Below are 72089 nucleotides of genomic sequence, written 5' to 3' on the forward strand. Positions count from 1 at the left end.
CCTTTTAAAAATCACTTGCCTTCAGTTATATGCCTCCAAGCAACTGTGGCTTAAATGTATTGTGAAATGCAGAGTCCAGAACTAGACGCATCAAATAATCATGTATGACTTAAAAGTCTAGAAGGTAAGTATTTACCTGGCTATGAATTATAATCATCTGAGGACTTAAAAAAAGTTGATTCTAGAATTTTTTCACTAGAGATTTTTATTTAATTATTTTTGAGTGAAACTCTGGCATCATTAGTTTGTTTTTCTTTTGTTTTGTTTTGAACTTCCCAGGTGATTCTCATGTCCAGATCGCATTTGAAACACTCAATTAGATGCTTTGATAGAAATCAAATCTCATGTTATCAGTCAATAGCTATTTAAAAGAATCTCTTCAGGGTCAAGTTATATGATTTACGTTTGTGTATCAGGGAGTCCCGAGATTCTTGTATAAAGTATTCTTGCCAACCAGGTAAGTCAGTAAATCCACCTGGGCTTGTTTTTTTATGTGTCAATACATCCAAATAAAATTATTTAATGAGAGATATCACACACAAAGGAATTTAGAGGATCCAAATCAAAACCTTATGAAAAATTAGGTAATAGTTTTTGAACAGTAGAAATATGATTATTGGACCCCTATCCCTGAGTTCTATAAGTTTTGTTACTCCTATTTTATCTTTCATTATTTTTATATTATCACATTTGCATATTTATGCCTAGAGATTGAGATGCTAACCTGGGAAGCATTTGCTGCAGGATCTCTTTAGACCCCAGTGTCCACAAAAATACACTATATTCATCATAATACCATTTTATTTTACCCAAACCTAGCTACAAGGGCCTTGACCTTAATAGCTATACAAATATTTTGTTTCCGGTCCAATTGGCCTTCTTGTTTCAAGTAACTGTACTTTCAGTACACAGTAAGAAAGAAAAAGAGAAAAGGAAAGAGTACTTGCATCTATTGCTTCACTTCCTAAATGCTCATAAAAATTGGTGTTGGACTGACAAAGCCGGAGACCAGGAATTTAATCCATGTCTCCCATATGGTCAGCAGGGACCCAATTACTTGAGATGCCATTACTGTCTCTGAAGGAAGTTAGAGTCAAGAACATGACAAGGTATCACACGTAGGGACCCTGATATGAGGTGTAGGCATCTTAACTGACATTTAACCATTAGGCTAAATGCCACCTCCTCACCCCTCTTTTTTGTCTCATATTCAGTGAGGCCATTTGATCAGTACACATGATTTCATCATATCCCTGAAAAAATCTGATTCTGTGTTGAGACAAGAAGTCAACTTGTCAAAACAACTTCTCAAAGTGAAATAAAGTAATTATAATAATGAGTACTTATTATCTGCCCAGCATAGGGCCATTAACTTTACACACATTACATAATTTAATCTTTAAAACAATCCTATGCTATAAAAGCTATTATAGTCTTTTTCTGATATGTATCTTATACTGAGTAAGTAAGCCAAGACACATTAGAAAGTGGTATAGCTACAATGTAAACAGATCTTAATCTGTTCATGTCACCATACTTCTATCCATCCGTCCATAAAAAGAGTCTGTACCCCGGAAACAATGGTATTCATTCCACTAAAATATACTGGTCATTCTCTATTTGCCCTTCCAGAACCATTATTTATCCTTCGCTGTTCTACCCTATGTCATAGGAAATCAAAATATGCCTATTATCCTCCCAGTGTTCCTTTCCTGGACAGTCTTCTTAAATTAAGTCAATGAAAAGTGCCAGCATGGCACAATAGAGGAGATTTCTTCTCAACTTTTTCCTACCTTGATACTTACTCCTTGGTTGTAATTGTATTCTTACATGACTACTGTTTTTGCTTAGTTATCACTTCCTACACAGTTCCTGGACCAGTTGAGGTCTTTTTGGTTCATGGACCTGTGTGCCTGTGTAGTTTATTCTGAACTATGCTATTAAAAATTTCTAATATTTTCAGATTGAGTGATTCGACAGAAAATTACAGAAATTCTAACTTTTATTCAACAATGGAAGTTTTTACAATACAGAAGAGAAAAACAACTGGGGCTATTGATTTGAAGTCAAGATCTCTCTCTCTCTCTCTCTCTCTCTCTCTCTCTCTGTCTCTTCCACCTACTTGGTCACCTGCCCGATACCTATAGGCATTTGAAATTGAAACACTTACTCTTTGTGTGTTAGTTTTGAAATCGGAGAAGACTACTTGAATTATAGAATCTGAATGGCTGTTGTTCCAGCCTGACATTAAGGAGTACAATGACAGAAACTTGAAGTTGGCAATGGAAAAGTATTTTCTAGAGACATAAAGTTCCCCAGAGATGAAGGAAATAGGCTTTCTTCTGGGTTTCTAGTTCCTAGTTCCAATTTATTCAAGTATAAAACTCAAACCCTTGAGTAGGCCAAAGGAAAATATAAAGTCTTCAGAATCATAAATTTGCAGAACTCTTTAGAGGGGAATTTGCTTCTAATTATTAGAATGAGTCAGGTTTCAAGACTCAAATTTAGGACAAAGCCTAAATGCAGTTACATTTAAGAAATTTTTTTCCCGATTTCCTAAGTTATATAATCAGAAACCTAAAATATAAAAGTTCAAAACATTATTTTATAGATAAATAAAGTTATTTTCAGGGTATTGAAACTTACTAGCTTGAGTATTCACAACAACACTTCACAATCTAACACTTAATATATTCTGAATAGCAAGGTTTTTTTTTTCTTTTTAAAATTTTTAAATTTATTTTCACTTTATTTGAGAAACAGAGAGAAGCAGATGGACAGACAAGGGTGGGGAGGTATAGTCCATCTGCTTGTTTGCTCTCCAGATGCTGCACCCGCTGGAATGAGTCAGGCTTAACCCAGGAGCTAGGAGCTCTTACCAGGTCCAGGAGTTGCAGGGATGCAAGTATTATAATATCAAGTAGTTCCTAGGTTTTGTAAATTCAGGTTAATTTACTCATCTATTTACCCCCTACATTTTTCTTGATAAGTGAATGGCAGGTACCTTATCTTTGTTGTGTAAAGAATTTTAATTGTGTAAAGAAATGTGCTAAATAAAATATAGAAAATGCTAATTTGCAAACAGACTTAACAAACCAGTTAATAAAAATAAATTTGTATATTTAGCATTAAATATTTATATAAAATAATTTAGAAAGAGATTATTACCAATGTTTACTTTAAATAATTTTTTTTGAAAAAATATAAAAGTTGTTTCTATTAACTTTACCTTCATTTGAATTCTTTCTAGACTGAAGATTTGAAGGTATTATAAATTCCCATAACTCCTTAAAATACTAATTTATGCTTTACTCTTTGGAGATCTTTCCTGATTTAGCAGTTTTTAATGAAATAAGCATCAAACAGCAGACTTGGATGCTAATTTGTTTTGATAAGTATATTCTCCGCACTACAACTTCTCCCAGCTTTTCACTTCATGGCAAACATTTGCTAATGATACAAATGGCTCCTGCCTAACATTTCAAATCTCAGAAGTGATAGGCATAGGAAGGAAAGTGAATGACATGCTGAGTAAACCAGAGCTGGCTAAATAATTTGCTATAGATATGATAAAGGAAAAAACCTTGCTTTATCCTAAGCTTCTTCTCAATTCTTTAGAGCAGAGACAATATTGTGTGAATGGCATCAATAAATGGATTGAGGTGTGATGACTGAAGTTTCAGTAGAAGAATTCTGTGAAATAAACTATAAGACCAGAGACTAAAAATCAGAGTGCGTCTGACAAAGCTGCCTAGTAGCTGATCACTAGTGCATGTGTCTCTTCATTACATTTGTCTTTCATTGCTGTTATTATGATTATTATCACAATCATAATTTATCTACTATTTATATTTTCTCAACTAAAAAAATTAATGTCAGAAACAGAATGCCTTACTTAATTTGCACCCAGTCCAGTGCCAGTCAGTACTCACAGAATTCCCAGTGCCCTGTCAATGCACTTCAACCCTTCCTTGTTGAGTCTTTCTTAATTGACTCCACTGAAGCAAATCCAATTTCTGCTCTCAGTCCTTGTACACACATGTGAAGAATGCTAAATTTAAACTATTTCTACTCAATTTTGTGCTGTCAATTCTTGACACACCAGACAGAATGAGATCACCTGAATTTGCTTTATATCTTATTTTAAGACCATTTAATTGGAATGATTTTGTGCCACTGTTTCAAGATAGTATTAAAGTAATATCCTAGAGGTGAAAAACAAATACATTATTCGACTCCATCATCCAATCTCTCTGAAACTACCTTCTTTGCTTTGGCTGCCTGATTTGATTTATATATGAGATATAAGTGTCAATAACTTGTTTTTGATGGGTGCAATACTGCCAGGAAAATGGATATAGTTGAACATTAGGCTATAAAGAGGTGTATGAAGTATAATTCAGATGGGTTTCATGACACTTGTCCCTCATATGACACACATTCTTTTCATTTCCAATTTCACTGGAACAAGCAGAAAGAATGATTTCCAATCTGTCCCATCTCATAAAAATAGACCTGTGTTTAATTCTTTAGGACCTAAAATTATCCTCTGGATATTGTCAACCAATCATCCAAGGAAAACATTCTTAGCCAAAGTAATAGAACTATTCCAGATATTGAGATGGCTGAAATATTACTATTATCTTGATTCTAGTGATTTTACAAAATATTACAGAAGATCAAATGTGATGATAATGGTGAGATTGCCTGATACTTCAAACTCCTTTTTTTTTTATTAAAATGTGCTATTTTCTCGGAGACTATTGTAGTTTGTAAATATTAGCATTTTTGTTAAAAAGGGACTTAATCACATATCCTTATTTTTGAAAATATACTAAGGAAACTGTGTTTGTGAAAGCCAAAACCTCATTTAGTCATAACCAAAGATCTTACATGAAAGAAGTTACTTTCATTTCTGATTATAGTTGATGATGGAACATAGGGGATCTAATTAAGCTTCTGTTCTGCTGTCCCTGATCAGAAGTTGAACTACAAATGCTACATGTCCAAAGCACAGAGCCTTATAGAAAGTTACCTTCATAAATCTCGACACTTTGATATTTTCTGGAAAAATGTATCTTTAACATCACAATCAAGCTGGTTATGTATAACCTAAATGTCCTTCCAGACATTAGCGTATGCTCTTTTAAAAACTAGGGCATTGAGTTAGAACTGTCTTTGTTAAAGTATACTGGAAAAAAATGAACATATTATCCATTTCCTCAAACTACCTGTTGAAGAGATAGTAGAATTTCTAATTTCTCTGTCCTGAATCTGGGAAAATTAAGCCTGCATCATCTCATGTATGTTCTACACATACTATTTAATAAATGCATAAATCTGAATGGACCAAAAAAACCCTAATATGAAGCACATGTCTTTGGATAAACTTAAAATTATATTTGTATTAAAATTTCTACATTTTCTTTTTTCAGTTAATAAATGACTCCTGGGGAGCTTATACTCTGCCTAAGGGAGAGTGGCTCATGTGGCTCATGTTTGTGACTCTGGGTGAACCAAAATTCACGGTTGATGGTGAAATTATTGTTCTGAAAAGCAATCACTATTACTTTTAGGAAGATTATAAATTCATAACTAATATTAATTAACTTATTTTGTTTATTGATGTTTTAATATTGTGTGTTGATTAAAATAAATTATTTGAATTATAATTATTTCTCTCTTTTTTAACTTTCAATTAACAATATAAATTTGCAAAGTAAAACTTTTGGATTACAGTGGCTTTCCCCCCATAACCTCCCTCCCACCTGCAACCATCCCATCTCTCACTCCCTGTCCCATCCCATTCACATCAAGATTCATTTTCAATTATCTTTATATGCAGAAGATCAATTTAGTATATACTAAGTAAAGATTTCAATAGTTTGCACCCACACGGAAACACAAAGTATAAAGTACTGCTTGAGTACTAGTTATACCATTAATTCACATAGTACAACACATTAAGGACAGAGATCCTGCATGGGGAGTAAGTGCACAGTGACTCCTGTTGTCGATTTAACAATTGACACACATATTTATGGTGTCACTAATTACCTGAGGCTCTTGTCATGAGCTGCCAAGGCTATGGAAGCCTTTTGAGTTTGCCAGTTCTGATCTTATTTAGACAAGATCATAGTCAAAGTGGAAGTTCTCTCCTCCCTTCAGAGAAAGGTACCTCCTTCTTTGACGGCCCATTCTTTCTGCTGAGATCTCACTCACAGAGATTTTCATTTAGGTCTTTTTTGTTTTTTATTTTTTTAGTTTTTTCCCCAGTGTCTTGGCTTACCATGCCTGAAATACTCTCATGGGCTTTTTAGCTGGAATCCGAATGCCTTAAGGGCTGATTCTGAGGCCAGAGTGCTGTTTAGGACATCTGCCATTCTATGAGTCTGCTGTGTATCCCGTTTCCCATGTTGGATCAAGTTCTCTCCTTTTTAATTTTATCAGTTAGTATTAGCAGACACTAGTCTTGTTTATGTGATCCCTTTGACTCTTAATCCTATCATTATGATCAATTGTGAATTGAAACTTATCAGTTTGACTAGTGAGATGGCATTGGTACATGCCACCTTGACGGAATTGAATTGGAATCCCCTGGCACGTTTCTAACTCTACCATTTGGGGCAAGTCTGAATGAGCATGTGCCGAACTGTGCATCTCCTCCCTCTCTTATTCCTACTCGTATATTTAACAGGGATTGCTTTTCAGTTAAATTTAAACACCAAAGAAGGAAACCTGTTGAAGTGAAATGGACACTATGAGATACAATGACGATCAGCCCTTGTAGTGACTGTCAAGGAACAACTTAATACTTTATCCCTTTCATTATTTTTTTTTGTTCTACTTAATACTATTGATTGAACTATTTAATTAACACACTTCTTTGTCTTTTAAAATGTCCTGTCATCAACAGAGGAAACATGAGGCAGAGATTCGTATTTACATAAAATTTATTTTTGCATAAATATAGTAGCCACTGAAAGGAGAAATATGCTAGCATAGGATATTTTCTTACAGATGTTTGGCTTGATTCCCTCTATCAAATGTTTAAAAATTAATTTAGGCTATTAAACATAACAAATTGCAGCAGCAAATGGATGAATTTTCCCAAAGGGGAAGACAAGATAAAAGTAGGGGCCTAAGTATAGTGGGAAACTATGAACTCTGACAATAATAGCATAATTTGTAAAATTCCCTTCTGCTTCAATGCAGCCTTGGGCTTATTAACTCTTCTTCATCATCCCGACCTGCACCCAAGCCATCACTCCTTATCTATTGGCAGCTTGACTGATAGAAGAGTCTGAACATAGTTAAATAGTTTTTAAAAAGTCTGTATTCTTAGAGACTCCTTAAGTAAGTGGATAATACATGGTGTGAAATATACAGTTTCTTCATTTGTCTTGGAGTTAAGAATTCTTGTCACTCAAACATATTGTTTGGATGCTAATATTCAGTACCATTTTTCTTATTTTCCTTTTGTGCCCCTTTGTTTATGAACATTTTATTCTTTTTACCAATCTTTATAGGACAGAAAAAATCAAGAACATATAATACTCTTATTTAATGCGAGAAATAGAGCTTAAGGAATGAAAAAAACCTTACTGATATTTGATTTTATCTGCAAATACCCATCTCCCTTATAGTACTGAAATTTAGATGTGGATTCCTCCGAGGTCCATCACCAAATATGTCATCTGTGTATTGCACAATTTAACCTTTTGAGGGCTGGAGTTGTGGTCCAGTAGGTTAAGTTGCCACTTGTGACATTGCTATCCTATATCAGAGTGCCAATTTGAGTGCCAGTAGTTCTGCTTATGAAGCTCCCTATTAATATACTTGGATAAGCAGTGAAAGATGGTCCAAGTACTTGGGTCTCTACCACACACATGAGAGACCCGGATGTAGTTCCTGACCCCGGGCTTTCACCTGGCCCAAACTTAGCTGCTTCAGGCATTTGGGGATTGAACCAGCAAAGGAGAGGTTTCTCCCTTCTCTGGCACTCTGACTTTCAAACAAAATATATTTTTTAATTAACCTGTGCATTTAGGTTTATAAGCTTGGCAGGGTTTTATTTATTTATTTTTTTGCAAGTCTAACAGTAGATTGTCTCCATCCCTAATGTTCATTTAAAATTGAAAATGGAACTTTTCCCAAAATATTTTTGCACATTGTAAATCAAACATGGTTGCATAAGGTTTCCTCAAAGTCCAGAATGAGTTTGCTCCCTCTGTATCTACTTCCTTAGATAACTAGTTTCTGACCTACTTACACTTATGAGCAGTCAGAAGAGTCATCATTGTATTTTTAAAAGTGAGAGTGCTTCACTGCCTGGTTTCTTTTGTTGGAATGGCACTAGAAAAACTACTCTTTATGGTTTAAGGATTTGAACAGTCATTATTAGATTGCAAAAAAAAGTGCTATACATTACACAAAAGCAAATGCAGATGTGGTAAACAATTAGCTACAAGTTTCTAATGTCAGTAATTATGTCACAATCAAGGAGTTTATTGTCAATATCACTTATATTCTAGATATATTAGCAGATCTGCTGATACCTTAGCATGAGTTTCATGTGAGTGCTGAGACTATCAAAAGGCAAATTAAGTTCAGCAAAATTGCAAATATCTCTTCTGTTGCTGCCTCACTAACTTCATGGAAGAAAAAGAGGATGAGAGAAATTTCTACTTTTTACTCTCCTTCCTTTCTCTTACTTTGCCCTAACAATCACTTGTCAAAAAGAAAAAGGAATTTGGGGCCGGTGCCGTGGCTCATTTGGTTAATCCTCTGCCTGGGGCACCGGCATCCCATGTGGGCACTGGGTTCTAGTCCCAGTTGCTCCTCTTCCTGTCCAGCTCTCTGCTGTGGCCCGGGTGGGCAGTGGAGGATGGCCCAGATGCTTGGGCCCCTGCACCCCCCTGGGAGACAGGAAGAAGCACCTGGCTCCTGGCTTCAAATTGCCATAGCGACCATTTGGGCAATGGAAGGAAGACTTTTCTCCCTGTCCCTCTCTCACTGTCTATAACTCTACCTGTCAAATAAATAAACAAACAAACAAAAAGGAAGTGAGGAGCAGGAAGAAGAAGTTAATTTACTCTCTGTAAGGGCATAAAAATTATTTTAGAATTGCATTGCTTCCTAGGATCAGAAATCAATCATTTTGAAAGTCTGTTACAGAAATTTTTACTCAGTGCTCAGTACTCAGTCTTCAGGTCTGGTGTTTAAAAGTATTTTCTTTTTTTTTTTTTTTAATATTTATTTATTTATTTATTTATTTCTAAGTCAGAGTCAGACAGAGAGAGTCTTGGGCCCTGTGTTGTGGTGCAGCAAGTTAAACCACAGCCTGCAATGCTAGCATCACATATGGGCAACAGTGCAAGACTCTGTTGCTCCACTTTCTATCCAGCTCTCTGCTAATGTTTTTGGGAAAGCAGCAGAAGATGGCCCAAGTCCTTGGACTTCTGCACCCATGTGGGAGACATGGATGGCATTCCTGGCTCTTGGCTTAATTCTGTGACCGTTTAGGGAGTGGACCAGCAGATAGAAGATCTTTCTTTCTCTCTCTGTCTCTCCTCTTTGGAATTCTACCTGTAAAATAAAGAAGTCTTAAAAAGAAAAAGAAATCCTTTCTTTTAGAGAGTATTTCAGAATTCAAGAAAAATAAATGAATATATGTTTTCATGAGCTTTCTAAATCACATGCTAGATGTGAAATGGTCTATTTGCATTTATTATGAGGTACAGACCTTAATTCATACTTGGGACAAGAAAAGGGAAGTAATGCACAATGGACAGGGGCCCATTATTTATCAAAATGCTTTTACCTATCTGTTGTGCTTACAGGCTATTAAAGCCTGTAAAAAATTCAATTCAAGTTAGCATCTGTGGGGCCAGTAAAGCCTCCACCAGCAATGCCAGCATCCAATATTGGCACTGGTTCCAGCCTCAGCTGCTACATTTCTGATCCAACTCCCTGGCATGGGAAAAGCAGCAGAGGATGACACAAGTTCTTGGTCCCTTGCCACCCAAGTGGGACACCTGGAGGAAACTCCTGGTTCCTGGCTTAGGTCTGGTCCAACCCCAGCTGTTAGCGTCATTTGAGGAGTGCACAGTGGAGGGAGGTCTGTCTTTCTCTGTCTCTGTCTCTGTCTCTGTCTCTCTCTCCATGTAACATTGACTTTAAAGTAAACAAATAAATCTTAAAAAAAAAAAAAATGGGGCCCAGCATTGCGGCATGGTGGGTGGAGCCACGCCTGCTGTGCCAGCATCCTGTGTGGACACTGGTTCGAGTCCTGGATGTTCCACTTCAGATCCAGCTCTTTGCTATGGCCTGGGAAAGCAGTGGAGGATGGCCCAAGTCCTTGGACCCCTGCACTCAGATGGGAGACCTGGAAGAAGTTTCTGGCTCCTGGCTTCAGATCGGCGCAGCTCCAACCGTTGTGGCCAGTTGGGAAGTGAACCAACGGATGAAAGACTTTTCTTTCTCTCTCTCTCTCTTTCTCTCTTTCTGCCTCCCTGTAACCTGTAACTCTGACTTTCAAATAAATAAATAAATGTTTAAACAAAAATTAAGCAAAGAAAACAAATGAGTTAAAGTCTGTAATATTAAATTTAAATTAAAGCTTAAGTAAAAGAAATGGAGATCAGGGATACAAAGTATGGTATTTTTTAATAATAAGTGTAGTGCTTTGATATGGCACAGAAAACAGAGACAAACTATGACTTTTCTGACATAAAATAAATATGCAAAATGTTCAATTTCATTATCTAGATATAATAATAATTCAAAAATAGGAAAAAAATTCAATAATTTTTTCTGTTTGTTTTTGTACAAAGTCAATAGTGATCGATCCTTCAGGGTAATGATTTTTGGGTGAAATCCTTTTACTACAGGTATATCTCAATCAAACTGGACAACCTGTCAGATTTAGATGGTTTTGATTGTTACACAGCTCTTTTCTATGGCGAACTAAACTTTTGCCTTTCTAATCATTTGACATTCCTCTTAAGTTGTGCCTGAGGACCAAGGATGCAAGTGCCACTGGCGATAATTTGTAAGATGTCAATCTGCTGAAAAACTAGAAATTTCTTCTTAAGGTGTTTTTGAGATTGATTATATTAAGTGTCCTGGCCATTTCCTTATTGCTCTAAAACCAAGAACATAATTTAAGTTATGTGTGGTAATTGTAAACACATATAGTTGAGAAAAAGTTGAAGATATTTTATATTTAGTGATATGGAATAACCTTTGTCTAGAGATTTATGTGTCATGTTCATACTAATGTATGCAAATAAAATCAGAGTTTTAATAGCCACTGTGCCTCTAAAGGTTATATTTCTCTAATTAGAATCAAGCAATTAATTCTAAAAGTTTCCCTATATTTTTCTAGAAGCATTGCCCTTTTTACCAAAAGCTTTATATTTCTTTCCATTTTATGTTTCAGCATATGAAATAATTAAAATTTATACTTTGCTTCAAGTTGGAGTTAATTGCCCCTCTTTTAACATGGATCAATTCAATGTGGCTCTCTGGGACTAAAGGACTTCCTAACAGACTTACACTTATAGTTGTTGGTACGTAACATTAGAACAAATAGAGTGCTATCATTTTGACACTTAGAGCACAGGCTGCTGAGTTTTGTGACATGAAAAAGAGCTCTAGCTGCCTCTTCTAGATAAACTTGAATGTTTAAGGTAGTTAGCTATAAAGAAGTTAAATATAAAGTCAAACATAAATATAAATACGTTATATTTAACAATTTTAAACTTTAAATATAAAGTAGAAAGTAATTAAATAAAGGTAGTTATATATAGTTAAATATGAAAATAAATAAAAATATAATATAAAGATGGTCAAACCTGAAATAGTTTCACAAAATCTCAGTTTTCCTACACTAATTAGAATTAAACTAAAATTGAATTCAAATCAATTTAGCACCAAATGCTTTCTCTTTGTATGTTTTCACCTAATTGAGTTGACAGTACTCAAAGTATTTTTTAATGATTGATTTCAGATGCTGGATTATCTCCCTTTTGTTATTGCTTTACTCTCATCTTCCTATCTTGATTTATGCTCAATCAACTATAGACTATTACTCATTAGCGTTTGTATTCATTCCTTTAGTCATTCAGTCAGCAAACATTTTTGAGTGCCTACTATATGCTAAGCAGTAGAGCCATGAACATTTCACCCCTAAAAAGCTAACAACTCACTCTCCATTGCAACTTTTAAATTGAAACTAAATCTGAGCTTTTGTATGAGCCAATGTTTTCATTGAACCAAGACTTGCTTTAGAGCAGTGTTTCTCAAATTTTAGGGCATGCAGGAATTATCAATAGATCTAACTAACACGAGATTCTGACTCAGTAGATCTGGGGTGGAGCTGGAGATTTTGCATTTTTCATAAACTCCTAGGTGGTACAGATGCTCTTTTCTTGGGAGCACACTTTGCCAAGCCAGGTTGTAGACGAGAGAATAAATCTGCTTCCTTGAAGAATCTGTCCATTTGCAGAATTGAGACATTTGCTTTTGTGAATAAAAATAATTTGGTAGGATCTACACACAATAGTTTTGTGATTAAGGAGTTATCTTCTTTGCTTTTATTGCACCTATCATTGTATCCCGATGTGTCAGTGTATCTCACTATAATTTCATTAATTGCATGTGTCTCCTTCACTGTGTTTTCTTGAAAACTGGCACAAAATTTTATTTAGCTTTGTATTTATATCATTTATCATAATGTTTACTGCTCAATAAATATTTGATGAAAAATGTAAAGATAGTTAATGTCTTCAGAGCAAACTTTATTCTTATTTTGGATCTTTTCCCTACGCCCTGAGAGTCAGAAAGAGTCTTGATGACACACAATTATTAGGTTCATGCTCTATGCCAGTCTAAATTCACTTCTCAAGAAGTGAAATTTTGCTAAAAGTTGAGCAAAATCAGTATTACTTTTTATGTGAGGTGAAGAGAGTAGCAATATTTTTTATATAAAAGGAAAGTTTTATGTCCCAGATAAAATAATACTTGAATTGAAAAAATTGCTAGAACTTCCAGATCTATATGGTTGAATAGTGGAAAACAGGGATCAAAGCAAGTTTGTCAAGTAAAAGATCTATTAGCGTGCAGCAACTAGACTTCGTCTCCTAAGGAAATAGCCTAATAGAAAGACCATTTACCATGCTGGAGGGACTGAACTCTGCCTTACCTCTCACTTCTGAGTTAAGATATTCTCAGTGATATGGAGATCAACAGAGTGGGAGCTTTGAATGCATAGGTGGAGATACAGGTTGCTATCTGATCCATGAATATTCAGATTCCCAGAAAGATGCTCACTTCATCAATGGCCTGCAGACTTTTCTGATGAGAGTTTGTAAATGTGTTTTCTAAGTCATTTCAGTTTCAAAATAAGATCAGCCCTTGTCCTGACTGTAGAGGTACAACTTACTACTTTATTCCTTTTAGTATTTTTTTGTTCTACTTAATACTATTGGTTGAACTCTTTAATTAACACACAATTATTCTTAGGTGTTTAAATTTAACTGAAAATTGATCACTGTTAAATATAAGAGTGGGAATAAGAGAGGGAGGAGATGCACAGTTCGGCACATGCTCATTCAGACTTGCCCCAAATGGTAGAGTTAGAAACGTGCCAGGGGATTCCAATTCAATTCCGTCAAGGTGGCATGTACCAATGCCATCTCACTAGTCAAACTGATAAGTTTCAATTCACAATTGATCATAATGATAGGATTAAGAGTCAAAGGGATCACATAAACAAGACTAGTGTCTGCTAATACTAACTGATAAAATTAAAAAGGAGAGAACTTGATCCAACATGGGAAACGGGATACACAGCAGACTCATAGAATGGCAGATGTCCTAAACAGCACTCTGGCCTCAGAATCAGCCCTTAAGGCATTCGGATTCCAGCTAAAAAGCCCATGAGAGTATTTCAGGCATGGTAAGCCAAGACACTGGGGAAAAAACTAAAAAAATAAAAAACAAAAAAGACCTAAATGAAAATCTCTGTGAGTGAGATCTCAGCAGAAAGAATGGGCCGTCAAAGAAGGAGGTACCTTTCTCTGAAGGGAGGAGAGAACTTCCACTTTGACTATGATCTTGTCTAAATAAGATCGGAGTTGGCGAACTCAAAAGGCTTCCATAGCCTTGGCAGCTCATGACAAGAGCCTCAGGTAATTAGTGACACCATAAATATGTGTGTCAATTGTTAAATCAACAACAGGAGTCACTGTGCACTTACTCCCCATGCAGGATCTCTGTCCTTAATGTGTTGTACTATGTGAATTAACGGTATAACTAGTACTCAAACAGTACTTTATACTTTGTGTTTCCGTGTGTTGCAAACTGTTGAAATCTTTACTTAGTATATACTAAATTGATCTTCTGCATATAAAGATAATTGAAAATGAATCTTGATGTGAATGGGATGGGACAGGGAGTGAGAGATGGGATGGTTGCAGGTGGGAGGGAGGTTATGGCGGGAAAAACCTGCAATATTCCAAAAGTTTTACTTTGGAAATTTATATTTATTAAATAAAAGTTAAAAAAAAAAACAAAATAAGGACTTGTATGTTACCTCAATGAGCAGATAGAAGTTTTGAAATATAGTCATATATATATGTTTTAAGGGACAGCAATGATTTTGTTATGGCAAAGGCCAAGAAGGAAATAATTAATAAAACTACAAATGTAACAGAACTATTGCCTTACAGTTAATATAATTTAGTACTTTATCCTTGAAAAATCACAATAATAGCAGTTATTACACTTATTTAGTGCTCACTCTGTGCTGGTATTTTTTTCCTCAGTGTTTCACAGGTATCAGTTCACTTACTCCCTTTGAAGAGAAAATCCATTTTATAGATGAAGTAACAAAGGCACAGCCAATTTGAATAATTTGCTCAAGGTTGTGTACTACTAAGTGATAGAGCTGGGTTTTGAATCCTGGCATCTTTGATACTACGGTCTGTGCTTTTGAGTACTACATATCATTGCACATAGCTTTCATAATTTCTTCTGAAAGGCTTCAAATTTTATTTATAACTAAAATTGATGTATTTAATGGAATTGAGAATGTGAAATTCTCACTGTGGTTGTTTCACCAAATATGGAATTAGAAATTCAGTTTCACAGAATCAGGTAGTTATATCTCTAGAAGACAACTCAATGGTACCATCCTTTTGTGCTTAACAGTACATCAAATATGTTAATATATCTGTATATATTTATAATATACATTCCACACAGATTGTCTTAATATTCTTAAAGTCAGTACATGAGAGTATGAGTGGTATGCTTGTCCATGACTAATGGAAACTATACCCAGATTATTTAGTAATGGATTAATCCAAACTCCACAAAGACCTCTGTAATTAGGACTTTCCACTTGGTTTTCTTTAGTTCAGCCATGTAATCAGTGGTTACAATGATGAAAGAAAAAATGCTTAATATTTTGCAGGTAATGCAAAGCTAGAAATGAGACCTATTAGTTTTGATGATTGTTGCATACCTGAATAAAGCATTTCACCAGGTTGGAAATAAGGGTTAAACCTAGTAAAATGAAAACTCACCGAGCTATTGTAAGCTTGTTTATTGCACATTTGAAGGATAGGGAAATTTATGGCAAAATCCCTGTGGTTTTATTTGACTACCTGCTCAATATGTGCCAATATGGTGTTAACAGATGCTTACAAAAGTTAATGCATTCTAAACCTCATTAACAGAGGCAAAGAGTCAAGTTCAAGGGTTGTAATAGTTTCACTATAATCAGTACTGCTCAGACCATGTCTTCAATATTATATTCAGTTCTGTAGTTTGCATTTTAAGGGTTGTTAAAAGGTGGATTACACCTAGAGGGTGATTGGAATGTTTAAGAAACTGGGCACATCTAACCTGGAGAAAAATAATAGAAAGAACTATTTTCAAATGCCTTATTTTTGTTGGAGAGGGATGGTTGTTTGGTGTAATACTAGAGAAAAGAAGATCCAATAGGTTAGAAGTTAAACTATTAGGTGTATTCTAACAGTTACATCTGATAAAATATAGAATATACCAACTTGAAAAATAATGTGGAGTACAGCACAGTGAACGATTATTTCTACTTTCCATTATAATAAAGATCACTTACACTAAATAGAATTTTCATTGTGAATATTGACACTTACAAATGTCAGACAAAGAGGCTGGCATTGTGGTGTTGGCATACCATATGGGTGCCAGTTCTTGTCCCAGCTGCTCTTCTTCGTATCCAGCTCTCTGCCAATAGCCTGGGAAGGCAGTGGAAGATGGCCCAAGTGCATGGGCCCTTAATCCCGTGTGGGAGACCCAGAGGTAGCTCCTGGCTCCTGGCTTTGGATGGGCCCAGCTCCTGTGGTTGCAGCCATTTAGGGAGTGAACCAGTGGGTGGAAAACCTTTATCCCTTTCTCTCTGTCTCTCCCTCTCTCTGTGTGACTTCACCTGTCAAATCAATAAATAAAATCTTAAAAAATGTCAGACAATTTGGAGAGTGTCAACTAAACATTAGAAGTTCTCTTCTCCTTCAAAATCCCATCAATCACCACGTAGACATGGATACTTTCCTGGATAATGTCTATGCATATACAAGATCAGAGACATACATAAAAATGTGTGTGCGTGTGTGTGTGTGTGTGATCTTTAACAGGTTATCAGACCTTTGACATGTTAGAAAACTAATCTTACAAAGAATTATAAATTTGTACTTCTATCAACAGCTTATAAATAATTTAATAGATGTCCACCAACAGCAAGTGCTAGTATTACTTTTACATTTTTTCCAATGTGATGGATTAGGTGTAGGAATCTTTTTCAATTTTCATTAATACTGAACTTAACCCCAGTGTACTTATCATGCATTTGTATTTGATTTTTTAGTGAATTCCTATTTGTGTCCTTTGTCCATTTTTTTTTTTTTTTGGATAGATGGTTCTATTTTTCAGAACATTGACTAGAAGGGATTGTGGTGTTGCACAGGAGGTTAAGCTGCTGCTTGGGAAGCTAACATCCCGTATCAGCATGCCCATTTGAGTCCTAGTTATTCCACTTTTGGTCTGTGTTCCTGCTAATACACTTGCGAAGGCAGCAGAAAATGGCCCAAGCATTTGTACCCTTGCCACTCACTTGGGAGGGTGGGCATTCGAGGAGTGAATCAATGGATGGAATTTGTCTCTGTTTCCTTGTTTCTGATATTCTGCCTTTTAAATAAATGAATGAACTCTTCAAAAAATTGAATAGATTTTTAAAAATATTCAGTATTATAACTCTCTCATAAATGATGTACAAAACTTTTCTCTCCTGATATTCAACTTATAATTTGTATGTAATTGCTATATTATGATCTCCCTCTCAATTTTATACTGTTTTGAATCCAAAAAAGGAAGAAAATATAGAAGTAATAATAAATTAAGTGTGGAAGACAACTGGTTAAGGATGCCACAGCTTTCTTTCATTTCTCAGTAGTAACTTGGCTTCTTCATTTTCAAAACAAATAAAGAAATGAACTGTAACCTCTATGATTCTAATTTTAAATATGTTTAATTAAAGGAAATTCAGTATAATTCCTTGAAAATTGTTCTAGATATTAAGGATGCCTCTATAAAAAAAGGCTTTTAAGTTATTCCTAAAAGTCAAAAATAATTGTCAGTACTTCATCCACTAAAAATCATCTTGAGATTTATTTTGAAACCATACCTCTGACAATATATCAAATCAAAATAAAAATGTGAGTTGATTTTTAAAAATTTGTGTTAGTGATTTTCGACTGATGGTGGGTATCTATGCATGTGTGTTAGCTTAGGCATTTGAATTTTAATTTATTTATACTATTCACGTACCTCTGGGTTGATACCTGTTGGGTGTTAGAACATCAAGGCGCACCATAAATGTCAGCCTTTGTGTGCGATCTGATGGCTAATTTATGCACCTGAAGTTTCTGGTGGATTGTGGCCAAGGAATACTGGGTAAACTGAAAGAATTCAATTAAACTGCTAAGGAATAGGATGGTGCCGATGGGAGCAATCTGCTCTCCGTTCTCCATACTAATGCTGTAATACAGAGAGAAATCAAGGCTCCCAATAAATAATGTTACTGTGAATTTTTATAAACGAGTGCTCATTGAAGTTGAATTTCCACCATTTGGATATCTCATTTTTAGCTTATATTTTGGTTTTTGAATTACTAGTATGATAATAATTTGACTATCATTAAAGGTGAATCTATGGAGGACGGGCAGCTTAATTTCTCCTTTCAAGTATTTTAGAAAAAGACAGAAATGTTTCTAAATCTATTGGTCTGCAAATATTGCAGAGAATAGTTTGGCAAAAACTGAAACTAGATTCTGGGTTTAGGATTTGGAATAGGGACAAAGAATATTAAAACTCCTCCATAGAAAAGCATAAAGAGTAAAACCAGGGCCAGCGCTGTGGTGCAGTGTGTTAAACAGCTGCCCATGAGGCTTGCATCCCACATTGGAGTGCTAGTTTAAGTCCTGGCTCAAGCAGCAGATGATGGCCCAAGTATTTGGCTCCTACCACCCATCTCTTATGGTTCCAGTCTCAAAGCCACCCTGCCTAATTTTACAGACAATGCACTACTGCTTTCTGCCTTCATCCACAATAATTAAGTGAAAATTTAAAAGCAAAAAGTTATTAGATTGGCAATTATTAATAACACTACAGTGCTGGCAAACTTATAGGGAAGCTAAACAACTTTTTACCATTTCATAGAACTGTCAGTTGATGCAGTCACTTTGGAAAGGCCTCTGACAAAATTATCAAAATTTGAAATATGTATAGTTTCGCAGCAGCAATAATAATAATAATTTATTTGACAGAAGCATTTTTATAAGTATGCAAGGTGTATGTTTGAGAGTATTCTTCATATTTTTGCTAGTAACAGGAGTTAGCTAACTCAAATAATGCTTTTTAATTGTGTTAATAAGAGTGAAGATCATCTAGGTGACTTTCAGTTTCTTCTTTATATTTGTCATGTTTGAGGGTTTTATAATAGGAGTGTGGAATTTTAACATAGATGCCTAGCCATGACATTTGATTTAAAGATTTAAAAACAGGGGCCAGCATTGTGGCATAGGAGGTAAAGCTGCTGCCTGCAATGCCCACATCCCATATGGGCACAGGTTAGTGTCCCAGCTGCTCTATTTCCCATCGATGCAGCTCTCTGCCTAGGAAAGAAGTGGATGATGGCCCAGATACCTGGGCCTCTGCCACCTATGTGGGAAATCTGGAAGAATCTCCTGGCTTCAGCATGGCTCTGGGCTGGTCATTGCAGCCATCTGGGGAGTGAACCAGTGGATGGAAGATCTCTGTCTCTCGGTCTGTCTTTGTAACTCTGACTTTCAAAATAACTAAATAAATATTTTAAAATTGGTTTACATAATTTTAAAATATTTATTTATTTAAAATATTTATTTGTTATCCGGCAGAGTTACAGAGAAAGAAGGAGAGACAGAGAAAGAGATCTTCCATCTGCTGGTTAGCTCCCAAAATGGTCCAATGGTTGGAGCTGGAACAGAGAGAAACCAGGAGCCATGAACTTTATCTAGTCTTCCAGCTGGGTGGCAGGAGCCCAAGCACTCATCCCACGCTGGTTTCCCATGCAGTTGGATAGGAAGTGGAGCAGCCAGGACTCAAAGTAAAGGTTATGTGGGATGCAGCTGTTGCAGGCAGCAGTTCAACCTGCTGTGACACAATGCTGGCCCCTAACTTAAAAATGTAAAATGAAAACAGTAATATAGACAACCATAGATTAGAAATTAAAGTAGTTTTTCTGTCCAGAAATTGAATCTGTTCAGGCTAAAGATCTGCATCAATTGCTCCTGATTAGCTAATATTACTTTGTAGGTGTGGATTCTTGGGCCACTACCTCCTAGAATGAGCTGACTAGTCCATTTAAATAGGAAATGGGATTTAAACAATCTCTTCCTATGTTATCCCATAATTTACACAACCAACAGGTCCTCCAGGTTAATTTTGAACTCAATAATTAACTGAAGCATACTTAGATATATCATAAAAGGAGGAGAAGAAACCTCTAAATGTCATTGAAGCTACTAAAACTGAATGAAATATAGATCCAAAAGATAAGGGAATGCTAATACATTAATAGTTTATGTGAGAAAATATCTAAATACAAATATCTCAATAGAACAACTATTTATATACTCCTTCAAAGTTTGCCACTGTAATGAATTTTTATAGTGTGCTTTTTTTTACACAGTGACTTTCATTGCAAAATTTAAAATGGTGATAAAATGTAATTCAGTATAATATTTTCTATATCTCTTCATGACACATGAACTTTTTATCATATAGAGAAGGCATATTCATTTAAAGTAAGATTAAGAAAAGTATCAACTATTTTATTTGAATACACTTTAACATTATAATGGTAGCAAAGGGAAGATTTTCTTTCATAGTTTTTTTAAATGTGTGAAAAATATATTTAAAAGATATAGGGCTGGCAGAAATTGTTTCTACTTGATCTTTATGAATTACTACCAGAATTACCATGTATTCCTGAAGAAATAATATATTTCACAATCCGCAAACCCTGATTTACCAAGTTTTTACAAATCATATGGAGCACAAAGGAGAATGTTGCCCCAGTCTACTTGTTTCCTTATTAATACACCCTGACAACACTGAAGTTCCTGCCCTTTCTGGGTTAATGGATAGGTGGATCTGTACAAAGACACAAAGGAAATAACCATAGTTTCTGCAAGAGCCCTGTCCCATCTCCCACTTCTATGTAGATATCTTTGTATATGAAATATGTGCACTCACTTTTACAGAGTATGTTAAGACAATATATATTTTTCTTGTGAGTAAAAATGCAAGTTACCAATTCTATAGCATATCCTGCCAGGAAAGAGGAGTATATTAAATTTGTAACTTTTCTACAGTTGCACAAATGGTTAAGTGAATGTAGCTGAGAACTGGAATAGTTTGGGGAAAATGTATGGGATGTTAATATTGCTCTGATCATAATTAAAGCAGAAGCTTAGGATACAGGTTTTATTGGACCAACTGGAAATAGCTTGAGATTCATAGTAATATTTTATTTCCAGGAGAGACAGAGACATATGTGCTATACCGGCATCTGAGCATTGACCTCTGTCATTCCTGAAGTTCTAGTGTGGGTCTATTGGAAGGAAACACCTTCTCCCAAGGTAACTATCTTACTTTCCAGAATAAGCCACCTCCACTTCCTCGTCCCAGGTAAACAGAAAGTAAAACCCCTAACCATGTTTGACTGGGGAGTGCTTTGCAAAGAGTGCTTACTCCTCAGACGGAAGGAAGAGTGGGGTCATCTTCCTCAGGGGTGAACCCAGGATGCAAGTGGTAAGAGAGCGTTCTTCCTAGTTCTGAGGCAGTATCAAATCCCAGGACCTCAAATTGCTACAATTTGTTATAGAGTCCAGACTGGATAGAGTGTATTAGTCCACTTTTCTTTACTACCACAAAGCACCTAAGACACACTACTTATGAAGGAATGGATTTTATTTTGGTTCATGTTTAAGAAAATTACAGAACAATATCAAATAACATTTAAAACTGAGCTCCCATACAGTGCCCTTGATACATATGCTATGCTATGAATTCCTGATTAGAACTCATCAATATAATGGGAAGAGTTTTTATAGAATTCCTCAAACTGGGTCTGGTTTTCTGATGTGCAGAAAACTATTCGCTGACATTGGGGTGATGGAAGAAAGGAGGTGTTTATTGCAAAGTGCAGAACCAGGAGCTGCACAGCTATCACTTAATTCATGGGTTACCCAGGGGGCTGAGGGTAAAGGATTTTATAGATTGAAGTTGGGGTTGAGAAGTACGTGTTCAGTAATGTTCATGTTCCTGGTTGTTCTACAGTGCTCATGGCCCTCTTTTGATTGGTAAGTGATGCATTATCTTTCAGGGAATTTTGATGATAGCAAAGTTGGCTTCAGTCAGTCTGAAGGCCACAAACAGGTGGCAGTTACTTTTAGCTCAGGACCTAGAATTCCTGGAAAAGAAACCCATAAAGACAAGACCTATCATCTATCTTCTGGAGAAGTAAATGGCCTCATCAGTCCAGGCATTAGAACCCCACAGGGATGGCTGCACCACTCCCCTTAATTCAGTGAATTAATTTTAATAAGTGGTTGATTAGCTAGCAAAAAGGCAGAGAAGTACAGTTAAACCTAATGGAAAAAGGCTGGGAGATGATAGGAGACTAGGACCTGATGATATCTAGCATTTGTATTTAAGCCACTATATAGAAGCTTGGTTTCCCACAGTCTCCAAGCTTCCCTCACTTAGGATAAAGTTCCTTTTCCTTGCCTTTACTAAAGTTAACTCACTAAATTGAGGAGTAATGCAGCAACCCTAACAGAGTCCCTGAACACAGACTCATGAAGTCATCTACCTCCCCTGCAGATAACATCTGGATGTTCAGTCTTGGCTTGAGAGGTTTTTTGTCCAGGAACTCCAGGGCCTGATCCAGAATCAAAGACTGTCTAACTGGAGCTCACTGCGCCATCATCAAAGTCTCCAAAGAACACAATATCACCAACCAATCAAAGTGGGGCTATGTGCACTAGAGACCACCTAAGTAACCTGTACATGAACTGAACACACACCTTCCAACTCCAACTTCACTCTATAAGAAACTTTACCCCTAATACCTTGAGGAGCTCAAGAATTAAATGATCACTTCCCAGCTCCTAGATCTGAAATTTGCAGCAAACACTTAATTCCACCACTCCTGTGTTCATAATTGGATTGCTATGCCCTGGGCTAGTGGACTTGGTTTTGAGTGTTCTAAAGCAATTCTTCAAGATTTGTTTGTGATCTATAACATCTCCATTGATTCAACCTTTTGAAGAGGCCAGAGGATGACAATGGCAAAGGAATGATCATATGGGAAGCCAGAAAGCAAAGACAGGTGGCTTCTGTAATCAACCCCCCCCCCCCCCAGAGAACTGCCTTCCAAAGGCACACCCCCAGTGATTTAAGGACTTAGATGGGGCTGACCCATCTCCTAGACACTATAATTGGATCAAGCCTCTATCCTTTTAGTACCATTAATCCTGGGACTAAAATCATCTGCATGAGTTCAGGAAGATGTCCTATTCAATCCACAGCAGATAGAATCTTTAAATATCAGTCTTGCCTTTAAAGCATTTACTAGTTTTTACTTTGTGGAATTGGTAGTATTAAATATATTTGTAGGAACTTTATTTACTAAAAATTATTTATTTACTAGAAAAATAATCAAATTATTCTGATCTGGAAAGTTAGGTGTTTGTCAAATATAAGCTAACAGGATATCAGTGAGTCAATGATTTAATTATCAGGCTAACATTGCAACCTTATTACTTAATATATAGAGAGATTTTCTAGTGTTTCCAGAAGAGGTATTCTTCTTTTCCTTTCCCCAACTAAAATGGAAGAAAAAAAGGAGTCAGTTCAACCCCTATCCCCTTTGTAAGAAAAATCAACATTATTTAATTAAAATATTAATATTTTTCAGATATATATAGATTTTCCAGATGTAGAAGTAACACTCTGCCTTCTTGTCCCACCTTTCACACTGTACGTAGTGTTCTTTTCACTGCTGGTATGTTTAGGGAAACATTTTTTCACATTTTGGGGTTTTTTGTTGGTGATTTTGCTGTTTAAAATGATTGGGGCCACCGCTGTGGCACAAAGGACTAAGGCTCTGCCTGTGGCTCTGTCATCCCATAAGGGGGCTGGTTCAAGTCTTGGTTGTTCCACTTCCAACCCAGCTCTCTGCTAATGTGTCTGGGAAAGCAGCAGATGACCCAAGTGTTGTATTTTGGCCCCTATATACCTACATGGGAGACCTGGATGAAGCTCCTGGCTCCTGGCTTTGGGCTAGCCCAGCCCCAGCCTAGCCATTATGGCCATTTGGGAAGTGAACCAGCAGTTGAAAGAGTTATCTCACCGCCCCCACCCCATCTCTCCACTTCTCTCTGTATCTGATTTTCAAGTAAATAAAATATTAAAAAAAAAAAGGCACCCTTGTTCCTGGCTTCAGCCTGGGCTAGATCTAGCTGTTGCAGCCATTTGGGGAATGAACCTGCAGAAAGAAGATCTCTTTCTCTTTCTTTCTATTTCCCTCTCTTTCAAATAAATAATTGAATATTTCTCAAAACAATATTTATTTTATTTGAAACACAGAGTTAGAGAGAAAGAGAGAGACAGAGAGAGAGAGAGGTCTTTCGTACATTGGTTCATTCCCCAAAATGTCTGCAATGACCAAGGCTGGACCAGGGTAAAGCCAGGAGCAAGGAGTTTCTTCTGGGTCTCCTATGTGGATGCAAGGCCTTAAACACTTGACCATCCTCTTTTGCGTTCCCAGGCGCATTAGCAGGGAGCTGGATTAGAAGTGGAGCAGCTGGCACTCAAACCGGTACCCATATGGGATGCTAGTGTTGCAGGTAGTGTCTTAACCTGCTTTGCCACTAAGTTGGCTCCATAATTGAATCTTTAAAAATAATAATAAAAAAAGAATCACATCCAAATATAGTGCTAAAGAACTCTAGTGTTCCAAGGTACAAAGCTGTACTGTGTCATACAGAGGATACTTACATTAGGTAAGCCTTGATCAGGCATGAACAATAGTGCTATTGGCTAATAATTGCTTAGGGCAGGCATTGTGGTACAACAAGTTAATCTGTCATTTGGAATGCCTGCATCCCCTATCAAGAGATTGGATCCAAGTCCTGATGCTTCTGCTCCCTTTCCAACTTCCTGACCGGTACATCCTGGGAGACAGTGAATGATGACTCAAGCACTTAAACCTCTGCCACCTAGGTGTGAGACCTTCATGGAGTCTGGGATCCTCCCTTCTGCCCAGCCCCTCCCTGATTGTTGTAGGTATTTGGGGAGTGAACCAAACATCCACAACAGTGTCTCTTTCTTTTTGTCTTTCTCTCTCTGTGTCTTGAGTAGAGGAAAACAAATAAATAAACATTTTAAAAAATACTCTTACTGGCTCCTATGAGCATTAAAAAAAAAACAAAACAATTATGCCCTCAGGTAACCTTTGTGATCTCAGTCCAATTTTAGCTTAACTATCCTGCTAAGTCAGGTTAGGTAGAATCTCTTAATATTTTATATCCGACAGAGTTCTTCATCTCCCATCTCTGATGTTTAAGTGCTGAACCTGCTTTTGGCAAGAATCCTGTTAGGACAGTATAACAAATATACTCCTATCTTTTTATTATCCTTCTGTAATTTCCCATCTATTGACCCCTTCATTCTGTTCCTTGGTTAGAAATTCCCATTTTTGAAATCTGCAGTTGAGTCAGATCTCTCTCTCTCCCATTGCAATGAAGTCTTCCTTATTATTTTAATAAATGTCAGAACAATTTTTGGTGTCAACAATATGTAGTAAATAAGGTGTCTGTAGATAGAAACAAAGAACAGTGAAATTATGGACTATTCAGTTAATAAAAAATATTGTGGCCAGAGATTCACAAGAATCTAAATCTGTACTTTCCCAAGGATCAATTCAATATTCAACAATTGCCAATTCATTTTACCTGATGACTTTTAGAATAGAGCTGCTATTAATAGCAAGAATCTACTATATATATTCCACATGTATGTCCTAGGATAAAATAAATGGCTTTCTGGTTTTTATGGTTTCATGTCTTACTAAAACCATTTGGAGAGAGGGAGATATAATTTTTGAAGTAAAATAAAGTCCTCTTCTTTTTTTGATGTCTTATTTCTGTCCAATAATCTGCCTTCCAAAATATTGGAAATATTTTTGTTTCACAATCAGAGCTAAGAAGGACCTGGAGAGAGTAGGAGAGAAAAAGAGCGACAGGGGGAGATTAAACACTTGACAAGTTGAGAACAGTGTCTCATGTGCCTATGATATAAACCATCTCAGTGGTTTGCCTTGCAGAACACAGAAAGAAAATATGACAAATAGAAAGAAAGTAGAACACCCCTCAAAAGCAAAGGGAAGCTTGGGGAGAGGGAGGAGACAAGGAATGGGCCCTCTGAAGCAACTAAGATCTGTCTTGCAGTGAAACTTAAAACAGCTTAACTATTCTGTTTTACATTCTGCTTTGACAGCAGTCTGCTCTGCAGACAGAGGTGGGGGGGTGGGAGAAGAGAGATCATTTCTTGCTGCTGAATAGAGCAGAATGGTAGTTAAAATGATGAATAACACAAATGGGGGAGATTTTGGAGGAGTAGTGAAGACAAAAGTAAACCACATTTCTGCATTTGATTTTCATCCCAGCTTATTTTGCTGCTTTAGGTAAATTATGTGATTTGTTTTGATGGAGAAAGTAGTTTCAGAAGACTTTCTTCAGACTCACAGTAAATAATACTGACTGTCAATTTTCAATCCTAAATCTTATAAAATGTAGCTCCATAAAGTTCATTTAATATCTTACTAACCCATAAAAATGCAGCCTGTAGAAATACAATATAGGGATCGGCCCCGAGTTAGCAAGTTAGCAGTTGCTAATTAAACATATTTCCCCTTCTTAGTTCTGGCAATCGAACAGACCAAATGTGGTAAACAAACTTTGTTCCACAGCTTTGAAGTCTTCTCGCTAGTTTCCCCCAACTTAGAAAAATTATACTATTTATAAAAGTGCATAAATTGTAATTTAAGTTAAAAAAAGCCTTGAAATTTTTATCAAAAGCATTCAAATTACTCTCTCCCCAGGTCAGCTAATGAGTTGTCAGGAGCTGGCCCCTTACTGTAGTGCACCTCCTGCAGACTAAGACAGTTAACCATGTTTTCATCAAAGGAAATGCTCATTAGTAGAGCTTTCAGAAACTGATTTGATTATAGTTTCACTTGTTAAAGTGAAATATTTTGAGCTCATTAGGATGATTATGATTCAAGGTCATCGTTTGAAGCTAGTCCTGTCAATATAAGATAAATGGGCCCTCATCTTTTTCCCTTCTTTACGTCTGTGCTTTTTAAACTCTTCTGTGTAAAAGTTCCATAGCCATAATTAATTTTTAGTTCTTCTGTTACAAAGCTGTTTAAAAAAAAAAGAACAAAGATTTTGGCTACCAAAAGGGCCTTGAAGAACTATTAAGAGGAGGAGGAGGCTATCTTGTTTCAGAAAAATCAGAGAAAAACCTTGAAAAGTTCAGCTTTTGAAATCCAGCTCTTTTCTCCTTGACCTTTCCAAAGTTTCTAAAAGGTACTTTGTACATAATTTTGCATGTACGCTTTCATCTCAAAAGTATAAAACTAAACTGAAAACCACCCAAGAACTACCAGTGGCTTAATTAAACATCTCCTCTTTTATGGCACAAGATGAAGTTAACACCTTTTAATGTTCTTTCCTTTCTTTTTTCTAAATCCAGCACTTAAATCTCTGAATGTTAAAGAGCCATTTAGACATTAAAGTGGATGATGTTAACTTCTATCAGCCAGTCATTCTAACATGAATTTGCCCCTTGAACTTTGTTGGTCAAATATTACCTTTTCTTTTAACATTAAGAAGAGGTTACAATGAGAGTAGGGTATTTTTTTTTAACCTCTTGTATGTTATATTTTGGAAAAACTGTTTTGATCATTCAAATAATTGAATCGTCCAATACCTTTCACTTGAATTGAAGTCTACACTAAACTTGAACAGATGACATTTAAAAAGTTACAATAGTTTTGACCTTTTAGTTAACAGTTCATTATTCTTTAAAAAATTTTTCCTATCTTTTATAGACAATAGATAATTAGAACTTATCTCTGATTTTCAATAATAAACCTTTAAAATGATTTCTAAATACATGATTATAGCATTTAAGAAATTGTTTAACAATCAAAAAACATTAATACACAAACATGCAATTCTGTGAAATTGGATCGACTTGAAGCTGGAGTGGGTAGTTGTTCATAGCTTCTTCAGTTCATTGTTTCAAGATGATGCAGTATGAAGGCATGGCCGCAGATGGGCAAGAGAAGTAGACCTGATAGACCAGGCAGACATCTCAGGAGAGAACTGAGAGCCCAATCTGTATTCACAATGGAGTTTTCTAGATATGGATAGGGGTCCTCTATTTCTCCTCATCTGAGGTATCTCATTGGTTGGAGGGCTTCCTGGGTGTGGATTTCCTGAAATTTCTCCCAGAACTTCATAATGGACCTGATAGCCCCCTTGTTGCAGGGCAGATGAGATTCCCAATAACTGCATATCCCAATATAAGTGCTGATTTGTGTCTACATTTATTTTCTTATTCAACCACACAGACCTACCTGACAAAGTTATTGAATAAGAGCAATAGTTTGGATAGGTAACACTAGTCTGCCCCCAAGGCTTGCTTTTATATTCCTGCCCTCATCCATCCACACAAACATTCCCATTTTCTTTGGCTCTTCTTATGCAAGCAGGCTAATATCTACCTAGCTACCTTAACAAAATGTTGGTCACTATATAATTATTTAAAAACAGACGTGGACATTGAAGCAATTAAATCTTTATTAGATGTACCTAAAGGTTCTTTTGATCATTTAAATTATCTTTTTGAAATAAATTTGTGTCCTTGGGAAGCTCACACAAAATTCCTTAGGAATGAAATTAATCTATCCTTCTAGAAAAACAAACAAAACTAAACTAAACAAAAAAGCATGTAGCTCATAGTATGCACACAGTGATAGAGGAAGGGTACTTACTTCTTGAGTATTGTGGTGCCAGACTACGTGATTGATATGGATGAATAAAACTTCTTCAAAATGTAATGGGAGAATGATGTATCAGGAACTGAGAGGCCCATAGACATCGAGTAACAGTAATTAATTCATATTTCTTTTTGCAGACTCTTGTGTTAAAGAAAAGACAATTCATTGCATGTGTTAAAACATTAAAGAAAAATTCATTCAAGTAGTCACTATTGCAATAGGCCTAAGAGATCACTAAGTGAAGAGTTGGAAGGGTTAATTGGCAATAGGGAAAGGCCCCTGTTGGAATAAGGAACCAGGTGTTTGTATGAAACCTGCCATCTGCTGATCAGACAAAAAGACATTGTCCCAAGAAAACGAAAAACAAAAAATTAGGGAACACAGAGGATCCCATACTCATAGATAACTGACCAGAACATACCACCAAGCATCATGTTCTCAACTGTCACATTTCTCAAGCATTCAGCAAGCTAACATTTGTTAACTGGTCAGTTACTATGACTGTTACTTGAGAGACAGAAAAAAAAAAAAAAAAAGAAGACCCCTGACTTAGAAACTATGTAGAATAATTAATCAATTGATATGTACTCCCTATGTATGCTCCCAAAACCCAGACCTTGATGGACCCTTCCCCATGGGGACCCCTCTTGGGTAGCAGGAATCGTAATTCTCAATTCTGTATACTTCTATCTAAGATACATCTGTCAACAGAACTTCCTCTTTGTTCACTACTCACCCCCAATTATCTGTGTCATAATTCCTCATCACCATGAAACAAAGAACCACCTCCAAATTCCTGTAACAATGTACTAGGATTTTGCAGTAGAGAGATTGGATCCAACTCTGAATATAGCATTACAGTTTGTAGCAAGGGTTAGAGTGATGGTCAGTAGATGGAAAATACTAAGAGGAATTATAATTTGTAATGGGAGTTCTGGTTCAAATGACTTTATCAGGATTGTTGCTGAAGGTGTGATAGGATGATCAGATAGCTCCTGGGAGATAGTGTAAGGTGAGGAATCAATTCAACATGGAGAGTGGGAGGCTCTGCAGTTTCCTGCTAAAATTCGAAAATGGGAAAATGAACATGGATGTCATCAAGTGGCCTACCTGAAGGCTTCCAGTGGAGCCTGAGTAGAGTTTAATCAGTGAGTGAAACTTTACCATTTGCTTCTGCATTTCCTCATTCCCACTTTCAATTATTTTATCATATTATTTCCAGTTATCCTTTATCATAATATGTAAGCATCTTACTAGTTTATTTCTTTATTATATAATTACTAAAGTAGAATTTAAATCCCTGAGGTCAAATTAGTTTTCTAGTTCATCAAGTCTCTGATAGATCCCCCATTCCTCAGCAATCTGCTATTCAAATACATTGATTAAATTAATTAATTAAAATGATCAATTATTTTTCTCATTCATTCTTTGCATCTTGGGTATTCTTGTATATCTTCCATTAAAGTAAATTGGAGTCAGTTGACTTCTGATTCATATACTCTGGACAGGAGATGATGAAAACTTGCCTCAAGGTAAGAGTAGCGATAGTAGGTAAGAGGGGGCACGCAAGAGATAACTAGGAAGGAGAGTCAAATATTGAAGTAGTAGTTCACTGGCAGCTTGAGAGACAGAAAAGAGAATTAACCCCAGCTTTATATCTTCCAGTAGTGAATACAGACTCACGATCAGAATTACTATGAACAACCAAAAGATTCTTGGTAGTTGTGGGTAGCCACATAAGAGAATTACTTTTGTTTTAGACATACATGATTGATTTGAAGATATTTCTAGAATTCGAATTAAAGGTATTATTTTGTATCAATTTTGTGATAGAACGCTCAATATACCTAAAATGGTAAAATGTTAAATGCAAAGGGCATGTGGTGCAGTGGGTTAAGCCACTGCTTGCAATGACAGCATTCCATATCAGAGTGCTGTTTCAAATCCTGAGTGCTCCATTTCCAATTACGTTTTGTGTTAATGCACCTAGAAAGCAACAGATGAAGGTTCATGTCCTTGATTTCCTTCCAATCATGTGGGAGACTCAATTCCTGTCTTCTGGTTTCAGCCTTGCCCAACCCTGGATGTTGTAAGCATTTAGTGATTGAACCAGCAGATGAAGGATCTCTCTCTCTCTCTCTCTCTCTCTCTCTCCCTCTCCCTCTCCCTCTCCCTCTCCTTATCCCTCTCCCTCTCCTTCTCCCCCTGTCACTCTGTCTTTCAAATAAATAAATAAATAATAAACAAAAGATAAAATGTTAACTTCTGGGAAAATAGAACCATATGATAAAGGTGGAAGTAAATCAAAGAGGAGGAAAATATCTTTCATCTACCACAACTCATTTTTAATAAGCATTTTTTATTTTATTTGAAAGGCAGACAGGGTGGGAAGACAGAGAGAGAGTGAAAGAGAGAAAAAGTAAGAGAGAGAGAGAGAGAGAGCGAGGGAGGCAGCTCCTATCTGTGGCAGTTGCCAAAACTGAGCCAGTCCAAAACCAGGAGCCAGAAATTCAACCCAGGTTTCCCATGTGGGTGGAATGGACCCAAATACTTGTGCCATCACCTGCTGTAACTCAGGGTACACATTGGCAGGAAGGTAGAATTGGAATTGGATCTTGGACTCAAACCCAGGCACTCTGGTATAGGATGCAGCTATCTCAAGCTGCATCTAAACTGCTCTACCCAACACGTTCCACCACACACACACACACACAAAAAGATTTATTTTATTTATTTGAAAGGCAAAGTTTCAGAGAAACAGAGAGAGAGAAAGAGAGAGAAAACAAGAGAGCTTTCCATTTGCAATTTCACTCCTCAAATGGATACAATGTGTGGGCAGGAGCCCAAATACTTGGACCATCTTCTGATGCTCTTTCAGGAGTATTAGCAAGTAGCTGGATCAGAAGTGGAGCAACGAGGACTCAAACTGATGCTCAGAGGGCATGCCGGCATCACAGGCAATGGCTTACCTATACCACAATAATGTGGGCCCTTCTTCATACATTTTTAATTCGTACTTTGTATTGATTCAGGAAAATCAAATTCATCTTGCTGTAGTAAGTTTTTCCCACACATATTCTTAGTATTTAATCAGAACTTCCTGGCTCTTGGTCTTTCTCTTGTTCATGGTTTATATAAATATTTCATTGTCTTAGTGTATTTGGCATCTCTCAATTTACTGGTAGTATAGTAGTTGTTTTCAGTAATGGGTCCTAACATGTGCAATGTCAACTTTTACAGCTATAGATTTTAAAAGGTAAATAAAAATAGAACTCAGCATACGTCAGTAGAGTGAAGTCACCAGGCAGTCTTTTGGCTGTCTCCTGAGGTTTCACGAGGTAGCTAATTTTGTAAATTCCCCACACTCTAAAGTAAGCTTTGTACTAATGTTGGTACACTGTGTCCTATGAATCCGTGGTTTCCTCATCTGTGGTTTCAAACAACCATGGATAAAAAATATTCAGAAAAATAGGGCCAGTGTTGTGGCATAGAGGGTTATGCCACTATCTGCAGTGCCTGCATCACATATGGGCAGCACATCTAGTCCCACCTTCTCCACTTCCTATCCAGCTCACTGCTAACATGCCTGGGAAAGAAGTAGAAGATGGCCCAAATGCTTGGGCCCCATCACCCATCTGGGAGAACTCAAAGAAGCTCCTGACCCCTGGCTTTGGCTCAGCCCATCCCTGCAGTGGCCAGTGCAGCCATTTGGGAGTGAACCAGCAGAAGGAAGACCTCTCTCTGTCTCTGTCTCTCTCTCACTCCACCTTCCAAATCAATAAAATAAATCTAAAAAAAAGAATATTCAGAAAAAATTGTGGTTGTACTGAACACGTAAAGATTTTTTGTTACTATTCCTTAAATGATACCTTGTAATCATTATTTATACATTATTTACATTGAATTAGCTAAGTAATCTAGAGATGCTTTTAAATGTAAAGAGAATGTTCAAGGGTTAAATGCAAATATTATGTCATTCCATTTGCATTAGGAGCCTGAAGATCCAAGAATTTTGGTGTCATGAATAATGAGGGCCAATTGTATATATCATTAGGTATGATCTCTCCTAATCCATATCATCAGATTGGGAAATATGTTCTGAATATCATTGATAGATAACAGTAATAAACATATGAAAGCTTATGGCCATGTGATCAGCATATTTTCTTCTTGTATATGTAAATCATAAATTGAAAGTTATAGGAAAAACAACCAGAATAAAAGGAGATTTTGAACTTAACCTATGTTTAATGATATCAGGTTATGAGAATTGTGTCAGTTTTTTGATGTGTCAATTGTCTTAGATTTCTAATTGTTAAATCATAAGAAGTTCTATGATAGAAACTGAAAATTATGTCATGATGGAAGGCATTTCTGAGCAGCAGTACTACAATAAGAGTGGGAGACTCTGTCTCAGGGACATTCCTCACTGTACTTCACCACTATTGGGTGATTCCCAAGCTTAGGAACTACCAAGTGGTTTTCCCAGTGACATCACTCTACTTGCCATGTGCTAGGTGTTTTCATTGTGATATCTTAAATACATATGCCTATTGAAGTTGATTATGCACATCTTAGGTTGGCTTATTTTCTGAGTCCTCATAGTTATATACCTCTTCTACCAATTTAGACTCAATGACAGCTTCCTTCACTTCTTGTAATCTTCTTGTGTCCTTAAAGTTTTCCATTAATACTGGAGTATAGAAGTAATTTCTTGTCTTCATTTCCAACGAGAAACATATAAGTTAGTTGTTGTCTCTTTAACTTGATGGTAATGAATTCAGCTACTTTTAATATTTTTGTTTCCTCTACAGAAAAATGACAGTCAAATCTAAAAGTTGTTTATTTCATTGAGATATATTATAAAATTTGTCAAGTTTGAGTTAATGGATATATGTAGTTTTTAAGTATTTTTTTGGAATTGGGACAGAAAATAATGTGTCATTTTCTTTCTTATTTGACTTTCAATAAATAACATGATAGGCTTTTTAAAAAAAAATATTTATTTATTTATTTATTTGAAAGGCAGAACTATAGAGAGGCAGAGGCAGAGAGAGAGAGAGGTCTTCTATCTACTGGTTCACTACCCAGGTTTCCACAAAGGCCGAAGCTGTGAACAATCCGAAGCCAGGAATCAGGAGCTTCTTCCAGGCCCCCCATATAGGTGCAGGGGCCTAAGGACTTGGGCCATCTTCTACTGCTTTCCCAGGCCATAGCAGAGAGCTGGATCAGAATTGGAGCATTTGGTACTTGAAACAGTGCCCATATGGATGTCACCACTGCATGCGTCGGTCTCACCCGCTGACACAATGCTGGCCCATAAAATCTTGTTTATAGTTTTGATCATGTGTAAGAATACTGCTGTTTCCATGTAACTATGTCTATTTCTATTAAAATAATTTGTTAAAACTATGAATTAAAAATTGCTAATGTCTAAGACACATAAGCAGAGATAATCCATTACAGGTGAGCGAAAACAAGATGACAGTATGTGCAGAGGCACAAAGTAGAAGAAAACAGGAAATACTTAATAGGTGACATGAATTAACTCAAATAAAAGCATCATATAGGGTGAATGGTAGCTGGTATCCATCTTAGCAGTAAAGACATCACTTGGGTGAGTAAAGACATCATTCGGGACACCCACAACCAAGTCCCAGCTTCCTTGTTTTGCAACCAATGAGCACCCTTGGAGGCAGCAGATGATGACTCAAGTACTTGAGTCCCTGGGAGATTCAGTTGGGGTTCTGGGCTCCAGGCTTTGGCCTGGCCCAATTCCAGCTGTTATGGTCATTCGGAGAGTGAACCAGAAGATGGAAGACACTCTCTCTCCCTCTTTCTCTCTCTCTCTGCCTTACAAATAAAATGGAAAAAAAAAAAAAAGATGGACTGAGCGAGTCTGGAGAGACAAATAGAGGTTAGTTTATTGTAGGGAATCCTTTCATCCTTACAGATGTGGGGAGACACTGAGTGTTTCTCTTGAGGAAAAAAAATAATTCTTCACTCTACTCTTCTTTTTCTTCCTTCCTCATTGCTCTCTTTCTTCATTCTTTCTTTTCTGTCTTTGTCCTTCTATCTTTGCTTTCAGTAGTCTGTCTTTTTTCCCTTTTCTGTTCTTCCTCCCTCTTTTTCTTTCCCATTGGATCATTAAATATAGCATTTATTTTTATTAATTATTTTTATTTATTTGAGAATCATAAATATAGGGTGAGGGGGAAGGTGGAGGGGGAGAGAGAGAGAGAAAGAGAGAGAGAGGAGAGAGATTCAATCTGTACATAACAGCTGGCCAAAGCCTGATGTTGGGAGCCAGGAACAAAATCCAGGTCTCCTACTTGGGTGACAGGAACTCGAGTATTTGAGCCATTACCTGTTACTTCCAAACATATGCATTAATGGGAAGCTGGGATCAAAAGCAGGGCTGGAAAAAGAACCCAGGCTCTCCTATGCCGAATGCTGGCATCCCAAGCAGTGTCCTCACTGCTATGCCAAGTGTCTGTTCCTTGTATTACTCTGTTAAACATTGACCCCTCTGTTTCCCTACTCCTTGCTCAGTAGGAGAAGAACTGACATTATTATTTATGATTACATTGCTAACTGGATGGATTATTTATGCGATCCAAGTAGCATTCTTATTTGCTTATGCTTCCCTGTACTCTTTTTTTATTTTTATTTATTTATTTATTTTTATTTATTTTTTATTTTTTTGACAGGCACCTGTACTCTTAACAATGAATGTTTAGACACACCCCTGTTTACAAAGAAGGATACCTTTTGCGTACATCTAAGCTTCCATGCAGCTTTGAATCTTGTTTAAATTCTACAATGCATAATAACTTAGACTAAAGTCTAGACAAAGAAATCTGTCTCCCAAATTATCTGTGATGCTTACTAAAATGGCCAAAAATTAATTATAACAGTAATTGTAGACATTTCTCTATAATAATTTAGAATTTTTAATCTTTAATTAACAAAGTAAATCAAGCTAGTTAATTTAAGAACTGAACTTACCTGGTCCAATTATTTTGAGAAACTCTTACAGGAAAAAAATTGCACCACACAAAATGTAATGAATCTTTGACAAAATGGAAACAAAAAGCCCATTTGACAACCAGATACCTAGCATTTGTAGGAATAAAATCACTATTTCTGTAGAGCTAAATTCTTTAGCTTGCTGAGGCCTTAGACAAGTTAACATTTCACAAATTCAAAGTGTTAAATATCTCTTGGAATAAACCAAAAAAATGCTTGTAGTGCAATTTCTCAAAATCTAAAACATTATGAGCTTTTGAATGTCTACTGCCTGCTGTCATGTAAAAGCACATTTAACTCACCAAGAAATCACTGAAATAAAACCTCAGCAAATGCAAATGTTATGATTTACTGTTTTCATTCCACCATAGATAGTGAAAATCCACTTTTACTTTCTTTTTTTCAACACAATGTCTGAATTTGAATGCATTATATATTCAAGATTCAGGAGAGGTTTTTAATTCTCTGCTTCTGTTTGTTAAGAACTTTGAAATACATGTATTCTGGCTCCAGTTCTTCACCATTGACAGGCACTGCATTAGAATCTCAAGATTCTCTAAATGTATGTTGCTCCTCATTACTCTCACCTTGAAGACAGTTCCTTATTTTTTTGAGAAGGGTTCTCAATTTCTCTTCCAGTGAGTTTGGACTAACCAGGGAAGAATGGTGAGTGAAGGCAAGCCAAAGATGTCTGCATGGCGGCTCTCCTGCAGTCAGAGCCAAGCAAGACCACTTCTGAAATCCAAAGGCAGTTGCTTTCATACCTCATACAAAGATTTGACTTTTAATTTCCATTTTATGAGAAAAAATATATTTAAAAGATATTTTTACTCTTCTATTTCTAAAAATTTCACTCCACTTCAAAATTTTAAGAGAATGTTTCAGTTTGTTTTGGTTTTCAGGACCTCTTTCAATTCCCTGGGATTCTGAAGTGAAACATGTGAAGTAAAAGCTGCTATAAGAAAAAGAGTAGGTAATTTTTTCAGGGCTTTTGTTTCATAGCTGGTGTCTCTAGGGAGAGTGGTGGGGAGCAAAGGTTCACAACTGTACCAATGAGCACAGCCTGGTGTGATCCTTTACTAATGACTTTGAAAGAGAAACATCTTTCCTACACTATTAAATAAAGACTCCAAGTAACTTAGATACAAGAGCTGGTCTTTAAGGTTGAGAATTCAGAATGATGAAGAAATGTAAAATAAAACAACTCAAAAGCAGCAAATGTTATGAATCCAACTGTACACATACTTACATATAGGTACAATCTCTAGAACACAAATATTTACACCTATGAGTTTATTCTGCATTTTCCTCTCATGCCCTAAACTTACTCTTACATTGGACTTGTTTTCTATCTTCTGCCCTTAATGCTTATACTTTCCTTCATCATACATAATTTTATAAATATTAAAAATACAAATCCAAGGGTACAGTGTGAGGGAAATTTAAAAAGCAAAAATCTACCTATCTATTTGTGGTATAGTGATCTGGCCATCTTGCAACTATCTTTCCATTCACTCATCTGCCTACTGATGCACCAGTTCATCTGTCCACCCACTTGATAGCTATACTTATTTTCCTCATTAAATGATATTAAATTGTGCATTGTAAAATATCATGTCACCATCATCTTGATCAGAATGAATTTCAGTAGTTTCTAGGACTATTTCTTTCTGAATATTTGATAAAATAATTAAAGTCATGCTAAAATTTTTCTCAGTCCCAGCAATCTATGAGCACCATGTAAAATTCTTTCTAACGTGACCTCCCTGGACATTTTTGAGATATTCAGTTAAGAGCTATGCATTGACATTTCATCAATTCCTTTTCCCTCCCAAGAGTCCTCAAGAATGGTGGTGAGATATGAGGCAATATTTGTAAAAGCAAAATTTATTTGACGTTTAGCAATATTTTCATTCAGGCTTTGTAGTATTTCACTTTCCTTTCTTCCCAAGTTCTTTTTTTCCCCCTTATTTCCTGAATATCCATCATACACACTGGGCAGTGTTCTTTCTCTGTCTTATTTTCTGCCCACGTCACTTGCTGTCTTCTCTTGACTCCTCAGTTTATTATTATTCTTATTGTCGAACATTATAGCAAGCAGGTAAAATTGACGCCTGTGACATCAGCATCCTATATGGGTGTTGGTTTGTGGTTTGTGTCCCAGCTACTCTATTTTGGATCCAGCTCCCAGTTAATGGCCTGGGAAAAGCTGCAGAAGATACCTCAATTGTTTGGCTCCCTGCCACTCATGTGGAAGACCCAGAGAAAGCTCCTGGCTCCTTGGTTCAGTGCAGCCCAGCACTGGCTGCTGTGGGTATCTGCAGAATCAATCAGAGAATGGAGGATCCTTCTCTTTCTGTCTCTCCCTCTCTCTGTAACTATGGCTTTAAAAATAAATAAATGAATCTTTAAAAAGAAAAAAGATATACATTGATACTTATGAAATAACATCCTCCACTATTTTTTCTCTCCTTTTCTTTATTTATTCTTAGGGCCATTAAATATAGTCTATTGGAGATTAAGGCTTCAACATATAAGTTTTGAAGGAATCAGATCCAGAGCAGGAAGTTTATTGTAGTATAGAATGAATAAGTTGATTTTTTTATGTACCCCTTTCTTCATACACAAATCAGACTCCTATATAGCATATGCACACATTGTGGGGCAGTTAGAAGCTCTTTGAACTTTCTGTAACATTTAAGTGTCTGTGTGTGTTCCAATTTTCCCAAGAACTTTCTATAACATTTAAGTGTGCTTGACTCATTTATGCATGAACTCACACATAGAGATACACACATGACTCTGTGGATGGGGAGTGTTGCATACTCCATATGCCACCATCTGTGTTTTAGCTCTAGTGTCACCAATATGTTCTCTTCTACTCACCCCATTTGAAACAATATAGTCCCTTTCAAAGTTCTATACCATTCTAAACAGTCATAAAAAAATACAGTCTTTTTTGTTGGAACAGCTGTTTCTTTTCCAGGATGAGAACTTTATCCCCATAGATTAAATGCAATTATCAATCAAATATGGTAGAAATAGTATAAAGTTTCTAGATTTAATGTGGCTTGCATGCTTTTAGAGTGAAGGTGCCCATTCTGCTTCCATAGTTATTCCTACCTTGTCCCTTGTCTATTCAACACTGTTAACACAGTCATGGTTCCTGGTGTCTCTGAATCAAGCCCTGGAGATTCTTGTGACCCAGGAACTAGAAGATAGATATCTTTTGCTTAAAAGCAATTCTGAGGTGGTTGCAATTCATTGAGTCAATGGGTTAGTATCTATGCCTTTACAAGGGAGCCCAAAATCAGAGGTCCATTGTCATGCTTTGGGAAATACTTAACCTTGGTCTTTACTAAGGCCCTAAGTTTGAGATATTTAATAATTACAGATGTTTCAATGGCTAAGTGCATGGTTTCAAAATTGATGTATTCCTCCTATTGTCCTTTCTCCTCTTTGATTTTGCTCACATATCTGCCACCTGGGTCACTACACACAGCACTGCCCAGGGTACAGTTTGCTTCTTAAAGTAGTATAGGTGGCAATTACTTATTATGTGTGTTTTCCAAGAAAGCTTTTATGATAATTTTTTCAACATTTTAATATTTATATAAAGAGCACAAATCATGTATTTCATATATCAGTTTTAAAATACAACAATTCTTCCTATACTACCCATATATCCTCCATCACTCCTATTCTCCCTTTTCCTTCCTATCTTAATTTTCTTTTAATTTTTGTTATGAAAAACTTTCAGTTTATTTTATAATCACAAGTTTAATCTTCCACTAAATAAAGAATTCAACAAGTAGCAAGTAGAAAAACCACTGTTCCTCAGGAGTATAGACAAGTGCTATAAACAATAATCAAACCCCAGAATGTCAATTTCACTGACATACATTACTTTTTTAAACTTTTATTTAATAAATATAAATTTGAAAAGTACAACTTTTGGATTTTAGAGTTTTTTTCCCCCATAACCACCCTCTCACCCGCAAACTATCCCATCTCCTACTCCCTCTCCCATCCCATTCTTCATTAAGATTCATTTTAATTATCTTTATATACAGAAGATCAACTTAATATATACCAAGTAAAGATTGCAACAGATTGCACACACACAAAGTAAAAAGTACTCTTTGAATATTAGTTATACCATTAATTCTCATGGTAGAACACATTAAGGACAGAGATCCTACATGGGGAGTAAGTGCACAGTGACTCCTGTTGTTAATTTAACAATCTGCACTCTTGTTTATGATATCAGTAATCACCCTAGGCTCTTGTCATGAGCTGCCAAGGCTATGGAAGCCTTTTGAGTTCACAGACTCTGAACTTATTTAGACAAGGCCATAATCAAAGTGGAAGTTCTCTCCTCCCTTCAGAGAAAGATCCCTCTTTCTTTGATGGCCCATTCTTTCCATTGGGATCTCACAGAGATCTTTCATACAGGTGTTTGTTTTTTTTGTTGTTTGTTTGTTTGTTTGTTTGTTTTGGCCACAGTGTCTTGGCTTTCAATGCCTGAGAAACTCTCATGGTCTTTTTAGCCAGATCTGAATGCCTTAAGGGCTGATTCTGAGGCCTGAGTTCTGTTTAGGGCATTTGCCATTCTATGAGTCTGCTGTGTATCCTGCTTCCCATGTTAGATCGTTCTCTCCTTTCTACATTATTTACCACAAACCAGGTAAAGCATCTGATATTTGCCTTTTGGGGACTGTCTTATTTCACTAAGCATAATAGTTGGTAGTTTCATCCATTTTGTTGTAAGAGACAGGATTTCATTCCTTTTATGGTTGATTAGTATTGCATCATGTAAATACATCACAGTTTCATTATCTGGTCATCAGTTTAAAGACATCTAAGTTGATTCTACATCTTAACTATATTAAATTGAGCTACTACAAGCATGTGGGTATGGATAACCTTTTCACACATTAACTTCACTTCTTTTGGGTAAATTGTCAGTATTGGATGAGTAGGTAATATGGTAGATCTATTTTTATATTTCTGAAGAATTTTCATATTGTCTTCCATAATGGTTGTACTAGTTCAGATTTCCAACAACAGTGTATTAGGGTACCCCTTTCACCACACCTTTGCCAGTTTTTGCTACTTTTTTATTTTGGGGTGATAACCATTCTAACCTGGGTAAAGTAAAGCCTCACTGTGGTTTTTATTTGTATTTCCCTGATGGCTAGTGATACTGAGCACTTTTCAGATGTCTGTTAGCCATTTGTATTTCATTATTTGAAAAATGCCTATACATATTCTTAGCCCATTTCCTACTTGGATTGTTTGCTTTGATGTTATTGAGTTTTTGAGCTCCTTTTATTTTTTAAAATTTTTTAAACCTTTATCAGATATATAGTTGGCAAATATTTTCTCCAGTTACATCAGTTGCCTCTCCACTTTATTGAGTGTTTGCTTTGCTATATGTAGAAGTTTCTTTGCTAGATGTAATACAGCTTATTTGTTCTTGTTTTTATTGCCTGTGCTTCTGGGTGTTATCCAACTGCACTTCTGGGGTATTATCCAAGACATTCTTGCCTATGCCAGTGTCTTGCAGTGTTTTTCTCTAGTAATTTGATGATTTCAGGTCTTAGGTTTAGATTTTGATTCATTGTGAGTTTATTTTTGCATGAAGTACAAGGTAGGGGTGCTGTTTAATACTTTTGCATGCAGAGATTCAATTTTCCCAGTACCATTTGTTGGAGTCTGTCTTTTCTCCACGGAGTGATTTTAGCTTGCCCAAGATCAGTTGGTCATAGATGTATGGATTAATTTCCGTGGTCTCTGATCTGTTCCATTGGTCCATGTGTCGATTTTTATGCCAGTATCAGACTCTTTGGATTATAACTACCTTCTAATATATCTTGAAATCTGGTACTGGGGCCGGTGCTGTGGCTCACTTGGTTAATCCTCTGCCTGCGGCACCGGCATCCCATATGGGCCCCAGTTCTATCCTGGCTGCTCCTCTTCCAGTCCAGCTCTCTGCTGTGACCCAGGAGGGCAGTGGAGAATGTCCCAAGTGCTTGGGCCCCTGCACCCACATGGGAGACCAGGAAGAAGCATCTGGCTCCAGGCTTCAGATAGGTGCAACGCTGGCCGTAGCAGCCATTTGGGGAGTGAACCAACGGAAGGAAGATCTTTCTGTCTGTCTCTCTCTCTCTGTCAGAAAAAAAGAAAAAGAAAGAAAGAAAGGAATAAAGAAAGCAAGAAAGAAATATAGGAAGGAAGAAATAAATCTGGTATTGTGAGGACTCTGGCGTGTGTGTGTGTGTGTGTGTGTGTATGTGTAAGATTCATTTAGCTATTTGTGGTGTCTTGTGTTTCCCTATGAATTTATGAGTCTTTTTCTAGATTGGAGAAGAATGACACTGATATTTTGATTGTGATATCATTATTTTTGCAAAATTCAAGACATAAAATCAACTTAAAAAATCAATAACATCTGTAGACACAAATGTCATGGCTGAGAAAGAACTTATAAGATCAGGATCACTCACAACAGCTCCAAAAAAATTAAAATAACTTAGAATAAATTTAACCAAGGATGTGAAATCTCTCTACAATGAAAATTACAAAACTTTAAAGATAGAATAAGATATAAAAAAATTGAAAGACTCATGTTTATAGATTGGAAGAATTAATATCATTAAAATGTCCTTAATTTTAAATTTCAAGACATGTATCTTCCAGACTTCAAAGTTGGTTCAGCTATAAACAAATGGTGAAATCAAATGGTGATTCTGTTTTTAAATGATTGAAACACACAACTTCTCCCTCCAGTTGGGAGATGCTGTCTCTAGTCTTGGTGGCCTTTGAAGTTCCCTATAAAACTTGGAGACTTAGAATCATTTGTTTCACTGACTTCCAGAATTCTTTGACCACTGTTTTATTTCTCTTTCTTGTTCTCAAAAGTATCTTTCCCTTTCACTCCTTCACTGAGGTTCTTTCACTGGAACAAAGTCAGTCATTCTTCCTTTGTTTTTTATTGTTTTTGTTTTTGTTATTTCCATGAGAATTCTTTGGAAATATAACCTCTGTGGCTCTGAATTCATCCTGTGTGTGTGTGTGTGTGTGTGTTTGTGTTTCTGTGTAAGTATTCCCATGAATCTGCCACAGATAAAGAATTTCTATATTCCCAGAGTTCATGAATGTCTGATAGAATAATCAGATATTAGCCTTTCATTATTAACACACATATATGTATGTGTGTATATATGTATACTTATATATATATATATATACTTCATCACAGTATTGACATACTTTACTTGGAATACAAGACCTCTTCCTTGGGAGTCCCATAACATTAACAAAATGCTTCTCTATTTTTATGACCACATGATGGTTGAATTGTCTAAGAGAGCCTTGCAGAATCCTGACTCTTTGGACTATAGAGACACTTTCCTACCAAATCTGTGTTATATTTGACACAGTCTTCTATTTTTCCAAGGGTAGTGTAATTGCCTATCACTTTCTAGATGATGCTTTTTTCACATGATCATGTTCTAGTCTTGATCATAAGAATGATCACATCTAACAAGATTTGCATTTCTTTTTTTTCTCTATTGACCTTTAAAATGCCTATTAGAGAACATCAATTTCATTCCACTTGAGCTGTCTACTTGAGTGCAGCCCTAATGATGCCCTCTATGAGTCTACATCTGCTGGTGGTAGAAATGCTTGCTTAGAATGCTGAAACATTTTTCCAAGTCAACTTGCTCTAGTTCTAGAGTTACTAAATGATTTACAATTTAAATGTGTAGTATATCTGGATTCAAATCATAAACTGGATTCCTCTCTGTCCTCACAAATAGAGTCTATATTATAGGGCTCATCATCCTAGATTTTCTTATAGTCATATAAAGATAAATCACAAAGTTATCATTCTGATTATTTATATGTCAGATACCAAAATAAAACTATTTTTCAGCTTTTCCCAAAGTTTGCTGGATTAATAATACTTTTCTGTTCCCAAAAAAGGAAAACTATGCTTTCTATTTCTGTTATTTCTTTAAATATTCATGATCATAGACGACTTGGGTGAGTTACATGGTAAGTACTGCTGCTAGGTGAGACTTTATGAGACTTTGCTTTGTCTATCACATTTTCTGTCTCTCAACATTTCCTTGATGCATGCTGCTGCTTTTACTATTTATTGTTCAGCTCTGTTGGCCTCAGGTTTTCTGTTCACCCTGGGGCTCTGTATCACATGCTGATTTCCTTTGGAGGCTGGGTTTTTTACTGCCCATAGAGAGAGGCTTGCACTATTACTGATTATGTCTTACAATTCTGGGACTGTTAGTTTTGTTGATATTTCCTATGAATGGGACTCACTGTGCTTGACCTCTGACATCCCTAGGACTGTTAGTTTTGTTAATATTTCCTATGAATGGGACTCACTGTGCTTGACCTCTGACATCCCTAGGACTGATGTTCTCTACTGCTTCTATTTTCTCACTTGCCCTCTTCTATTTCTTTCTTTTTTTCTTTTAAATTTTTTTTGACAGGCAGAGTGGACAATGAGAGAGAGAGACAGAGAGAAAGGTGTTCCTTTTTCCATTGGTTCACCCCCCAAGTGGCCTCTATGGCTGGCATGTTGCGACCGGTGTACTGCGCCAATCCTAAGCCAAGAGCCAGGTGCTTCCTCCTGGTCTCCCATGTGGGTTCAGGGCCTAAGCACTTGGGCCATTCTCCACTGCACTCCAGGGCCACAGCAGAGAGCTGGACTGGAAGAGGAACAACTGGGACAGAATCCAGCGCCCCGACTGGGACTAGGTCCCGGGGTGCTGGCGCCGCAGGCGGAGGATTAGCTTAGTGAGCCGTGGCGCTGGCCTCTATTTCTTTCTTACTAGTATGAAAAAAGATTTTTTTTTCCTTGTCATATTCCTTTCTAATATTTTTATAGCATTGTTGTATAGAACCTGAGTTAAGATTTTGACTTTTTTTTCCTCCACAGACCTCTAATTTCTTAGTTGTAAAGGTACTCAAGAAGAATGATGTTAGATAAAGAGACTTCAGTATACAATCTTTTATTACACCTGAAACACAGTCTTTCTAACATTTAGGAGTCTTGACACACCAGTCTACCATTGAGAGAAATTCCACTCATCTGAGAATGAATATTGCACCTAAACAGTGCACTCCATAGCCTCTAATTCTCCTCACTTCCCATTCACACAATATGTCAGACATTTCTATGACTATCCATTAACAAGTAAAGTACACTGACATCTGTTCTTTCCAAAGGGACTTCTTATTCAGATTAGAATATGAAACCCTGGAGCTGGCATTGTGGCATAGTGAGTAAAGCCTGCGCCCGCAACACTGGCATTCCATATGGGTGCCAGTTTGCGTTTTGGCTGCTCCATTTCCAATCCAGCTCCCTGCTAATGGCCTGTGAAAAGCAGTGGAAGATAGACTAACTGTTTGGGCCCCTGCCACTCATGTGAGAGACCCAGATGAAGATCTTGGTTCCTGACTTCTGCCTAGCCAAACCCTGGTCATTCTGGCCATCTGGGGAGTGAACCAGTGGATAGAAGATGTCTCTCTCTCTCTCTCCCTCTCTCTCTCTCCCTCTCTCTCTCTGTGTATGTGTGTGTGTGTCTCCCTCTCTTTCTGTAACTCTGATTTTAAATAAATAAATAAATATTGTTAAAAATAATATGGCACCCTAAAAAATCCAGGTAAAGAAAATTAGAGCCAGAACATACAGATGGGCTATTAGAAGATTAAAAAATAACAACGTGGAGGTGAATAGCAGGGACTGTCTAATAACATATATCAAAACCCCAAGTCCAACTTCACTAAATTTCTCTGTTATACATATATCAATTTTTTTCCAAGTCACATACATTAAGGGTAATTTCAGGTGCAAATTCAACAAGAATCATAGTCAATGAACATCACTCTCCTTACATGTTCAGCTACTTTGTTCTGATTCTGTCTGTGTTCTATCCCTCCAGCCCAGTGTTCAGAATTGTAGATGCCTCACATATTCACATTGTTGTTTACTATGGCTCAACTGGAAATGCAGATCCTACTATGTCCTCTTTATCCAAAGTGACATAAGGCTACATAAAGAAGCATACATAAATGCTCTTTGTTTGAAAAATAAAATCCTTTTTTAAAGATTTATTTTATTCATTTGAGAGAGAGAGAGAGAGAGAGAGAGAATCTTCCATCTGCTGGTTCACTCCCCAGATGGTTGCAATGGATGGCCAGAGCTGGACCAGGCAGAAGTCAGGAGCTTAGAGATTCTGCCAGGTCTCTCATGTGGATGCAGGGGCCCAAGGACTTCCCAAGTGCATCAGCAGGGAGCTGGATTGTAAGTGGAGCAGCCAGGACTCCAACTAGTACCCACATGGGATGTCAGCATCACAGGTGACAGCTTTACTTGCTATGCCACAACAGTGGCCCCCAGAAAGAAAATTTTAAAGGAGGCACTTGGTAGGCGTTGGTTGGTGTATAATAGAATTTGTAACTGTTGGAGAATGACTAGATCCTTCATCAGGTAGAAGACATGGTAAAGGGGAATCCTTCCTTACCTCAGTTTCTGTGTGTTTGTGCCATTAAACATGCAGAAATTAGAAAATGTGATTGTTTTTCAGTTTATACACTACTTTCTTTTTTTTTTTAATTTTTTTTTTTTTGACAGGAAGAGTGGACAGTGAGAGAGAGAGACAGAGAGAAAGGTCTTCCTTTGCCGTTGGTTCACCCTCCAATGGCCGCCGCGGCCGGCGTGCTGCGGCCGGCACACCGCGCTGATCCGATGGCAGGAGCCAGGAGCCAGGTGCTTTTCCTGGTCTCCCATGGGGTGCAGGGCCCAAGCACCTGGGCCATCCTCCACTGCACTCCCTGGCCACAGCAGAGAACTGGCCTGGAAGAGGGGCAACCGGGACAGAATGTGGCGTCCCGACCGGGACTAGAACCCGGTGTGCCGGCACCGCTAGGCGGAGGATTAGCCTAGTGAGCCGCGGCGCCGGCTATACACTACTTTCAGCAAATCTTTTCAAAAAAGAGAAAGCTGACTTGTGGTTCTGACCTCTCAAATGGTAGATGAATCAAAGTCCTTGAGACATTGAAGACTAGAAACTCATATTGTAATCCTAGCTTTTTGATTGCTGGCTTTGGTTTCAGTGGCATAGTAAAAATGCAAATTATCTTCCAAATATTAATATTTGTTTATTCTAACAAGTGTTTTTCAATTACAATCTTAGCATTTAGAACCAGTAAAACATTCTCTCATGCAAGCAGATAATCTAGAAAAAAACTGTCAGCAGTGTAGATATGTCATGGAAGTTAGTCTGTGTCATGCCAACTTGGTTTATCTGCATCAGTGTTTTTCAGAATCTCCTTCTCTGTATTGTTCTGTATTAGCTTGACCACTTTGTGTTTCTATGGGGGTGCAAACTGTTGAAATCTTTACTTAATGCATACTAAACTGATCTTCTGTAAAAAAAAAAAAAAGAAATTATCAATTCCCAATTTGACTCTCACTGGGATTAAACATGACAATAGGTCTGATCTGATTTCATCATCATTTAAAAAAAATCATCTATTATTTTTCACTTTATGTTTCTGTGTGGGAGCAAACTGTTGAAATCCTTACTTAATGTATACTAAGCTGATCTTCTGTATATTAAGATAATCGAAAATGAATCTTGATGTGAATGGAAGGGGAGAGGGAGTGGGAAAGGGGAGGGTTGTGGGTGGGAGGGACGGTATGGGGGGGAAGCCATTGTAATCCATAAGTCGTACTTTGGAAATTTATATTCATTAAATAAAAGTTAAAAAAAAAGAGATTATATTAAAAAAAAAGAGTGGGAATAAGAGATGGAGGAGATGTACAATTTGGGACATGCTCAATCGGACTTGCTCCAAATGGTGGAGTTAGAATCATGCCAGGGGATTCCACTACAATCCCATCAAGGTGGCATGTACCAATGCCATCTCATTAGCCCAAGTGATCAATTTCAGTTCACAATTGATCATATTGATAGGTCTAAGAGTCAAAGGGATCACACAGAGAAGACTAGTGTCTGCTAATACTCACTGATAGAATCAAAAAGGGAGAGTAATACTCCCTATTCCTCTCCCTAGCCCCTAGCAGCATCTTACCTACATTCTGTCTCTGTGAATTTGCTTATCCTAGATTATTATATGAGGATACCTCAAAGAGTTCATGAAAAATGAATCGTAAAGATAAATTTATTTATTTATTTATTTATTTTTTATTTTTTGACAGGCAGAGTGGACAGTGAGAGAGAGACAGAGAGAAAGGTCTTCCTTTTGCCATTGGTTCACCCTCCAATGGCCGCTGTGGCCGGCACGCTGCAGCCGGTGCACCGCGCTGATCCAATGGCGGGAGCCAGGTACTTCTCCTGGTCTCCCATGGGGTGCAGGGCCCAAGTACGTGGCCAATCCTACACTGCACTCCCTGGCCACAGCAGAGAGCTGGCCTAGAAGAGGGGCAACCAGGACAGAATCCGGCGCCCCGACTGGGACTAGAACCTGGTGTGCCGGCGCCGCAAGGCGGAGGATTAGCCTGTTGAGCTGCGGTGCCGCCCTAGATAAATTTATTTTGATGCAAAACTTTTTGAAAACAAGCACACCTTTTTTCATAGTATTTTCCCCATGAACTTTATGAAGACCTATTTGTATAAATGGATTCAAATAATATTTGTGTTTCTGTGCTGGGTTCCTTTCAGTTTGCATAATGTTTCGGAGGTTTATCCATGCATCTTTACTTCATCCCTTCTCACGAGTGAATAATATTTAATTGTATGCATACACCACAATCTGTTTATTCATCTATCAATGGACATTTGGACTATTTCCACCTTTTGGCTATATTGCATAGTGCTGCTATATTGTATATACAAAAATAGGCACTAATACAAGTATATGTTTTTTTTTTAAGATATTTATTTGAAAGAGCTACAGAGAGAAGTAGAGAGGTAGAGACAGAGAGAAAGGTCTTCCATCTGCTGGTTCACTCCCCAGATGGCTATAATGGCCAGAGCTGTGCTGATCCAAAACTCGGAGCCAGGATCTTCCTCTGGGTCTCCCATGCAGGTGCAGGGGCCCAAGGACTTGGGCCGTCTTCTACTGCTTTTCCAGGCCATAACAGAGAGCTGGATCGGAAGTGGAGCAGCTGGGACTAGAACCATAGCCCATATGGATTGCTGGCGCTTCAGGCCAGGGCTTTAATGCGCTGCACCACAGTGCCAGCCTTCATTTTGAATAATTGTTATGGCTTCAATTTCACTAATATTTTCTTCTTTAACATTTAATTTGTTATTAGTCCTAGCAGACTACATTTTTAATTCACATTTCAGTTTAATTCAAGCTATCAGGGTTTTTTTTATAGTTTAGTTGATTCTATTTAATGTTTGAACAAATGAGTAATATTATAATACATATTTTAATATTCTTGTCATCTTTATTCTAATATCTATGCCAACTCTGGTTCAGTTAGTTAATTGATTCCTGTCCTCACTTTAGGTCTGACATATTTTCTTGCTACTCAGCAAGCCTGATAATCTTTGGTTTGATGCCAGATGTTAATAATTTTTATTTGCTGGAGATGGATATTTTATTATCTCTCTATGTCTTCTTCACCTTTGTCATTGGATTCTGTTTAATTTCTTGGGAGGGAGTTGATCTGTTCAACTTTTGCATTTAAGACTTGCTAAGTGAGACCAGAACAGCATTTCACTTACGCCTAATTATCCCTTATTACCAAAGCAAAACTCTTCTGAATACTCAATGCTCAAGATTCATGATGAGATTATTTTAATCATTTGGCGTAGGCACTATTCCTGGCCTTTTATGAGTGCAAGGCTCTGTGTCATCTAATCTCAGATGATTCTTTAACCAGTCTTGGATAGTTTTATTTTCAACATGTAACAAGTAATGTTCTAAATATGAAAGACAGGTGGATGATCCACAAATCTTCAGAATTCTCTCTTCACAATTCTCTCTTCTCTAGCACTGTTTTGTGAACTCTAGTAGTCTGATTCTTCTCAGATTTTCAGTTACTCAATGGAAGAAGTCGGCTGGCACTGCGTTAGTTCTATGGACCTTCAGTGTAGCTCAGGAACCCTGTGAATGATGAACACTTTAGAAGCACCTTAATAAGGAACCATAGAGATTGCATGGCCCTGGCGCAAGGGTGACACACAAATTCATGAGGTGTCCTATATATTTTAAAAGAAAGAAAAATGTAAGCCTTAAAAATCATATTTTTTCTTAATCAAATAGCACCAAAATTCCTAAGAAACAAAGTTAGAAGGAAAGAAAGATAAAGAAGGGAAAGAAGGAAGGAAGGAAGGAAAGAAAAGAGGGAGGGAGGGAGGGAGGGAGGGAGGAAGGAAGGAACTCCATCACAGTATTTACCTGAAGGCAATGATAAGTCTCACTTCATTTATTTCCCATCTCTCAGAGATCACCATCCCTAACTGCCTGATAGCTATTGTCTTGAGAACTGTTATCTTCTATATATGCCTGGTTTATTCTGTCGTATTTTTAGGCAGATAAGTAAATCTAGCCTTTGTTATTTCATGTTGACCAGAATTGGACGTACTTTCTCATCATTTCATTACTGCTATCAGCCTTTAATTTTTTTACACCATTCTAGTGACAAGAAACTTCCTTTTGTCTAAGATGATTTGTGTTTCTCAAATTTATGTCTAAAATATTATGGTTTATAAGCAGGGAGTAATTAAGTGTAAATCAAACTGACATATAGAATCCATTTAATTTTATTAATAATTAATTGCTAAAATTCTTGTTTGTGAAAATTTTTAGTAATAGTTTCAATTGTGGTTAAAGGTCTGGTGAAAGAAAAAATTTAATTCTCTCTCTATTTGACATTTTGAGGAAAACCTGGTAAGGGTACCAAAAATCCTCAGAAAACACAGAAAATTTTCCCTCAGTTTCAGTGCTGAAACTGAAAAAATTCTTTGCTGCTTCTAACAAATATAGCAGCAATTGCAACATGAGATTAATGTTCACTTTAGGTTACAGATCCTAGTAATAAGAGTGTTGTCTGCCTGTTTAGACCTCCTAAGACTTCTGCTTGGAAAGAAACTTTGCTATGTGGTTGGTGGCAGTTAAAAATACCTCAATGTGTAATACTGCAGGTCTCATTTATTCCCCTTTGTCTGTAGGTGAGTCTTCAGTCTTTTTGGAAGTATTTTGTGATGCAAACGCTGCAACCTTTTCTGGGATATTTGACCTTACTGTGTGAGAAACTATAACTCTGACCTGATAGAATGAATCATCAATAACTTAACAGATTTTCAGGACTTGGGCCAAATGCGCAGAAACCCTTGAGCTGCAGGAGGCTGTGTAGGTAGCTTTCAAGCTATCTGATAGTCTTTTGACCCTTGTCACTATATATTTTTCTATAATGATTTGTTCATAGAATTATATGCTCATAGAAAATTTCCCTTGGTAGTTTGAGCATGAGGGAAAAGTGTTGATTTTACTACCTTGTCCTTTCACAGAATATTTCTTCTACCTGTCATTTAAAAGTTAGACTAAAAGCTAAAACTGGATTAAAAACATTCCAAATGGTAGTCTGTATCCTGGCTGAATATAATGTTCAGAGTTCACTGAAGTGTTCTTCCAATCCAAAATTGGAACTTAGTCTATAAGAATAGAGAAAGCTCCTTGAATTTTTGATAAGCAGTAAAGTAAAAAAGGATGAGAGAAATTACATGAATTCAAAAATCTACGAAATCACAGATCTGACACTTATTAACAATAATCTCTTGCTAATAAAGTTAATTAATTCTATGTTGGAAATGCAGTAAGTTGGAAAAAGAAATGACCACAGGACACACACTTCTACACCAAATAATTATTTATTCTCTCTAGGATCAAGATGACACAGTTATTAAATGTGGGTTGACATGAAGTTGGAAGAAACTGCAAGCCGGTTAGATGTCAGAATTGTAGTCAAAAGATCTTGACAGGCTAGGAAATTGAGCCTAATTTATCATTTCACTGGATACAATTTATGTCACAAAATGCAAAGTTCTTTACTCAAATTTACACAGGAGACTGTGTGTGTGTGTGTGTGTGTGTGCATGATGCACACACAAATGGAATAATAGTATGATCATTAAATGTCAGATACTGGGTGAAGAAATGTATACGCATTATTTCATTTCTTCCTTATGACTAACTGAGAGTGTAATTTCTCCTATTAACTCTATTCTGCTAATGAAGAAACTGATTCTCACGTTGATAATTGACAGATTCAACATATGAACCTGGTCCTGGACTAAGCTGATTAAAAAGATTGTACTCTTATCCATATTCCATTGCTTCCTTGTAGCTAAAAATAACTCAGAAATTTTCCATGACTGCAAGAGAAATTCAAATTATGTGAATGACAATGAAATATCTAGTAGTAGGGAAGTGAAAATCTTCTTTCTGGAAGAAAATAAATAAATAAAAATCCTTCAGGTTATGTTCTTCTGTTAGGTGCTGTCCAGTTCCCCCTCATATGCATATTGATGTGAGTTAAAGGAAAGAATTATTGAACACTAATGAACAATATATGGATATATATATTCTGTAACACTTATTTGTATCTCCTGGTCATGCTGTGTCAGTTTTGTAAACAGTCCACCCCAGAAAATGTGACTTAAACAACAGAAGTTTATCTCCATAGCGATATAGAAGCTAGAAATCCAAGATGGCACAGCTGGTTTCCTCTAAGGCCCTCTCTCCTTGGCTTGGCTTGGCTTGGCTTGTAGATGACACTCTTCTTTGAGGTGTTTTTACATGGTCTTCCTTCTGTCTGTGTCTCTATCCTAACCTCCTCTTCTTTGAAGAACACACTCATAACTGGGTCAGGGCTTGCAAATAAGGCCTCATTTTACCTTAGCTATCTCACAAATTGCTCTAAGTCCAAGCACTGTAACATTTTGAGGAATAAGGTTAGAGCATTGACATATATACATTTTGGGGTGACACAATTCAGGTCACAGTATATGCTTATGCTTTATGTGAGTTCACCACCTAATGTAGTCACTAGTAGAGACTTATCACCTAAACTTATGAAAAGGAAAGGTTGAGAAAGCTCAGTTGAAGATGGCATATGTCATATGAGTGCTCAATTGATGTCTTGTGTCCAGATATTCCATCTCCACCAAAGTCCAATGGAACAATTGATGTTTTTCACATTATGTATTGATTTCTTCTCCAAATGACAACCCTTTCTTCAGAATTCCATCATTTTTCTTTTCTTTTTTTAAATATTTATTTTATTTATTTGAAACTCAGAGTTACACACAGAGGGAGAAGGAGAGGAAGAGAGAGAGAGAAAGAGAGAGAGAGAGCACGCACTTCCATCCTTTGGTTCACTTCCCAATTGGCTGCAATGGCTGGTGCTGTGCTGATCCGAAGCCGGGAACCAGGAGCTTTTTCTGGGTCTCCAATGTGGGTGCAGAGGCCCAAGGACTTGTGCCATCTTCTACTACTTTCCCAGGCCATAGAACAGAGCTGGATCGGAAGTGGAGCAGCCAGGACTCGAACTGGCGTCACATAAGGGATGCTGGCACTGCACTCGGCTGCTTTACCCACTATACCACAGCGCCATGCCCCATCATTTTTCTTTTCTAAAATGTTTCCCATCACTGATACATCTTCATATTATAGGTTATTCTGAGTCATATGATCCAAGTGGCAGGACCACTAGCATTAACTTCTAAGCCAGCAGAGTGCTCATTCTTGCTTTAAGTTCCACTCACATTAGGCAATGTGTCATGTATTGTGCTTCTTTCATAATTGTGGAAAGTGCAGAATTCAACCATCTGTGTATTATTTTGGAGTGAATATGGCAACCTTCTTCTGACTACTATACTCCTAAAAGATTACAGATTTAACAAGGCTTTGAATCTTCACATGTTAATCTCTACTTTCTGATGCAATGTATCTCTAAAGAGTAGTAACTTCTTGTTTAACTCAGTTTAATTAACATATACTCAATGTTAACATATCAATCAATGGATTGATATTGTTTATAATAATGACAGCCTAGATATGTTTAGACTATAATATTAGTGGACTACAGTTAACACTGCTTTCGAGAGAAACACTAAAGGTAAATTATTGTCACATCCATGTGAAAACAAACAGTTTCTAATTTTTATCCTAGAGTGGAAACAAAAAGTACTCATTTGCCTAATTAATAGCCTGGTAACATACAGAAATCTGAGGCCACATTAATATACCATATGAAAACCACATCTGATACACAGGCTAAAATTGAGGCTCTCCCTTTCCTCTCTTTCAGCACCGGAATGTCTTGGTTAGATCATGTTACAGTCTTAGTGATCGGGAGGGGAGGAGGGAGGAAATCCTAAAAGAGAACACAGGAAATATTGCAGGCAGGAGTCCTCTGCATTTTCTCTAAGCAAGTTAAGCAATTCTTAACATTTTCAGAGTAGATAATTTCTGCTGAGAAAGAATGTTCAAACAATTCAGAATATGCAAAGTTTTCAGAGGCATATATCCAGATGTATCCTTTGAAAGTATCAAAATGCCAATAGGATGGCAGTGAGTGCAAGGTGATGTGAGTGTTTTGCAAGAGTACATAATTGGAAATCTAGGAGCTCTTTTTGACTAATTTCTTAAGCTGTGAGGCCTAGTGGTTGACCAATAAATATGTGCCCTGTATAAAGAAAGTCAGATCTGGCAAGACTTTTCATTGGGAAGTATATAATTGAGAACAAAATCCCTGTCGCCAATATTAGAAGAAACATCTGTAATATTTTTTAAAAGATTTTATTTATTTATTTGAGAGGTAGAGTTACAGACAGTGAGAGGGAGAGACAGAGAGAAAGATCTTCCCTTGGTTCACTCCCCAAATGGCCGCAATGGCCTGAGCTGTGCTGATCCAAAGCCAGGAGCCAGGTGCTTCTTCTCAGTCTCCCATGTGGGTGCAGGGGTCCAAGGACTTGGGCCATCTTCTACTGCTTTCCCAGGCCACAGCAGAGGGCTGGATTGGAAGAAGAGCAGCTGGGACTAGCACCTATATGGGATACTGGTGCTGCAAGCAGAGGATTAACCTACTGCACCATGGCACTGGCCCCGAAACATCTGTAATATTTTAAAATGAAAACCTATATTTTCTTTCATGAGCCTAGTATGTTAGCCTAGCAAAATATTAACAGCATCTTCATTTTTTTCTGGAGAGAATTAGACTAGATCGCTTAAGCCCTCAGTAAAGAGGCTGAAGGATATACTTAAAGAATGACTCAATTCATCACCTAGCAAGCTGGGAATTGAATAGCTCAAATTATCCAAAACAGAAAGTCAGCTCGCTATTTAATGATATTCAAAGACACTTTATCTTTACTTGGTGATAAGTTTTCAATGTTATTCACTTCATTCTCTCAAAATGAAAATATGAAGTTTCTCTGTGGTTGGAATTCTGGGAAGACTAAACAATTTGATTTTCATAATCCTCTTTCTGAATAGGGAAAGAACCAGGCTCCAAAGAAAAATCGATGTAAAAATGTACTGTGGCACAGAGATGGACTTCAGTTCCAACTGGGAACTGAAATGCTACAAGGCAGAAAGCACACAGAATACCTGAGGAGGTAGATGCGTACACAGACAGACAGTGGCTCAGTGGAAACTCACTAACCATACACTTCTTGGACATAGACTTGATGACAAGAAAACTAATTCCAGGCCAGTCAAAGTTGGGAAAAACATTAGTGATGTCTATCTTGGATTTATTCATGAACTTTCCTCAAGAAAGTGTAACACAGTGCCTCTTTTTATGTAGGGCTGGGCAAGATTGGCTAACTGTAGCCATTCTTATCAATAAGTATTTACTAAGTACCAATTATGTATTAAATACTTGTTATAAGTAATTAAACAGAAAAAATATATTTTCAGTAAGTTTACATTCCTTTGAGGGTGACATACAATTAGTGACAACTACAACAACCTAAAACTAGTCATGTTAATTAGATTGTAACAAGCATTTTGAAGGTAGCAGACCAAGTGATAAGAAATAGTTTAGGAGACAGTAGGGCAGTTTAAGTAGTTGGGGAAGTCATAACAGAAAGTAGGTAAAAGTTCTCCATCAATGAAAGAACACTGTTTTCAGCAGTAAATTCATAGATGCAGAAATGGATAGCAGCCACAATATGCTGGTGGAACTAGAGCACCATGTGGACTTCATTTCAGCTAAACAATAAGATGCTATTTGCCAAGAATTGGCAGAGAAAATTGTTTCATAAAGTGCTAATGTTATTAAAATCATTGACTATTTTTATTAGACTATTAAATATTCTAATAATACAACAAAAATAGTTTTGTTAATGTCAACATATGTTGGAACTCAACTAATGTTTTGTTTGTTTTCTTTATTTTTGCTTTTCAATTATACACCATCACACATAGGTTTTAATCCCCCCAGGGAAACATATACTAGACTTATTTGTTTTCATTGAAAATAAGAAAATAATAATATGTGTATTTTGTGTTTTGAGTTTTATTTTTTAAAACAATACTCAAATTATCACACATCAAAATCCTAATGTAAATAGAGTGTATTAGCCTGAATAATGAATCAGTTTAATTGAAAAATGGTTTATAAGCTGAAATTTTCATCAATTTTATAACCTCTAATGGGAATCATACTTCTCATGCAGAGTAGCTGTAGTCCCTTGGGTTTCTGGGGAAAATGTAGAGAATAGAGAGGCTGATGTATCTCAAATTATCACATCCAATTATGTTAGGGAAGCCTCATGTTTTCTTAAACCTTTGTGTGACTTTTCAGGACTGTAATACACAAATAACTCATACTAAAAACTAATGATTTTCTAAGTGGAATCACAAACTCCTGAAATATTGGCACCAAATATATCACTTGTGTCATCTTCTATGCCAATCATCCATAGGTCAAGGAACCAAGTTTTAATAATCACTAGTAGTTATCTTACGAAAAGAAGAAAATGAAGCAATTTAAGATGAAAAGGAATGGTAGTTTTTACCATACAGAAATATTTAATAGATAAGACCACCAAGATTTCATAATAATTCCTAATCATGCTTTCAACATTATGAAACTTAGGTCAACCACTAGGCCTCACAGCTTAAGAAATTAGTCAAAAAGAGCTCCTAGATTTCCAATTATGTATTCTTGCAAAGCACTCACATCACCTTGCACTCACTGCCATCCTACTGAATAACTGCTGACTCTGCTAAAGCCCCTATGAATAATTTCTGACAAATTCCGTGCCTTTCCATTACTATATCAGGATTCAGACTGGATACCACATCCATCTGGCTCTGTCTAGTCAGATTCCTGCATTAATTGTTTGGAAGTTAGGAAAATGGGTATCTGCTCCTTTAGATTTTATGATGAGGAATGTGACATTGATCTCACATACATTGGTTTTCTTATAATAAAGGAAGTGTAAATCCTGAGCAACCTCAAAGAAACATCACCCAATCATTATATACCTTTTGCTTTTCATTTAATTTGTATATTAATACATAGTAAAGTTCTCCAACACATCAACTGTGTGTGCAAATTTATCTCTAGTCTTTTAGTCATACAAGTGCATTTATCTTCCATGACTTTCAAATCAGGTGACCCAAGATCTCCACAGTTATATTGCACTTAGCTTTGAATATTATTCCTTCCTTTGATATCAGAACTTATCTTGATATTGTGCAAACTCTGAATAAAATCTTAAAGTTGAGTCTTTCAACATAATCCACATAAAATTGCAGATGATAGAAGAAAGAAAATAAAAATTAAAGATGAACAAAAATATGCATTTTTTATACTTTCTCACTTTTTATTAAAATTTGTTTTATGTCACCATTTGCTCTCTTAACTGTCACAAAACATGATATGAAGCTGTATTAAATTAATTTACTGTCCTTAAAATTTTTATGATCTACAATACCATGAAACTTCTTGCTAGTATTTATAATAATTGATAAATCATGAACAGTATAAATTTAATCACTGTGCAAACTAACATGGATGACATGGTTTTGTTAAGGAGAACTTTTTAATACTCTCATATGACATCATTTAAATGGGAAATCATGTGTGAAACTGATCCATATTGAGTTAAATGACTAGGGATATGCATATAGCTTACATTAACCAAAAGTGAAAGGACGAAGCCTATTCCTCTTCTTACCTCCCCACCCCATGTATCCTATCTCTACCTAGTGTTAATGTGTATTAAAGTTTATTTAGATCCTTATGTTTTAAGTTGATGCAGGTAATTCAGTATGGTCACTACTGAAAAACACAGTATGAATATCTCTCTTATGCACATTTCATGACATGTTTAAGAAGCACTGGACACCCATTGAAAGCAATATGCGTCTCACATTTGTTTTCTATTATTAATGTCAGAAGTCATCCATCCATTCCATCTCTAGCCATCTATCTTTCCACCTATCCATCATTATCTATGACTATTTTCACACTCTTCGTGTTCTTATCTCTGCCTTATATGAATATGTCAGAGATGGTAAGCGCTTAGTAAGAGAGTGATTTATAAAAATACAACCAAACCACAGTCCTGTCTCAAATGGTGAAGCTGGCCAGCATATGCAACTAATTCTCACAGAGGCTTTCTGGAAAACCAGTGACAAGATTGGGACTCTGGGCTAGCCCCAGGGCAGTAAGCAGTGGTAGACGGCTACACACAGCCTCATGTGTAAAGTTTCTGAACTGACACAAAGCTTAATGGAAATGAACCTTGACGATGTGGCCAATCGAGTGTAAGTGACATCCTGCTTGGCATGCCATGATGATTTTTTCTTTTCTCTCTTGAAGGCATAATGCTTCCTGTGGGAAACCTTAGCTTAAAATGCCATTGTGTGCTTAGATAGGAGATTTACCAACCCTGAATAGGATATAACTAGAATAAGGACCCCCAGAAACTGGTTCTTCCTTGTCCACTGCACTGCGCTCACCAACCCAATGAAAAGTCAGAGTTGCTACACCAGTTTCATCTGGCACAATATTGAAATAGTATTACATCTTATAAAAAATAAAATTTAAGAAGTCTATGAAAAAGTAAAGTAGGCACTAGTCATTTTCCATTTATTGGTTATCTATTATAGTGAATCACTTATTATTTTAGGTCTGTGGGGAATAATAAGAAAAAATAAGACATTCTGTACCTGCTCTCCAGGATCTGCAATTTAATTGCAAAGTTAAGACATATAAGAGAGTAGTGAAATAAGCCAGTCCCCAAAAGACAAATACCATATATTTTCCCTTATCTGTGGTAACTAGAAGATTCCAGACAAATGTAATGTATATGGGTGAAACTGACATTTTGAGAATTGATTATTTTTTACAGCCCTTGTCTCTACTGTTGAGGAACAGCGGTTTTTTGTTGTTGTTGTTGTTGTTGTTGTTGTTCATTTTATTATTTGTTGAATTCTTTATTTAGTGCTGGTTAATATAATGATTATTAAATAAACTGAAAGTATGCCATTGTAAAAATGAAAGAATAAGTAAGGAAGGAGGAGGGATGGTGGGAACATGTGCAAGAGAGAGGAGAATGTGGGAAGTATCACTATGCTTCTAAATCTTTTTTCTTTGCCTTGATTAATGTTTAGCTGCTGCTTCTTAGAATGGATCCAGCTCCATACCAGCACAATTTAATCCAAAAAACTCTTTGACACGGGTAATTATTCTATATATTGAAAGTGCAGGGGCTGGAGCTGTGGCATAGCGGGTAAAGCCGCCGCCTGCAGTGTCGACATCCCATGTGGGCACTGGTTCGAGTCCCAGCTGCTCTACTTCTGATCCAGCTCTCTGCTATGGCCTGGGAAAGCAGTGGAGGGTGACCCAAGACCTTGGGCCCCTGCACCCATGTTGGAGACCTGGAAGAAGCTCCTGGCTCCTGGCTTCATGTTGGCTCAGCTCCGGCCAATACCGCCACTTTGGGAGTGAACTGTGGATGGAAGACTGCTCTCTCTCTCTCTCTCTCTTTCTCTCTCTCTCTCTGCCTCTGCCTTTCTGTAACTCTGCCTTTCAAATAAATAAATAAATAAATCTTTAAAAAAGATGTGCAGAGAATGACAACATGCTCCAGATCATGGAGTTATGAGCAGCTGGACTCAATTCCAGATGAGTTTCATTCCAGATTTCGGCCACTTTCATCACTTTAATACTAGGTAAAGATTAGAAATAGATGTGGGAGAAGTGGAGACAAGGCAGAGTATCTGAGGCAGGGGAATGGAATTTGTGAAGTTTTCAATGTGAGGCATTTACCTGAAGAAAAAAGTATTGAGTAGGAGATGAAAGTAGCAAGAAAGAGTGATTAAGAGGTAAATGTATAGGTTCCTGTTTATAGAGTGCTATGCAAGACATAGTAATTGTTTACCTGTGAGCAACAGGTCCACTATCAGACTGGAAGCAGACTGGGAATGGTTTTCTGGTTAGAGAATGGATCATGTAAGGTGTGGAATAAGTTGGTGATAAAGATGTCACTGGCTCTGTACTACTAGGAATAAGGTGTGAGATGATGGTGAACAGCAGCTGGCTTCTGGGAATGTGGTATCAAGAAAAGTTCATAATTTTCAGAGTTATTTAAATATGCACTAAAATGAAATAATGAGATGTCATAGGGAAAAGAGTAGAGTTGGAATGCATCGTTTACTGGCTTTGGAAACTGCATGTGAAATGTTGTTATTTAAAGAGGAAGGAAATTCAGGAAGATGAGCTATTCTTGACATTGTTATTTTTCCTGTAGTGGCTGTCCTACTATGATGTCTTTAAGATGACACCACCATACTTACTCACTGGTGTACAATTAATCAGAGTTTTAGTAATTGATATGGCTTAAACTAATCTTGAATTGTACTTCAGTGGCTAATATAACGAGAGTATCCTACACTGTGAAGCCCATAAAGTCTGCTTTTCAGTTTCCCAAATTATTGAGATGGTGTCTGAGAATGTGTGCTGAGAGTTTTGCCTTTCAGGGAGGAAAATAACCTGCCATGTAGGAATGGGAATAATCTGCAGAGTGGAAGGCTCAATCTCCTGGTGCTTTATCTTGAAAATTTGGAAATAATTGAATAACTTTTTAGCTATATTTTCTGAAGCAAGTAACTTAACCTTAAGCAATAACACAATTTGAGAATTTCATCCAATTTATATTTTAATTTTTATTTATAAGAGGACAGATTTCATGTATTTCATATATACAGGTTTTTTTTTTAATATCTATTTATTTATTTGAAAGACAAAGTTACGGAGAGAGGAAGAGACAGAGAGAGAGTTCTTCCATCTGCTGGTTCACTCCCCAGTTTGCCACAATGACTGGAGCTGAGCTGATCCAAAACCAGTAGCCAGGAGCTTCCTCTGGGTCTCCCACATGGGTGCAGGGGCTCAAGCACTTGGGCCATCTTCTACTGCTTTCCCAGGCCATAGCAGAGAGTTGGATCAGAAGAGGAACAGCCGGGACTAGAACCAACACCCATGTGGGATGCCGGTGCTTTAGTCCAGGGATTTAACCTGCTGCACCACAGTGCCAGTCATATATACAGTTTTAAGAACATAATAATACTTTCTACACTATACCAGGGAAAGAAGTGTTTTTGGTTAGAGCAGTGTTTGATTGCCATCAAGTGATTATCAAAACAATTGGTAGCCAAACTGTCTAGGAATAAAACTGTGGACTTTAGTACATTATATCTATATACAAATTCTTCATTTCTGGGAATCCACAGAAGCAAATTCAGCAATGATTTTAAAGTACTTATTTTTATTCCAATTCTTAATTTAAGAAAGATGGCATGTGCAACTTTGGACTCATCTGGATTACCACCTCAAAAACAAATGTACTCATGCATTCATTTTGGGCTAATGAGGAAAAAAATAGGGAAGTTTGCAACCATCAATAATGTATGCTCATGTAAGGGTCAAATGATGATATGCCATAATATACAAGGGAAAGTTTCAAAATAAACAGTGAATGGTGTGAGTGAATCAACTTTCCTCAAATAGTTAGTATTAGTGATGAGAGATGTTATGAATAAATAAACAATCCTATGCCACATAGAAAGAAGCAAGCTCACAAAGCTATCACTGACTTAGCTTTAGTTAAATATGTACATCTATCAGATTTCATATATATATTTATATATCTAGTAAACTAAGCTATATTTCTATATGTTTGGTAATATTTAATTTGGATTTTTTAGAATTACTTTTATTTAGTGGTTACTATTAAAAGAGGTTTATATCTATTTAGGTACTTATAATAACTTAATAAAAAGTGTAACCAAAGAAATTTAAGTAACCTCAGTGTTTCTCAAGACATACTTTTTAAATTATCACTATTCTAAGAGTTGCTGAAGTTTGTGAGATACCATTTGATACAGCTAAGCTATTGACACAGTATGGATTTTTGGAGGTATTCATTTAAATATTCTTTTGTTATCTAAGGTCATGAAACCTTAAATTCCCTCCAAAATCAACCCAAGAACTAAAGTACCAACGTGTGAAACTTTAGTCAATTTTAGAGAGACTATATTGGTATATATAGGTATTTGAAAAAAATAATTTTCAGAAAAAAAATCACACCAAAATATTCAGTTGTTGGGTGAGATGGAATATATGGTGGTTAACTGTAGGATCTTTGGAATTGAGATTTAAGCTTAAATCCTTGCTCTGCTATATACTTGCTATATAACTTTAGTATATTTCCCAATTTGTAAGTGTGTATTCTTTGTTCAAACAGCAGCTGTTAGAGAAAAGCTGGATCATGGGGACATTCCCAATATTTGACACCTGATTTTCTCAACCAAGGGATGGACCTTGGAAGCCACATTTGAATTATGCATGGTTCTACCCCTGCCCTGGTCACAAGTCCAGAAGTATGCACATCTCAAATTAGCCAGTTGTACTCTTATTTTTGAGAATGTGGATTTGGAGATATTGGATTATTAGGCTTTCTATTGCTTAAATTGAAGTTATTTATACTTGGACTGTGGAACTTGCATCATATACCAAATGCATTGCAGAAAAAGAGAGATGGAGAGAGAGAGGGGGAGGGAGGCAGAGAGAGAGAGAGAAAGAGAGAGAGAGAGAGAGAGAGAGAGAGAGAGAGAGAGAGAGAAGGTTGGTCTCCAGCTAAAAAAAAGAAAGTAATAATAATAAAAAAAAAACCAGCATTGTGGCATAGTGTATTAAAACACCACCTGTTTCTAACTCTACCATAAGGGTTAAGTCTGACTGAGCATTTCCCAAATTGTACATCTCTTCCCTCTCTTATTCCCACTTTTATATTTAACAACGATCACTTTTCAGTTAAGTTTCAATACTTAAGAATAATTGTGTATTAATTACAGAGATCAACCAATAGTATTAAGTAGAACAAAAAAATAGTAAAAGGGATAAAGTACTAAGTTGTTCATCAACAGTCAGAACAAGGGCTGATCAAGTCACCGTTTCTCAAAGTGTCCATTTCACTTCAACAGGTTTCCCCTTTGGTGCTCGGTTAGTTGTCACCAATCAGGGAGAACATATGATATTAGTCCTTTTGAAACTGGCTTATTTCACTCAGCATGATGTTTTCCAGATTCCTCCATCTTGTTGCAAATGACCGGATTTCATTGTTTTTGACTGCTGTATAGTATTCTATAGAGTACATGTCCCATAATTTCTTTATCCAGTCTACTGTTGATCAGCATTTGGGTTGATCCCAGGTCTTAGCTATTGTGAATTGAGCTGCAATAAACATTAAGGTGCAGACAGCTTTTTTGTTTGCCAATTTAATTTCTTTTGGGTAAATTCCAAGGAGTGGGATGGCTGGGTTGTATGGTAGGGTTATATTCAGGTTTCTGAGGAATCTCCAGACTGACTTCCATTGTGGCTTAAACAATTTGCCTTCCCACCAACAGGGGGTTAGTGTCCCCTTTTCCCCACATCATCACCAGCATCTGTTGTTGGTAGATTTCTGAATGTGAGCCATTCTAACCGGGGTGAGGTGAAACCTCATTGTGGATTTGATTTGCATTTCACTTATTGCTAGTGATCTAATTCAATCCCATCAAGGTGGCATGTACCAATGCCATCTCACTAGTCCAAGTGATCAATTTCTGTTCACAATTGATCATAATGATAGGACTAAGAGTCAAAGGGAGCACATAAACAAGTCTAGTGTCTGCTAATACTAACTGATAGAACAAAATAGTGAGGGAACGATCCAACATGGGAAGCAAGATACACAGCAGACTCGTAGAATGGCAGATGTCCTAAATAGCACTCTGGCCTCAGAATCAGCCCTTATAAATAAAAAAATGACTTAAATGAAAGATCTCTGCGAGTGAGATCCCAGTGGAAAGAACAGGTCGTCATAGGGAGTACCTTTCTCTGAAGGGAGGAAAGTACTTCCACTTTGACTATGACCTTGTCTAAATAAGATCAGAGTCGGTGAACTCAAAAGGCTTCCATAGCCTTGGCAGCTCATGACAAGAGCCTAGGTTGATTACTGATGCCATAAACAAGAGTATCAATTTGTTAAGTCAACAACAGGAGTCATTGTGCACTTACTCCTCATGTAGGATCTCTGTCCTTAATGTGCTGTACATTGTGATTTAGTGCTATAACTAGTACTCAAACAGTATTTTACACTTTGTGTTTCTGTGTGGGTGCAAACTGTTGAAATCTTTACTTAATATATGCTAAATTGATCCTCTGTATATAAAGATAATTGAAAATGAATCTTGACATGAAAGTGGGAGCGGGAGAGGGGAGGGTTGCAGTTGGGAGGGAAGTTATGGGGGGAGGGCATTGTAATCCAAAAGCTGTACTTTGGAAATTTATATTCATTAAATAAAAGTTAAAAAAATCACCTGTGCCAGAATCACAGAAGGGTATCAGCTGTTCCCCTTTTTGTCCAACTCTCTACTAACGAGTCTGGGAGAGTAGTAGAAGATGGCCCATGTGCTTGGTTCCCTGTCACCCACTTGGATGACCTGGATGAATTTCCTGGCTTCAGCATGGCCCATCCCTGGCTGTTACAAACATTTGAGGAATGAAACAACAAATGAAAGATCTCTCTATCTGACTCTTCCTCTCTCTCTGTAACTCAGTGTTTCAAACAGATACATATATATCTTTTTTTAAAGGGCAAATATTCAGGGAAAAAAAAAGCAATTGCTATTGGGTAGCAATGGAATGTGGCTGAGACAATTCTCATTATCTGATTTACTCAGTAAACAAACTACCATAAATCAGCTTCTCGTAAGTATCAAGCACAATACTAAGTCCTATACGGCTCACAAGATTTAAGTGCCATAGCTTAACATCTTTCTTATATAATAAGGTCTTTTAGAGTATTTAGATTAAAATAAATCTAGATAAAGGACCTACTATGTATATAATCATTACACATTTACTGCTACTTTCCAGATTGTGTTTTCTGACACCCTAGGGAAATATTTTTCTATTTTTTCAATATAGCACTCGTTTTTTGCTTTTCAAACACTTAGAAATCCTTTTACACTGTGTTTATTATTTGTCTCATCATTTCCATGAACTCTTCTCCTTGCTGTGATCTATTATTCATTTGGCAGAATCATGACTTGTTCTTTTCATTCCTCAAGCTTATTCCGCACTTTCTTGTGTAGAATGGACTTTCCATCCACAGTTATTAATTCATCACTATGGGGATGTAAATGAGTACAGAACCAGAACGTCTTGCAAGTTGTCCAGACTGAATATCTGTTCTTAACAGAGTTGAGTTACCTTTCAAAACATCTTTCCTCTGTGCTTTAATTCCCCATTTCTCTTTCCAGAGTCATTCTGTCTGCATTTAGCATGCAAACAAGGTTATATATTTAAACCAAGTTGTAACCACAGCTACCAAATACAGAGGACTGTAAAATTACAAAGGAATTCATTTTATTCCTGACTTCTACTCTCCTGATCCTGTGTAGAGGAACCAAGAGAATCTGGGCAAATACATTTTTTTTGACAGGCAGAGTTAGACAGTGAGAGAGAGAGAGAGACAGTGAGAGTTATAGACAGCGAGAGAGAGACAGAGAGAAAGGTCTTCCTTACGTTGGTTCACTCCCCTAATGGCCTCCACGGCCGACACTGCACCAATCTGAAGCCAGGAGAAGGGTGCTTCCTCCCGGTCTCCCATGCGGGTGCAGAGACCCAAGCACTTGGGCCATCCTCCAGTGCCTTCCCAGGCCACAACAGAGAGCTAGACTGGAAGAGGAGCAACTGGGACTAGTACCTGATGCCCCAACTGGGACTAGAACCCGGAGTGCTGGCACCGCAGGCAGAGGATTAGCCAAGTGAGCCAGGCGCTGGCCAAAAAGGTTTATTTATTTACTTGAAAGTCAGAGTGATGGAGAGAGATTGTGAGACCGAATGAAAGTGAGATATCCAAAATCTGCTGGCTTACTCCCCAAATGGCAACAATACCCAGGCCTAAGCCAGACTGAAACCAAGAGCAAAAAACTCCATCTGGGTCTCCCATGTGGGTGGCAGGGGCCCAACTACTTGGATCATCTTATACTGCTTCCCAAGAGCATTAGCAGGGGGCTGAATCAGAAGCTGAGCCACCAGGACTCAGTTGTCGCTCCAGTATGGGATGCTGGGGTAGCAAGCAGTGGTTTAATGTGCTGCACTTACATGTCAGTCCCCTGGGCAGTATATTTTATTTTATTTCTATTGTGTTTTTTAACTTTTATTTAAGAAATATAAATTTCCAAAGTACAGCTTTTGGATTATAGCAGCTTTTCCCCCCATAACCTCCCTCCCACTGGCAACCCTCCCATCTCCCACTCCATCTCCCATTCCATTCACATCAAGATTCATTTTCAATTATCTTTATATACAGAGGATCAATTTAGCATATATTAAGTAAAGATTTCTTCAGTTTGCACCCACACAGAAACACAAAGTGTAAAGTAGTGTTTGAGTACAAGTTATAGCATTAATTCACATTGTACAACACATTAAGGACAGAGATCCTACATGAGCAGTAAGTGCACAGTGACTCCTGTTGTTGACTTAATAAATTGACAATGCTTTTATGTTGTTAGTAATCACCCTAGGCTCTTGTCATGAGTTGCCAAGGCAATGGAAGGCTTTTGAGTTTGCCGACCCTGATCTTATTTAGACAAGGTCATAGTCGAAGTGGAAGTTCTCTCCTCCTTTCAGAGAAAGCGACCTCTTTCGTTTTGACCTGTTCTTTCCACTGGGATCTCACTTGCGGAGATCTTTCATTTAGGAGTGTTGTTTTTTTTTTTTTTTTTTTTTTTTTTTTTGCCAGAGTGTTTTGGCTTTCCATGCCTGAAATACTCTCATGGGCTTTTCAGCTGGATCCAAATGCCTTAGGGACTGATTCTGAGGCCAGAATGCTGCTTAGGACATCTGCCATTCTATGAATCTGCTGTGTATCCCGCTTCCCATGTTGGATCGTTCCCTCCCTTTTTTCATTTTTTCAGTTAGTATTAGCAGACACTAGACTTGTTTATGTGCTCCCTTTGACTCTTAGTCCTATCATTATGATCAATTGTGAACAGAAATTGATCACTTGGACTAGTGAGATGGCATTGGTACATGCCACCTTGATGGGATTGAATTGGAATCCCCTGGTATGTTTCTAACTTTACCATTAAGGTTAAGTCCAATTGAGCATGTCCCAAATTGTACATCTCTTCCTTCTCTTATTCCCACTCTTATATATAACAGAGATCACTTTTCAGTTAAATTTAAACACCAAAGAATAATTGTGTGTTAATTAAAGCGTTCAACCAATAGTATTAAGTAGAACAAAAAAATACTAAAAGGGACAAAGTATTAGGTTGTTCATCAACAGTCAGAACAAGGGCTGATCAAGTAACTGTTTCTCATAGTGTCCATTTCACTTTAACAGGTTTCCTTTTTGGTGCCCAGTCAGTTGTCACCAATCAGGGAGAACATATGATATTAGTCCCTTTGGAACTGGCTTATTTCACTCAGCATGATGTTTTCCAGATTCCTCCATCTTGTTGCAAATGACCGGATTTCATTGTTTTTGACTGCTGTATAGTATTCTATAGAGTACATGTCCCCTAATTTCTTTATCCAGTCTACTGTTGATGGGCATTTGGGTTGGTTCCAGGTCTTAGCTATTGTGAATTGAGCTGCAATAAACATTAAGGTGCAGAGAGCTTTTTTGTTTGCCAATTTAATTTCTTTTGGGTAAATTCCAAGGAATGGGATGGCTGGGTTGAACGGTAGGGTTATATTCAGGTTTCTGAGGAATCTCCAGACTGACTTCCATAGTGGGTTTATCAGTTTGCATTCCCACCAACAGTGGGTTAGTGTCCCTTTTTCCCCATATCCTCGCCAGCATCTGTTGTTGGTAGATTTCTGAATGTGAGCCATTCTAACCGGGGTGAGGTGAAACCACATTGTGGTTTTGATTTGCGTTTCCCTGATGGCTAGTGATCCTGAACATTTTTTCATGTGTCTGTTGGCCATTTGGATTTCCTCTTTTGAAAAATGTCTATTGAGGTCCTTGGCCCATCTCTTAAATAGGTTGTTTGTTTGTTGTTGTGGAATTTCTTGATCTCTTTGTAGATTCTGGTTTTTAATCCTCTGTCTGATGCAAGGGCCGTATATTTTAAATACCTTATGCTGATGTCACTTGGAACAGCAAATTTACACGTTCCTTGTAACAATATTTCAAGAATGAACATATATCCTTATGCAATATATTAATCAGTAATTACATAATTGAATAGAAAAAGCACTAGTGTTTGGAAGTAAAGATATTTGATCTATGAGCTTTGTTTCTAAGTAGCTCTGTGACTTTATTTAAGTCTCTTGGTGACTCTGCACTTCAGTTTCCTCATGTCTGAAGTACAGAATACATTTGATGATTTCTAGTTTTCTTCCAGTTTTAATAATCTGGTTACTTAACTTGGAACTCTGGCAGTCTGCAAGGTAATATTCTGGTACACTACTTAGATGTGAATGATGATGGTATAGGAATCAGTCCTTTATCCATTACCAAATTCAATTATAATATAAATAATTTAAGACTGAGACATGTAAGAGCCATAACCCATATTCCGAATTAAGTTAGTTTAATTGCTTACTGAATACCAAACATAGTTTATGCCGGCAGTAGGGATTTCAGCATTCTGAGATGTCAAATACCAACCCCAGGAAACCAAATTTGTTCATTTTTATAATTACTTTTTGAGTGTTAAATGATTCCATTAAATGAAGTGCCACAAATTAAGTACTGAAATGAACTGACCTGAGCAACACACTGAATATGCCTGAGGCATCAAACAGGTTTCTACTTTATTTTTATTCCCTTTTATTTAGGAGAATGATGTGACAGAAGATGCTTTACTGATTTTTGAATACTAAATAAATTAGTCATGGCTGGAATGGCACTTCAATCACTTTTCAGTGAGCAGACTCTGCCCTCAAAGTTCACCTGTTCATGACTTTGCTTAGAACTGGAGCAAGCTGGGAATATGTGGCTGCAAATGTTGAGCAATTCAGGACTGCTTGGCAGTTAGAGCACAAATACAGGGTTGTGCCATGAGAACTGTAGGGTATGCAAAATCTTTGCTCTGGGATGCCCCCACATTCACCCACCTTTGTGGAGCAAATGTAAAGGGGGGGGGCAGAGAGAGAAAGAGAAAGAGAGAGAGAATGAGAGAGAGAGAGAGAGAGAGAAAGCTAACATGTATCAAGTATTCCTGTGTGCCAGTAACTTTGATAATTGCCCTCACACATATTATTCCATTTAAACCATGACCAAAAAAATTTTAGGAACAGATCTTTTTACAGGAGGTATAAATGATTTTTGATTTAGGAACCTGGGCTAAATTTAACAAGGACAAAAATACATCTAATTTATGGAATTATAGATTACAGACTGTAACTCCTAAATTTCTGGTTCTAAACCAAGCAGATTATAAACAGGGTACAATTCTCATCTCTTGCTTGTTTCTGAGTGAACTTTTTAATAAGATGTGAAGGAGGAACGCTCCTTCTTCCAGCTTGTCACCAAGAGTCTTACATTTCATTAAAATGCATTTGAATGGGGGCATGTTCTTCTTTATTCCTTTTGTAAACTATATATGTTTTGGAACATTCAGTGAAACATCTCTGTATTTGGTCTTGGTCATCTTCCCAAAATCTGCATCCTTGGAAATATAAGATCACTATTTCAGTTTCCTAGATCAAGAAGGAAAAGGTGAGTGAAAATATTCTAAAGTAAGTGGATTCAGATTATTAATGATTTTTCTTCCTTCTTTATGGAAAGAAATGTCTAATTTCAGAGAAAGAGAGGAAAGGGGGAGAGAGAGAGAGAGGGAGGGAGAGAGAGAGAGAGGAGAAAGAGATTATAAAGCATTTTAGCACTTGAGGACAATAAATATTAATGGAATTTTTAAATGATCAAGCCAAGATTTACAAAATGGGACGCTAGTATCAACTGAGCTCCCCTCGACAGATGATTATTCTCTTTTTGTAGATGAGGAAAGAGTAGAATTAACAACAGGAGTCACTGTGCACTTACTCCCCACGCAGGATCTCTGTCCTTAATGGGTTGTACTATGTGAATTAATGGTATAACTAGTACTCAAACAGTACTTTATACTTTGTGTTTCTGTGTGGGTGAAAACTGTTGAAATCTTTACTTAGTATATACTAATTGATCTTCTGTATATAAAGATAATTGAAAATTAATCTCGATGTGAATGGGATGGGAGAGGGAGTAGGAGATGGGATGGTTGTGGGTGGGAAGGAGGTTATGGGGGGAAAAAGATGCTATAATCTAAAAGCTGTACTTTGGAAATTTGTATTTATTAAATAAAAGTGAAAAAAAACAAATATATAAGGGGTAAACAGCTAGAAGTATATGAGTTTGAATTAGAATCCAAGTTTCTCTTATTCCAAACTTCAGCTCTTTCTACTATCCAAATACTTCTCAACTGTCAGCTTGCAAGATTTCTAAGAGTCTGCATGAGACACATGCTCTCTCTCCATTACTCCCACATCTAGAAAAATGAAGAATAAAGTACACATTTTGCTATGAACTTTTTTTGTGTTTAGTGAATTCCAAGAAACGGTTTTAATGTGTGGCCTTATAAGCAGCCATCTTGCAAAAAAAGCCTCTGTGTTGCCATAGTACAATGTCTGGTACTACTAGCCTTTCGTGCTTTTAGTTTCCTTTGACAAGGTTCTTGATAACAGCATTCCATCCACCTGGAAAAGTTTACATAAACTATCTTATTATCCCTTATGAGTTCTGTGACTGCATGAAATCCATTGAACCTCTGAGTCCCTCTGGCTTCGTTTTTTTTTGTGTGTGTGTGCGTGTATGAAACCTGATTAGCATCAGCAACCTCTTCAGTTTGTTGGAGAGATGTTATAATCCATACCCTATGATACCTGTAGCATGAAACTGGTAAGCAGACACTCTACATTATCTGGTTATGGTAGTGAAAAGGTTTGGGCAACAGGAAGGTAAACCAGGCTCCAGAGTATGTACAGCAGGATGTGGTGGGTATCTGGGGGTAACAAATATCTCTGTGGGATTATGTGATCACCTATGGTCAACATGCTAAATAGATTTTTCTTTAAACATTTCATTGAGGAAAGGCAATGTAAGATGAGGGACATTGTTTGGGGGGACACACCGCCTTTTTCATAATTACTCCAGGTTCACCACTGGGCAAAATCTGGAGTGCCAACCATGTGAGCCAAATTGGGACAATAAGGGATTTCAAGGCACAAAAGATAGTGACTTCAGATGAAAAGGATTGAGATAGCTCTGAGAGGTCCAAGGAGGGGGAAGAAAGAAAAGAATGCTGGGCTAGAGTCAGGGTTATCTCACTTATCATCTGTATTGTAAACATGAGATTGCTTAGCATTCTTGGCAAAGGACCCCAAATGGAATCTTTGATACAGCAGTGAATAGCTGGGCAGATGCAGCATGCAAATATTAACATTTAAATGTCAGTTCAAATTTTGATAACTGCATAAAATTTTTGGGAAAAATGTGCATTATAAACAAATATTACCATAATCATTACCTTTCACTTAGAGAATACATTCATCCTACTTGTTAAAACAATGGACAATGACAGCTGAATCAACAATGCATCCCTTTCATTAAAAAAAAGAATGCTTAAAGAAAAAATATGTTTAAATTGTTGACCAATTTCTGAGAATCTGGGGCAAAAGATCAGTGTAAAAACAAATCCTACAAGGAAAAATCCAGAGTCTTCAGCAACTCTTGTCTGACAATATCTGAAAATGAAGAGG

This window comes from Oryctolagus cuniculus, chromosome 5 (genome assembly GCF_964237555.1).
Source record: "Oryctolagus cuniculus chromosome 5, mOryCun1.1, whole genome shotgun sequence".
Lineage (NCBI taxonomy): Eukaryota > Metazoa > Chordata > Mammalia > Lagomorpha > Leporidae > Oryctolagus > Oryctolagus cuniculus.